General features: G+C 38.7%; 3 protein-coding genes across 12 annotated transcripts in view; 1 reads left to right on the top strand and 2 right to left on the bottom strand.

Moving 5' to 3' along the window:
- Positions 1 to 9,229, bottom strand: part of LOC147820904 (tRNA N6-adenosine threonylcarbamoyltransferase, mitochondrial) — a 12,146-nt gene extending 2,917 nt beyond the window's left edge. Inside the window, exons 1-7 of one of the 4 annotated variants that reach the window (XM_087203136.1) lie at positions 8,796 to 9,229; positions 7,275 to 7,520; positions 2,925 to 3,312; positions 2,125 to 2,329; positions 1,900 to 2,048; positions 916 to 1,046; positions 722 to 793 (exon numbers count right to left, since the gene is read on the bottom strand). In XM_087203136.1, coding sequence (XP_087059262.1) covers positions 722 to 793; positions 916 to 1,046; positions 1,900 to 2,048; positions 2,125 to 2,329; positions 2,925 to 3,312; positions 7,275 to 7,495 — 1,166 coding nt within the window. In that variant the 5' untranslated portion in view covers positions 7,496 to 7,520; positions 8,796 to 9,229. Of the gene's footprint in view, positions 1 to 721; positions 794 to 915; positions 1,047 to 1,899; positions 2,049 to 2,124; positions 2,330 to 2,924; positions 4,562 to 7,274; positions 7,521 to 8,795 lie in introns of those variants that run through there. The other 3 variants (XM_087203139.1, XM_087203138.1, XM_087203137.1) reach the window with 3 other exon arrangements.
- A 4,772-nt stretch (positions 9,230 to 14,001) lies between these two features.
- Positions 14,002 to 28,429, bottom strand: LOC147820903 (ORM1-like protein 1). 3 transcript variants are annotated; one of them, XM_087203147.1, is made up of 6 exons: positions 28,291 to 28,399; positions 27,796 to 27,859; positions 25,565 to 25,745; positions 19,394 to 19,545; positions 16,021 to 16,107; positions 14,002 to 15,687 (listed from the first exon to the last, which is right to left on the bottom strand). In XM_087203147.1, the coding sequence occupies exons 2-5, from the start codon at positions 27,828 to 27,830 to the stop codon at positions 16,062 to 16,064; spliced, it is 414 nt and encodes a 137-aa protein (XP_087059273.1). In that variant the 5' UTR covers positions 27,831 to 27,859; positions 28,291 to 28,399; the 3' UTR covers positions 14,002 to 15,687; positions 16,021 to 16,061. The 3 variants fall into 3 exon arrangements, with proteins under 3 accessions (XP_087059273.1, XP_087059271.1, XP_087059272.1); XM_087203145.1 differs by lacking the exon at positions 16,021 to 16,107 and having other exon boundaries at positions 28,291 to 28,393; XM_087203146.1 differs by lacking the exons at positions 16,021 to 16,107; positions 27,796 to 27,859 and having other exon boundaries at positions 28,291 to 28,429.
- Positions 28,430 to 28,481: 52 nt separating this feature from the next.
- On the top strand, positions 28,482 to 66,105 carry LOC147820902 (PMS1 protein homolog 1-like). Of its 5 annotated transcripts, none has more exons than XM_087203141.1 (7): positions 28,482 to 28,620; positions 29,419 to 29,605; positions 37,183 to 37,334; positions 40,486 to 40,668; positions 50,247 to 50,349; positions 63,256 to 63,419; positions 64,255 to 66,105. In XM_087203141.1, exons 3-7 carry the CDS (start codon positions 37,203 to 37,205, stop codon positions 64,375 to 64,377), a joined length of 705 nt encoding a protein of 234 aa, XP_087059267.1. In that variant the 5' UTR covers positions 28,482 to 28,620; positions 29,419 to 29,605; positions 37,183 to 37,202; the 3' UTR covers positions 64,378 to 66,105. The 5 variants fall into 5 exon arrangements, with proteins under 5 accessions (XP_087059267.1, XP_087059266.1, XP_087059269.1 ...); XM_087203140.1 differs by having other exon boundaries at positions 29,419 to 29,586; positions 64,255 to 66,104; XM_087203142.1 differs by lacking the exon at positions 28,482 to 28,620 and adding an exon at positions 28,721 to 29,025 and having other exon boundaries at positions 29,419 to 29,586; positions 64,255 to 66,104.
- Positions 66,106 to 71,182: the final 5,077 nt, after the last annotated feature.

The raw sequence follows: 71,182 nt of genomic DNA, 5'->3' as shown, positions 1-71,182 counted from the left end.
CACGTAGCACAACTGGCACATTATAGACTATCATGCTGACAATTTTTGTTGTTGTTGTTACCGGGGATCCAACTCAGGACCTTGCACTTGCGAGGCAGGCGGAGGTACCACTGAGCTAAATCCCCAGCTCCATGCTGACAAGTTTTACATCAGATGAAAGAGTCCAAAAGAGAATTATGTTATTATGAAACATAATTGTCCTTTAGTATTCCAGAATTAACTGACTAGAACTTGATAATAAAGTAGGTTACTGGAATTTTGATTTGAGACAGGAAATAAGGATTGCAGGAAGCAGCCTGAGCACTTCTCAGCTGTCCCTATGAGACCATAGTCACAACTCAATCTCATACCTGAACGCTTTCTGCATGTTTTCCTTAAGTTCCCCAGCATACCAGCTAGTTCTAAGAGCCTTTTGACACTGCAGAAATCCAGGCTATGGAGATGGTTTCTATTCTGGTCCCCGAAAAAAGAAAATGTATCACCCCTACCCAGGGCTGGTTCCTAACTCACTTGTGACTTGTCAAAAATTTTATAGTTTGATTCTGTAGCAAAAATATTTCTTATAACATGTCAACCTCAAGTAGGTTCCTGAAAAAAATTCATGCAACTTTCCTTCGAGTACCATCAGAATGTCAACGAAAATCTCACATTATAAAAGCAAAATTCAGCCTTTGGCTTATATCAGGTAACTGGCACAAAGTTTATAAATGGTACCACGTACTTTGGTTCATAGCGGATGCCTTCTACGTTGTGTAAAATGCCCAAGCCAGCACGTAATCTTTCAATGCCATTCCTAAATAAAAGTCATCAGAATAAAACAAACAGCCCAGAGATTTAAGAGAAAAGGATTTAGAATGATGAAATGGTAATTACTAGTTACATGACTATGAACGAAACACATATCCTGTGGCTTACCATGCAATCATAATGCCGTTATCAGTGCACAGCCTGGGAGGGGGACACAACAAAGTGCACTGCGTAGCATTTGTGACAATTTCCAGAACTCTTCGGATATAAAAGTTACTTGCAACACCTCCAGACACAACCTGAAAGAATTGAGAAGGTCAAAATTAACAACTATCACACGCGTACAAACTAAGCTGTTAATTAAGCCCAAGGAACCTATCAGCCTTACAGAATTGAAAACTACCACGTTTTGGGGTAGGTGATGGGGAAGAGATATCCCTGTATCATAAAATTTAGAGATGAGAAAAATCACTAATAATTTTACTGTCACCATATAATCACTACTATCATTTTATATTTTTCTAACCTTTTTCTAAATATTTCTGAAATATAACTGCCATTATGGTACACCAATATTTTTAGATCCTGCAATTTTTACCTGTAAACATTTTTACTTTACTATAAACTTGAAAAAGCCATTAACATTCATTTAATATTTAACTTTTCAAATTACTTAAACATTTTATTATAGGTTATAATATTAGTATACAATATAGTTTATAATTTCTATTGTAGTTTATAATTTCTATTATAGAATTTTATAAAGAATAAAGTGTAAGATACATTAGCCAGAAAGATTATCAAGACTTTTAAGTATATTTAAAGGGATTTCATTAAAGAATGGAGGAAACCAGCCCACTTTTCTAAAAATAGTGATGGCAATTATTGCATCTGGTTTCTTTATTGTAAACCCTCTTTCAAGTCCAGTGAGAGATGTGGCATTGTGTTTTTTGCTACAGAAGCTGTACAAGAGTACCTGGCCCATAAAGCTACCTTATCTATGCTAGAAATGACTGTGTCAGTCTTTTCTGCTCTGCATAATTTCACACTGCCAGGGCCAGGATATGTCCTAAACACAGGTCAATCAAGGTCTTAAGGAAATAACACACCGCAAAGCGTATTACAACTATTATGTGAGATGACAAAACTTACTAGTACTGCATTACTTTGAGATAACAAGTCTCTCTGCTTGCAAAACAGAATAGCGCGGTGTGTTCTTTTTGCAATGTGGCACGCTGTTGTGTGCTGTACCGCAGCAGCGATGTCTGCAGCTGAAGACAGGACTCGCCCCTTTTCAACACCTGCAAAAATAAGTAGGTACTTTTAGGCACAACCCAGGAATATTTATCTGTCCAACTTTACTAACTGGAAATATACCTTCCTCTTTTTCCTTTTGCATTATTATTTTATCAATAATATGTTGAAGTCCAGTAAAAGAAAAATCACAATTTTTAACAAGATGCATGGGTGGATTGATATCAAGATGAAATCTATCTCCTTGTTTGGCCAAATGTTCTATAGCTTTCCCACCACTCATGCCGGAGCATTCTGGATGTTTGATTAAAGAAAGTCTTCTTGCCACCTATCAAAAACAAAAATATATTTTAAAAAATAAGTCATAAATTATACATTTTGAAACCAAAAGGCGCAAGGGAAATGAATAGAAAAATTAATAAAATGCTGTACACTACATTTTGACAAATGTGGGGTATAGCTGATGTTCAGTAAAGCAGAAAACCCTGTTCCTACGACAACCTGATGAGCAGTGGCCAAATGCTGTCCGCTACTTTTGCTCTCCTATTGGGGCTGGAAAATAGGCTTGAAGTTATCATGACTGCTTAATGATGAACTCCAAAGAGGAAAGCCTGCCTTACTGTTTCTTCTTATCATTTCAGCTGTTGGTAGCTGTGTCTTTGTTTTGTTTTTGTTTTTTGGTACCGGGGATCAAACTAGCTGTGTCTTTTTCATATGTGGCAAGAGGCTCTGTAGTATTCGAAAACAAAAGAAAAAGAAATCTATTTGGCTACGGTGCCAGCGATTGTGCGCTTAATGACAGAACCTTTTGTTTAATAAGATATTGAGCAATACTCTGATGCATAGCAGTAGTGCATCTATTGCTATTTAACTGAAATAAACATTATAACAAGAAAGAATGAAGTTAATTCTTAAATAATTACCTTGTCAAGCATGTCACCAGGTGCTATGTCCAAAGACTTTCCAAGAAGCAGAAAATCTGAAACTCCTCGGACTAATGCCAACAGACAATGACCTCCAGAAATCAAAAGAACTAAAAAAGGAAATTCTACTTGATTGGTCAGCCTAATAGTCAGTGCATGAGCCTCCATATGATGAATGGGGATGAATGGCTTCTTTAACTGGTTCACCAGCTGCATGCTAAATGATAAGCCTACCCCCAAGCTTAAAGCAAGCCCTGGTTTTATGGTAGTTGCAATCGCTGAGAGTTCACTTGGAGAGATTCTACTCGCAGAAAGAGCTTCCTGTACTATTCGTTGAATATTTTCTCTGTGAAGCTGCTGAGCTACTGGAGGAATAATCCCACCTGTCCTGCAAGAAACAAAAAGGTAGCTTTTTATACACTGAAGATTGTAAAGACAAAGAAACAAAAATGACAATATTGTAACTAAAGGCATGATTCCAAATTAATCATTATAGGGCTGGAAATATTCAGCTTCTTCAAATTGTGCATTATAATGTAGCACACTGTAAGAACTCAATATAAAATGATTAAGGGGATAATGTTTCTACCTTTCCAAACCTGTGCATAAAATCCCCACAGATTTGCTTGCTGATGAATTAAATCAAGTCCCGAACAAGGGAAAGACAGGATAAAATTATACTTTAGAAAAATTAATCTCCTTGTAGATGAGAGATTTTGAGAGATTACAGCAAAAGCATTTGTGTGAAATGATTGTATCTTAAAGTGGGTGATTTATGGGAATGGACAGAAAGAGACAGAGAACCTCGCAAAATGTAATAGATAACTGGATATATGGGACTAATGGATGAAGGCATCAAAGATTCAGATTTCTGGCTGAAATGACCAGAACGAAAGAAATACTAACAGTGAGAAACAAGAAGATAATTTTGTGAAGATGAACTTATTTTTAAATATATTGCACTTGAGGTCATAGCAGGAGAGTAAATTGCTTGCAATCCTAACAAAGTTTGATTCCAAACTTGTAAATGAGATTTTTGATCCATGTAAGACAATGCATGCATGGTCACCCCAAATACCAAATGTAAAGAATGAGGCGGCACATTTGCTGCCAACAAATATGCTAGGACGTGACTGCTTTATAATCTGAGGAGCAGCGCAATAAAATACAGAGTGCAAAATACATGTGGACTCTCAAAATTTATCTTCCATACAGTCAATGTTGTAAGACCTACTACTTCTATACACAAAAATAAAAATCCTTAGAGCATCCAATGAATGCTTAATAGTTAAAATATGAGGTATGATAAAAATATATTAAAAATTTTTAAATATATTACAGTAAAAAACATGTCACCAGTAATTTCCCTCAAAATACTTTCCCTCGCTTTGAACACACTTATCCCGTCATTCTTCCCACTTTCTGAAGCAGTTCTGAAGTCCTCTCTCATGTCTTTAGTTGTGCTGTGGTGGCTGCCGGAAGTCTGTCCTGAATCAATTCAAAATGCTGACATTTCTGATCACTTTGATTTTCAGCAGGAGCCAGAAGTCACATGGTTACCGTCATGTTTTTACAAGCCTGCCTTTCCACTGGATGATACTGGGCAGCAGCATTCACTGTATTTTTCATCATGCCTCCTAAAGACACAAAAACAGGACTTCCAGAACTGCCTCAGAAAGTGGGAAGAATAATGGGATATGTGTGTTGGACGCAAGGGGAGAATTTTGAAAAGGATTAACAGCAATGTGTCTTTTAGTGTAACAAAATTTTTAAAAATTTAAACATGCACTGTGTATTTTGATTAAGCCATTTGTGTTATTTTAGGCAATGAGGGAGATATAAAGAAGGTATCTTATTTCAACACATACATATTATAATTTACCTTAATTCTTCAGAGATACATTTTTCATATTCCTATCTCTATTCACAGCGTCAATAACCCCATAATCATTTGGGTTTTAAGGTTCACCTTTACCTTTCTTTCCTTCTCACTCTCCACACTTAACACCACTCCCATTGCTATGACCAAATACGAAAAGCCCTCCCTCTACCATCTACTCAATAGTCTTCTAATTGCACTCTCCTGGCTCTGTCCTGTGGTCCTTGGAGACCATTCCATATTGGGAGGCCAGAGAATAGCACAAAAGACACTCTGTTACTGACCCTATTGCTTTCCTACTCAAAACCTTTACTTTCTTGGAATTCCGGAGACTTTAAGTTCCTTTCCCTCCACTCATTTCTTCCTTCTGTCTTGCATCTTTTCCTTTCCTTTGTGTGCCTCTTCTGTGTATTATAGATTCCAGAGACTATACTAAGAACTAGGAACAAAAGGCCTAATCATTTTTCCAGGTTCCTGAGGACTTGATATATCTGGATACAAGGTGGTGGTCTCCATCACCGTGGGGCTTAAAGTCTACCGGGGGAAAGACTATGTATAAGAGTACAGATGTGTAAATTGTAAAAAAAGATTACAGATAAAATATGCTGGATATGGTGATACAGAATAAACCTAAGTTAGTCGGAATACTTAATTTAGATGACATGCTCAGGACCAGCCTTTTTGTGAAATTCACATTTATGTGTTCAAAATGTTAAGATAGCTGGGTATGAAAGTGCACGCCTGTAATCCTAGCATTCAGGAAGCTGAGGTAAGAGGACTGATGTGAATTTGGGGCCAGCTTGGGCTACAAAGTGAGTTCAAGACCAGCCTAAACAACAAAGTGAGACCCTGTCTCAAAAGAAAAGCTCGAGAAAGTCAGAAATCAGTGATTCTCACTTTACGCTGCCCTTCCATTACTAGCTTTCTTTTATTCTACTTAACATGCCTCTCATTAGGATAATAATACTTCACTGTACCTTATTACCCAGCGTAGTCCCTTTCATAGAGGATGTTACCATTTGAAGATTACTCTATTTCTTCACATAAATTATTATTTTTTTTTTTTAATTTTTATTTATTTATTTATTTTTCTTTTGGTACCGGGGATCGAACCTGGGTCCTTGCGCTTGCAGGGCAGGCGGCGGAACCACTGAGCTAAATCCCCGGCCCTACATAAATTATTTTTAATCCTCCAAGGCAGGTGTTATCTTTGTTCACTGATGTGAAAACAGAATCAGGACAAAGAACTTGCTGAAAGTCGCAGATCCAATAAATACTAAGTCCTTGACTCAGGATTCAATACCAGTTTGATCCAAAACTACTAGTTTTTTTCACTATCCAGACGTAAATTGATACAGCTTGGAGGCATATTTCATTATACTGTGAACCGGCTAATAACTTAAAATCTTGAGATACTGCATCAAAAACTATGATTTCCACTTCTGGTTGAAAATTCTGATGATCTAATGACATAGGTCCTAGATTCCTGCATGGCAACGACTGGCTAGAGCTCAATTATCGCCTGTAGATATTTTGCTTTTATCTAGCCCACCTATTTACATAATCTCCCTGGTAGTCCTCTTCAAATATCTGCATTTATAAACCTTGCATCATTCTAAACTTTAATACAACAGTGTATTACTGTGTATTTAAGCATCAACACAAGTTCTATGTATAAATGTGAATAGGATTTTTTTCTGCAGGGATTAACATAATATAGGGGAAAAAAATGAAGCCCAAGATGGCAGCACTAGGGTTCAGGCTGGAGGGTTGTGTGATTTCCAGTGGACAGTAAGTCTGGAGTCATCAGAATCCCAGTGCAGGTGCACCTCAGTCTCCCTGTAAATAGCCTGTATAATCAGGGTCAATACTGGCATGAAGCCACTATTGTGTATGGCCCTATAAATCTAGAATGGGCAAGGGCTGGGGAGGTCTAAGCAGCTGGGAACTATAGAGAATGTGCAGCCAATGCACAGCTAAGAGCAACTGGGAGCCGTAATGGTATCAGAGAAGCACCTGAGGATAAAGATGTCTAATCCAGTCCACAGCTCTGCATTTCTTCAGGCTGCCCAAATCTCAAAAAAAACCTCTTCAGCCTGAACGGGTGACAAGACACATAGAAAGGCTATAGAGCAAGTCATGCTTTCCTAGGACTTCAGTTGAGAATATGAAACATATGTGTGGAGACAGGAAAAGGCATTCTAAAGAGAAAACCACTGATAAATATTTGAGCTGGGAATGAGGGTTTTTTGTTTTTGACAAGAAGAGTAGCTGAGGTTGGGATCATACTGTGGAGAGGTGTAAAAGCCAGGGTGAGGTGTTTGAGGTTTTCTTTAGCAATTATTGGAAACTTTACACAAAGGAAGATCATAAAACTTAACTATTATACACGATAAACACAAAAGAATGGTGTCATTTACTTTTTTTTTTTTTTTTTAACGATAGCAATGACTAAGACCATGTTTACTTACTTTAAATGGACTTCAGTTTGGGAATGTATCGCTTCTCCCAACACATTTCTGGTTTCATCCACCACAGCAGCTGCTGTATCATCACAACTGGTTTCAATTCCCAGGACCACTTTATGAAGATATTGTGTTCCGGGATGAAAATTAAAACTTTGAGAAAACGCATAAACTTTTGTTTTTGATGGTTTAGAAAAAACTCCTGCTGCCTTATTCAATATTAACATACTTCCTACTCTTAATAGGCAATTCCTGAAAAAGAATTACAGAAACAAACATTACTTGAAACATATTAGTGATTAACCCATTCACTTAAACAAAATATTGAATACTGTTTGATTTTTTAAAAAAAAATTTGTGGTACTAGGGAATCTCAGGGCTTTGCACCTGTTAGGTAAGTGCTCTAACACTGGCCCAGCCCCTGGTTTATTTATTTTTTAATATATAGTTTTAGAGAACTATAGGAAAGTTTATAAAAGTCATCAAAATTTTATATAGATCCTAGCTACCTGTGAATATAAATAACATTATGTATGAGGACAATGCTTTCCAAAGGGCAAAAGACAGATATATAATTTGTTAGTATTAAAGGCTGAGCATTCCTAATCCATAAATCTGAAACACTCCAAAATCTGAAACTTTTTGAGTACTGCTATGATGCCACCTGCGACATGTCAGCCAAAGCACAGGCATGTTAAAAACAGTGCCCTATATAAAATTACCTTCTGACTGGGCCGGGGATTTAGTTCAGCGCTTCCGCTGCCTGCCTCGCAAGCGCTAAGACCTGAGTTCGACCCCCGGTACCAAAAAAAAAAAAAAAAAAAAAATTACCTTCTGACTATATGTATGAGGTGTATAAGAAACAAAAATAAAAATCTAAACAAAAATCATGTTTAGACTTGAGTACCATCCACAAGCTATCTCATGTATATGCCAATATTCCAACCACCCCTCAAACACTCATATTTTTAAAAAAAATCTGAAATCTAAAACACTTCTGGTTCCAAGCATTTCGGTTAAGGGAGGCTCAACCTGTACTGTTACTTTTATGCTGTTTTTGCGAACTATTTATTATTCTTTATAAAACAGATACTCTTACAGTACAACAGTTGCATGGATAGTTCTCCGAAAGTGCTATTTATTTTTTCATTATTAAGACAAAATGTGATTTAAGAAACTCAACAAAGGGAAATAAAACAGATAAAAAGAAATGCATCTCATTTCCTGGAAACATTTTTTCAAAACAAAATTTAATAATTTGAATAAAAAAGTTTATATAAAACACACATAAGCAATCAAAGATTTAGTCTTAGTTTAGAAACAACAGTCTTCTCATACAGCTAGTCCCAAATAAACACATCTCGATTAAAACCACCTGCAACCCAACACTATTCCTAAATTACAACCTTTGGAACTAAATCTCCCTTTTGCCACAGGTTTATCATGATCGCAAGCTTCTTTCCACCACCACCACCACCACCACCCCCACCACCAAAAAAAAAACCCAGCTGTGCATCACTAAACCACCTTAATATTTCACTGTGCAGTAGCTTCTTTCCCTACCACGTGAGTGGTCAAAATTAGGGGGCTGGTTCAAAACAGCAAATAATATCGGAACGGAGCCGCAGGACTGGAGCAGCTGCGAGGAGTGCACCCCACAGTCACTCCGCAGGATTTAGGTTTGCAGTAAATCGATCTGGGCAGGGCAGACTGTTAGCAGCCCTTCCCTTTCAGGCCAAGAAAGCTCCCGGGTGAACCAGGCGACTTGGGCAGCGCTGGTCTTTCTGTTTGCTCTAAGAAGGCCAAGAAGGCGAGGGGTGGACTGGTGAAAGGTGAGCAATTACACCCACTTTCCTCGTGGACGACAGTAGCTAGTAGCACTCGCCTACTTTCCCTGCTAGCAAAGACGTCCGACCGCCTACTCTCCCGCGCAGGAAAAGCCCGCACGCAGCGCGCCGGAAGTGACGTCATCCACAGGGCCCAGAGACTCTTAGCCGGAGTTGGTTACCCTAGCAACACACAGCTTTGTCTAACGCTCCCCGTGTTGGCTCACTCAAGTCTCGGTTCTACAAGGTCACACAGCTAGTGACGGATCCAGAGGTGCTGAATTCGACTTTGTCTGAATGCACAGCGTTAAGATCCACAGTGTGCTGCATTTTAAAGTGTTTGTTTTTTTTGTCTTTGGAGATAACTGTACTTAATAATGTATAGTACCTTTATCAGAAAAAGAAACTAGGAATGCCCTAACCTGTAAAGGAATGCTAGAGAATGAAAGTGTTTCTGGGCATTCAATCTGAACAAATCTCCCCCTTCACTGAGACTAAAAGGTCTGTGTGTGCCTCCTCTATTAATCTAAAGATTAAATAATAAAAGAGGCAAGAGTAAATATTTTTCCATGTTGCATTACATAGTCCCTGCTTACTGTGTATGCAACTTTCAGTATAGTGTATACTTATATTCTTGCACTTTTTTGGGTAAGTCTTCTATTGGTTTGTGAAGTTGTGACCATTTGTTTAAGTAGATTTATCCCAAGAATCTTTATTCTTCCCCGCTAGGCTTAATTTGTTAGTTAGTAAGCAAGAACCTTATAATACAAAGTTGGTTGGGGCTGGCAGATCTGTGCCTTGCACCATGTGTGGTTCTCAGTATAAAAGATGACCAAACCATGTTGAAAAGTCACACAGTACAAGCTACAGTGGATACAAGTAAGTGAATGCCCAATTAACAGAACACTGTTGAAAAATTTTTAATTGGAGATTGTTTTTAAAAAATTTCATTTATGTGTAACAGTAAAGTGGCAATTATTATGTGCCAGACATTGAGGTAAGGTTATTTAATCCTCACAAGAAACCCCTGAGGTACTTAACGTCCTCATTGTACAGGCAGCTAGGCCCCAGGGTTTGGATGATTTGCAATCACACAGCTAATAAATGAAGAGCTAGGACTACAAACCCAGCCATCTGGTTATGGAGCCTGTTTTCCTAACTTCCAGGAGAAAGAATAAGCTATAATTTCGTTAGGGTGCAGTGTCCCCCCACCCCATAAGGATAGGACAGAAGTATTTCTGTTATACATGGAAATCCAGTCTGGACATAAAACCTTCGTATCAGGATTTTTTTTTTTTCATTCAAATTATATTTAGGTGTATCCCAGTGCTTTCTGATGGTACTGCCACCCTTGGGTCAATCCGTCATCTGGGCTCTTCTGGCCACTGCTGTGCCTGAACACATTAGGAAATAGAACTAACACACATTGGGAAGAGATTTTATTTTTCCCTTGAACAAAGGACACATACCAGTCTCAGGAGGTATTTACCAAGTGAAGGTGATATAGAGGAAAAAATGTAATTTCCAACCTGCTAGATGTCAGACACACTGAGTTCATGTTTCCTGAAATCCAAGAATGAATTCTAAGGAACAAAGGAGGTTAAGAGCAGGAAAAATTTATTGAGAGATAGATTCTGAGAGACAGGAGGGGACCTGAAAGTGGTTGCCATTGAGCCCACTTTTCTAAGTTTTATAGAGCAAAATCACGAGGTGGGTACAATGTGGATTGTAATCAACCAGTAAGATTACAAGTATGAGCAGCCTAGCTAACATTGATCCAATTGATCCAATAGTGGTGGTGCACGTGGCAAGGGCATATGAATGACATCATTAGCCTTGGTTGATAATCTATAGTCTTAGTCTTGTCTTTAGTTTTAGTCTTAGTACTCTTTTTTTTTTGGTACTGGGGAGCGAACTCGGATCCCTCCGCTTGCAAGGCAGGCGGCGGAACCACTGAGGGAAATCCCCGGCCCCCTAGTCTTAGTACTCTTAATCTCAGTCTTAGTTTTAGTCTTAGGGTGGGACACCCCTTAATGAGATAATAGTCCATTTACATGTGAGATTTGAAAAGTGTGGGACCAATAATCTTAAAACTTTCCATTTATCCCTTAGCGAAGTATGTGAATCTGGCCATTGTGATTTCAATCTTTAGACGCACCTCCAGCCACAGTTCTGATGTGTTCTCATCTGCACTGACTCCCTTGATGGCCTAGCCCAGTCTGACTGCCTATAATATTTCTACCTAACTTAGCTGTCTATAATAAAGGTATACATTTTTCATGTTTTTTACAATACTATAGGAGATCGTTTAGGGAAAGGCCTATGGGCTCTCTGAGGTTTGTTTAGACTCTCATGCATTTCATATATGGTTAGAATGCCACTCATAAACATACTCAACAACGTATGCATCATCATGGTTTTTCTTAAAACTAGGCAAAGTGAAGGATAGGATCATTCCTCTTCTCCTGTTTCCCCTTCCCTGGCTGGCACTACTCCAAATGTTTTAGTATTTTACTCAGGCCTGTCTTCCCAGAACTGAACTGTCCATATTTCACACACTAACATGTATAAGCCACATTATTGTTTTGCAAATCACTCTTATCTGTCCTCTTTGAAGATTATTAAACTGCATTGGTTTGTTCTGGGATGCTACATGTTTTCTTCATGAATAGAACCTAAGCCACTGCTACTAGTTTCATGTATTAATATGGGAGACATGTTACATGTCAACGAGATTTACCGATAGCTATACACGGTGAATCAACAGGCTAAAAATCTATCAAGATAAGGTTCTATCAGAAATAGAAGTCTTAGCCCTTGGTTTAGTAAATGAGTATATGAGAAGAGAGCCATCAGTTTAGAGAGCTACATGTTGAAGATGTGAGATTTTAGTGACCATAAGGGGAATGAGTGATATGCAACCGTTAAAACAGCTAAAGCGGTACTAGGCTGCATTAAAAAATAAAAAAATCCAAAACAAGGGAGGTGTAGCACATCTTATCACCTATTTTATAGTGCTATGTAGTAAAAAACAAACTAGAACCTAGAGCACTGTTAGGATGTGGAAATTTGAAACACTGCTGTATAAAAAAATGGCCATAGTAATGCTGTTATCAGTTTAAAAGTTATCTTTAAATAACTAGAGAGTTACGTGGAACAAGAATTAGGTTTTGGCTCAATGTAAATCAAGTAAGTTCCACTACCAAATGGAATATGGTATCTTACAGTTGTAAATCCTTCTCTATTAGTGTTAAAAAGAACTGAATGGAGGGACGGGGGGCTCATGAAGAGTTCAGCTAATGTAGGGTGTTGAATTACATGGTCGCTAAGGGCTTTTCCAACTCTTACCATTAGGTAAGTAGCATTATAAAGCTAATTCATACAAATATTAAGGAGATTTTGTGATAACCCCAGGATTGGTATAGTTTAATATGTAGACAATAACACCAAAAACCTAAAAAGCAAAGAAGCATAGGGGCAGGAAAAAAGGACACAGGAGCCAACTAGGAAGAACTCCCAATGAGCCTCACTGGGGGACAGTTTAGCAACAAATTAGTTAATGATTATAACCCAAGGAATAACACACTCACGGTCAGGTCCATGAATGAATGAATGAATGAACAAATGAGGGAACAGAGACATCTTTCTTACAGGATAATTCCAATAAATAAATATAGAAGAAATGAAAAATAGAAAATCATTAATATTCTAATTAAAAATCGCTGCAAGATCCACTGACGGATGCTAAAAATAGTGGTATTTCTAGGCTTGTGCCTATTTAAATTGCCATTTTGTCTCCTGACGTGAAGTTAGTAGCAATTTTAACACGGTGATAGCTTTTGTTCCCAAGTAAGTATGGATTTTAAAATACCTTTAAAAAAAACTACATAAATTTACGAAATGAGCAGCTTTCCATATTTAGCACAACCACTTACTTAGATCCTAAGGCCAAAAAACCAGGAATCATTTTCTCTCCTGCCAGCCACATTCAGTACACCAGTGACCAGTGAGCTGTACTTGCAGAGATCCAAAACCCAGTATCTGCTACTTCCTTGGTGCAGCTCCTCCCTGCCTGCAATAGCTTCCCAACTATTCTTCCCACTTTCTATCCCCTTACTTCATTCTCAACATTAGCCCATGGCCTTTAAAATAAAATCAGATCCCTTTAGTCTTCTGTATAAAACCCTCTAATAGCTTTGTCATGCTTAGAGTAAAATCTATTTATTATCTTCCTCTAGAAGCCCTTTATGGACTGTCCTCTACTTATTTCTTGGCCTCATTTGCTACCATTCTCCTTCTCCTCCCTGATTTCTCCTTAGTCCCAGTGGCTCTCTTCTTCTCCCTCAGACATGTCTCCTTTCTGCCCAAGAACCTTAATAACCGTCACTAGCTCTACTGCCAATCTTTCCACAGACCTTTGTACTGCTTGCTTCTTCACATCAGTGAGGCTTGTGTACAAATGTCACCTAAGATAGCAACCACAGGGAAGATCTTTCTAAGGCAGGCCTGCCATCTGCTTAATTTTCTTCCACAGCATCATTACACAAAATAACAGGTATCTGTCTATTCTTATTATAATGTAAGTATCTCCAGGGAGAGAAATGGCTTGTCTTGTATACAAATTGTCTTTAATACCTTAAGTGGGTGAGCCCTCACATATGTACTAAGTATCTTTACAGCAGTGAAAGCAGATAGTAGAAAGCATAAGGGTAGATTTCCATCTTTGAAGCCTTTTGAGATAAACTTTAAAATGAAGCAAGATACTCTTAGGAGGCTGAGGCAGGAAGACTGTGAGTTCAGGTGGCCAGCCTGATCTACACAGTTAAGTTCCAGGTCACCTTGGGCTACATAGCAAGATACTGTTTAAAAACAAAAACAAAACAGACAGACAAAGCAAAACAAAGGAATATTTTTAGTTATTTTAATTTTATAAATTTAGTTGCTTAAAAAACTTGAAAAATGTCAGTACAGTTTTGATTGAACTGGAAAGCTTTCAAAATAATCTTACACCCCCCAAAAATTTTTATTAAAGTACAGATTACCAATTATTTAAAAATACATGGGAAAAGACATACAAAGGCAACTCTGTATCATACAACTAATTTCTAAGCTCTATACTTTTTAAATACAAAACAATGATCAATATTCCTAATAGTATATTGGCACAGAGTGACAAGTTGGTCTACAACTCTTTTCACTCAATTCTGTTTATAAATGTTACTGAGTTTTTAATGTCTCATTTTATATTAGAACTCTGTGTTTACTTCCCCAAGTAGTACGTAGTTATTTCTTACAGTTAATGTTAACAACTACAGGAAGCTTCCTTACGTCACAAAAATTTAGCATGGTCATTGCTCTGGAAATAGTTACCATTTGGTATCATCTACACTAAGACCCACATATTTAAAGGCAAAATATTAATGGGAAACTATGGAACTTGACAGCAGGAGGAATAAAAAAAGATACTGTCATCTTTTTTTTTTTTTTTTTTTGATACTGTCATCTTTTACTGCTGACTTGCTAAAAAAAAAAAAAAAAAAAGACTCCATTACTTCCTTTGGTACTATTGCTAGAGAAGCATTTTCTGCTAGACCACAGGTGGCTAGATAGTTATCCATTTTATATTTCCTTTCCTAAAGAATGACAGATTTACCAATTAAGTTGCTCAATCCAATAAGCAGACACTTTTAGAATACCATATACTTTAACTGCCTGAATAAATTATTTTAATTGGATTAGCAGCTTTATGTCTAGAAAAGCAGTATAACCCACTGTGTTCCAGAATTAGAATGCTGACTCAGAGGCTGCCTGTCAGATACCCAGTATCTTCTATCCCCAGTCATGAAAGTGGACCTTCAGGAATTCTGTAATGTAATGTATGCAAAACTGACCTTATCTATCAACACACAATATCGGGCCAGCAAAACCAAAAAGCATACTCATAAGGTAGGAACTGGCTTATAGAAACAAGAGGGCATAGATCCTCTTATAGAAGAGAAACACACCTGGTAATAAAAACAATCTATAATAAACATGTCTAGAGATGATTCTGGTTCATGTGTAAGCCTGCTTAAACTGACTGTGACTGACCGGAAATTGTCTTTTCCTAATAAAATGCCCATTCATTATAAGTTAAAAGTTGGTCCTATTTCTTTACAAATCTTGTATTTCCTTGGATTTATCTACTACACCCTCACTGTACTGCCATTAATTTATAAGCTGGGCCTGCCCAGCCTGCCAATAAAGCCTCTCTTCAGAAATGTACCAGATGCTTTAAACAGAGGCATCTTTTAGAATCCTGCACCTTCAAGACAGCGTATGAAAAACCAGCAATTGGTCCTCCAATGCAAATACCTCTCGTTTCACATTATCACAGGAACAGTGCAGTTTACTCACTACTCCTTCCCTATAGGAAACTCAGTAGCTGTAAAAATTTTTTGTTCAGTTTTAAAATATTTCAGTACTTATTAATTCCAAAGATCCGAACACCATGTAGTTGTGGCATTTTGGGAATAAGCACACTCAGGAGAGAAGCTGTATTTAGGATGAAGTGAGTTGGATCATACTTCGTATAGAAACTTGCCAGAAAATATCTGTAGAAATAAAAGTTAAGAATACATGTAACATCCAAAAATGAAATTACTTACAACTTAAAAAATTAAAAGAGAGAAAAAAAGGGCCACTAAACACAAATTGCCTAGCAGTAAAACTTTTTTTGAGAACCAAAATAAAAAAATTTTAGTGTGGGCCCAAGTGAATTTAATTTGGCATTTAGAAATTTGTTTAATGCAAGTGCATTTTGCACTTCTGTACCTATGTTAAATGGATTTGATCGCATGCTCTGCTACTTAGCCTCCTTTAAAGCAGAAGGCTTTCAAACAGTTTTCGAATCCCCTCCAAGATTTCAGGTACAGTTTTGTACTTACGTATGTGTTCCTGAAGAGAAGATCTGGATCCAAAACATTTATCATGTTATCAAAGTGTTTTGTGACTCATCAAAAGGGTAAGGACTACTAGTATAAAGTTTGAAAAGCAGGGTTTTAGTATATTAGGACAATGCAGTCTCTTCGAAAGAAAGAAATACTTGTTTACCCCTTTGTGTTCTCAATTCTACACTGTAGTTGAACAGGTTTACAACAGGTCTAATTGGCAACTGAAAGACAACTGTTGTAAAATTTTAACTGTTTTGCTATAACCGAACACATGTGTTCAGAGATCTATTTGAGAACAAGTGTAAACTATCTTTAAGACCATAAATCATCACGTCCAGAATGCTTAGTGTTACCCAAGGGTACACCACAGTACAGATGCATCATCTAGCTATTAAAAGCATATTTCTAACATAGAAAAGATATTTCATGCCTTGATCATATCTAAGAAGGTAGTTTTCACATAGGTATTTGTCTAATTAATTTTAAAGAAAAGTATAATAAACATTCCTCTAACTACTGTCATTAGCTCATCATAAGGCAAAAATAAATATCTTGTGTAATATGGTTAGAAATCAACAGCTACTTCCAGGTGTGACTAAAAACATTATAGTTAAAGAAATGAATATATCATTTTTAGAACTGTCTAGATTGAGAAATTCTACGATGTTCCACCTATTTAAAAAACAGCCAGAAAATTCTTTTTAGAGTAAATCACATTCAACTGTTGCTTTAAATTCTTTCTTCCTTTTATATATTCAGAGACCGGTTTTATACTTCCTTCACTGAACAAAATAGGACAGCACTTGCACTTAGCCCATTTGATTTGGCATCATCATTGTGGGTTTGATCTATAAGCTGACAGAGTAGAAATAATAAATCTTGCTATAGCTTCTCCTTCCCTACTGTAGCCTATGTCTCCTTTTTGTCTTTTAATGAAAACTGTGAAGATTATATGAAAATTACCTAATTCTTAACAAAAGACAAGATGACCCTCTGAGGGAATACAAATCTCGGCGAGAATCAGTGTGAAAGCATCTATTTGCTAAGGGGTATACAGGAAAGAGACCTACATTGGAAGACAGACATTTAGGGTTTAATCTGAGCTCCTGACTCCAAATAGCTTGCAAAAACTTTAGCAAATTCATGCATTTGAGATTTGGTTCTGTTCCTTGAGAAAATACTGCATGCCACACCTACTTGACAAATCATAATCAAATATGAAAATGTGAAAACACATTGAAAAGAATTGGGGCCTGAGGATGTAGGGTAGAGCACTAGCCTAGCATGTGTGACATACTAGGTTCAATCCCTAGCACTGCCAAAAAAAAAAAAAAAAAAAAAAGAAAGAAAGAAAATAAGGTCAATGCTATTCAGATGGCTTTAATGATATTTGTTCAGTTATGTGAGGAATTTAACTGGAATATATGAAATCATACCTATGGGTAAAAATTATATTTTGTGAAATACGGAGATTAAACACAGCTATCTATACTTAGTTATGATAGCTCTTATTGAAAATTAGGTATATGTCAAGATTTTTACATGTATTATAATGTAATCCTCTGTAACTGACACTTTCAAGAAAATAGTCAAAAGTCACATAGCTTCAAAGCAATGGAGCCAAAATCCAAATTTGAAGTGTCTAAATGAGCATTATGGCATTTATTTTTGTCAGACCATACAGACATTTTTCTTTTTCTTTTTTGGTACCAGGGATCGAACTCGGGTCCTTGTGCTTGCGCAGCAGGCGATGAAACCACTGAGCCCCAGGCATTTTTCTTTTGAGGTTAATTTTATATGGGACTAAAATAACTCAAAATTTCCACAAAATGCTATAAAGAAAAAAAACCTATCACTTTGTAATAGTGATTACTTTCACTTGAAAATGCTTTTTCTTAAATATCTATCCAAAAACTACCTCTTTAGTCCAGCTTCAAGAATTCTAAAGCTACAGAAAGTCTTTCCAGCTACTTCAGGCTGCACTGATTCTACCATGGATGTAGTACTATGTACAGGGTATGTGATACAGTGTTTATTAAGATATATGTCAAGGGGCTGGGGATTTAGCTCAGAGGTTCTGGCACCTGCCTGGCAAGCACAAGGTCTTGAGTTCGATCCCCAGTACCAAAAAAAAAAAAAAAAGATATACGTCAAAAGTACTTATTATGTGCAATCCTATTATAGTACCTATGATGGGATTCAAAGCAATCTATATGTACTTATAAATTTGTAGGAGAAAAAAAAAAGCACATATAAAACATATAAAATTTTTAATTTGTCACTTATACCTAAATCTGTGGGGGGGGGGCACAGAAATAGAACCACCCACAAAATAGTCAAGAAATGATTCTTAACACATTCATAATGCAGTTGTAATTCTTTTTTTTTTTTTTTTTGGTACCGGGGACTGAACTTGGGTCCTTGCGCTTGTGCAGCAGGCGGCAAAACCAGAGCTGGGGCTGTAATTCTTATGTCTCACTGCTGGGTGGCTTGAACCATGGGTGGTACATGAATGACTATACCACTGAGAAACTTTTTGTACATTTTTTTAGTAAAAAGACCAATAAAAGTGATTAAATCCATTTGTACCACTGGTGGTACAAGCCACATGATGGGACAGTCATGCATGCACCACTGGTGGTTCAAGCCAGCGGGAATATGTTCAAAACAAAACAAAATAAAACAAACAAAAAATGCTGCTTAGAAGAGCCTAACCAGGTGGGAGTTGGGTGGGAATAAAACAATTCACATAAAAGGAAAATGAAGTAGGAACTATTTTGTGGCAAGTCCTGAATATCAGGTAATGGAAGGAAGTTATATAGGTATTAGATGCTTTACAACTAGGTATTGTCTCATTTGTTTCTCACAGCATCAAGATCAGGTATTAGTAGCCGAAATTTGATACACGAACAAACCAAACTGGGTAAATGATAAGAGTCAGGATTTAAGTCAGGTTTGTCTTATACTTCAAGCATGAACTCTTTTATCCCCAAACATACTCTCTCCCAAGGAGTTTGAATATCCAAATCGGGCTGGGTGGCCAAGAAAATTCTTCTGATCATCTAATTCATTATTGAGGGAAATTAATCTGACAGCGCAATCAAAATATAATTCATTCTCTTACAGGAAACATGAGGACAGGAGATGAACACTGATGAACAGGTAACGCTGTCTCCCAACGTACTGACTGAAGTGAAAACAGGTTTATTTCAACTTGTCAAAAATTTTGCCTATTTTTATACTCTATCTGAGGTAGCTACTTTATTGATAGAAATTTTCAATGAAATATTGTTTCTAATTCTAATTCAATCTGAAAAATCTTCCTATTATTCAATCTTCTTTATCATTAAGTAGTTCTACCACTTACAGAATTATTGGAGAAACTGTGAAAAACTTCCGTGAAGATGTAAACTGTACTCCATAGTCCAGTTGTTCCCAGTGAGTTAGAAGTCTTGCTTTACCCTGGTCAGGAGTTTCAAAAGGTGTTCCTTTCACTGCATGGAAAAACACATACATCCCCTGGAAAACAAGCAACAGAGCATACAATCAATACCAAATGCAAAATTAGTCCTTGCCAGTAAGCAGTAAGATGTGTCCAAGTTATTTTCGACAGATTAGTGAAAGGCTGCAGCCAGTTTGTACATGGCAAATGAACCTTTTTGGACTATGTACATATTATCTGGTGAAAAGCAGTAAAAGGTCAACCCAAAGTAACTCTTTTCATTTCTTTTCATTAAATTGAAAAATAAAAGTATCATCAGGGTAGCTTCCCATCCTTACATTTACGTTATTGAACATGTTTCCCATTAGGAAATAGGATTACCTTTTTCTAAATATATAGTACTAATGTTTTCTTTAGATTGCCCTATTTGTAAAATGGTAGACATATAAATTGGTGGGAAAAAAATGAAATCTCTATATTGGGAAAAATGCTTTTGAAATATTTAACATTAGAACTGCCTTTGTACCTCAGTAGTTTTCTTCCAAAGAAAGATGACCTGATGTAACAGGTATAACGTTTGACTTAATTCACTTTTAAAATCACCACTGTGCCCCTTTTAAAGTTAGTTTTAAAGAGCATTACTAAAAGCCATTCTGTCTGTGATTTTATTAAACACCTACTTTTTTGGTTAATTAGAAAATCAGTGATTTGAAAATTTTACTTTGTACTATGTTAAGAGGCCCTTCCCCTCAAAGCTTAGTCTGATTCCTAATGTATTAAGCAGTTCAAAAGTAGTTTAGCTGCAATAACCCCTTGTTATGGCTTGTGTCTAGATGTCACCCCAAAGTCGCATGCAGTTGTAGGTGGGGCTTTTTCAGAGGTGGCTGAATTTAGAATGTGTGATTGATTCATGGTGCAATGCTAGGCTTGAGGGCACTAGGATTAAGGGTGTGAGTTCTACCCGTCCTAAGAACTCTGGATAGGATAAAAGGGGCAGAAAGATGTCGTTAAGGTCCCTTGTTGCTTCTGCTGTTTTCTGCTCCCATCAACTGTTGCCATGTGCCACCCTGACTAGGAGCCAGCTGATTATGGACTGAAACCTCTGTGAACTGTAAGCTAAATAAACCTTTCCTCCTTTAACTTTGCATATTGGGTATTTTGTCTCAGCAATGAGAAAAGCATCTACAACACCCCTAAAGTTTAGCAGACTCAAGTTCCATTGGGTTTAACTAAAAAATTTAAATATAGGGCCCAGAACATGTATGCACATATAAAATTGAACAAGACATGTCTCCAGTCTTGAGAAAATTGTTTTCCAAGAGACGGTAAGAAAAAATACACATAAACATCTCAACAGTAGGGCAGAATCTGCTATCAGAACTACAATCCAGAGTATTCAGATATTTCGGCCGGAAGCACCATCTTCCAGTAATTTGCCAAAGTGACAAACACAAAGGGAAAGAGGAGGGGAACCCGGTATATGTTCTCCAGGCCTTTGAGAAAACATGGGCTTATTCCTTTGGCCACATACATGCCAAACTACAAAAAGGATGGGGTTGTAGACATCAAAGGAATGAATACTGTTCAAAAAGAATTGCCATACAAATGTTACCGTGGCAAAACTGGAAGAGTCTACAATGTTACCCAGCATGCTTTTGGCATTGTTGTAAACAAGCAAGTTAAGTGCAAGATTCTCGTTAAGAGGATTAATGTGCATACTGACCATATTAAACACTCAGAGTCAAGACAGCTTCCTGAAATGTGTCAAGGAAAATGTTCAGAAAAAGAAGGAAGCCAAAGAGAGAAGTACCTAGGTTCAACTGAAGCACCAGCCTGTCCTGCCTAGAGAAACATACTTTGTAAGCATCAATGGGAAGGAGCCTGTATTGTTGGAACCTATTCCCTATGAATTCATGGCATAAGCTAGGGATGTAGCTTTGCCATTCAGCACCTAATTAGCAGCTAAGTGTTCTAGGCCCTACTTAAAAATAAAAAATCTGTGCTGTAAGGATGGTTTTCTTAACTGAACAGGTACGTGGTGCCTTTACCTCACAGAAACAAGTATTTGGAGCAGATTCTCATTATACCTAGTTAATTCTGTCAAGTCTTTACTCTTTAGTGTTTTTCTTGCTGAAAGATGTGAGGTATTGTGCAGGTGTATAACCAAATGGCCAAATATTTATGAAATATTTATATTGGCTCAAAGATCCTCTAAATTACCATGAGGAAAAGTTGTATCAAAATAAATGGAAATCAATATATAGAATTTTGGTTAAATAAATTGTTTAAAGCACACACACACACACACACACACACACACAAGAGTACTCAGGAAATACAGGAGAAAGGTTTCTTATTGCTGAAGCCAAAGACTTGATACTACCTTGTCAACTACCTTATTCTTGAAGGATCAGCTCAAATGACAGCTCCTTAGTGAAACCCTCAGCAGTAATGACCTGTTTATGTACTGCACAGACTTTAACTGAAAGTACTTTAATTACAGGAATATATTATGTAATTCAGGATGGCCTTGAACTCACTGTGTAGGCCCAGGCTGGCCTCGAACTCATGGCAATCCTCTTGCCTCAGGCCCCCAAGTGCTGGGATTACTGGCGTGCAACACCACACCTGGCTACAGCACAATATATATTGAGTTGTTTCCATAATATTTGTTTTCCCACTAGCCTGTGTACCTTAGGAACAAGAACTGGTACAGACCAAGTTTTAGAGATGTTGGAAGATAGCATTAAGCTGAGTGTTTATGCAGTAAGCATAAACCATTTTCACAGGGCTTGGAAGGAAACTATGAAACTATGCGTGCTTTCAAATTCTCAGGAGCATATGAGCTAAGAAAAGTGAAGAACCTCTATTCTAGATCACAGGTGTGTTAGAATGTGTCTAAAAGAAGAAAAATTCTTTTGCTTTTCCTTTAAACCATGCACTTACTAGTGTTTAGAGTATAACATCCAATTTATTGTTCCTAGCAAAAAAGATTAAAATCTGTGTTTGGGCTTGCCTAGCATGTGTGAAGCCTTGGGTTTAATCTCCAGCACCACAAAAAAATGTTTTCTGACCAGGTATCTTCTTCTATTCCAATGTTACTTTTATGAATTTTTACATAAAAATGTTAGTGATGATTTTTCACATATCAAAAGAACTTCAAAACAAAGTATGTATCTCATGGCTAGCTCCTAATATTTACTGAATTAACGAGAATTCAATTCATTTTTAAAGCTGGGCTAATAATCTTGTGAAGCATTAACACCTCTGAACTGTAGCACTGAGTATAATCACCGTAGGTTTCTACTGTATGGTTCAGAAAGGCAAATACAATATTAGTTTTCTAATCGAGTAGAACAATGAGGTCTACCTTTCCATGTTTAAAAGCATTCAGCATGTGTTTCACATTTTTAATTGGTTTAGTATAAGGTATCTTAAAAGCAGACTTAAATTTGGAGTCATGTAACTGCTACATCTATGGCTGATTAAGTTAGGATTTTAGTGTGGTGAGCTAATAAATACATCAGAAGTTCGTTGTCCTACATGGTGTCAATTATCTACTGTTTGTTCGTGGCCATATATTACACTTCAGTCTCAGTCAATCAATCTGAAAATAGAGGAGGGAGATGGAGGATGGCTTCTAAAGTGCAGTCAAGGCATGTACCACGGGAGAAGGAGAAAGTAATTTAGCAAACATTTAAGTAGGTCATGAGTGAGACAGAAAGGAAAAGATTAAAAAACAGATGAACTATTAATTATAAAATATGATAAATACATTACAAAATTCAGAGAATGGTATAAATTCCTAGAGGAGGTGATACCTGAGTAGTCTGGCTGGGCAGGTAGGATCAGCAGTCAGGGCAGGAAGTAGGAAAGAGTATTAAAAGAGTGACGGCAGGATGGTTCTTGTTAAGAGTTAGAGCGCCCATGTCTAGGGATGGCTGAGATAAGACTGAGTCCCCTTCTGCCTCTGCACTGTTACTAACTGGTCCTCTGTGTCACACAAAGAACGTCAGATTTTACTAAAATGCAAATGGAGAATTCTGTTAAGTATTTCACAAATATCTCTCTGCCAAGTTGGAATAGAAAAAGGAAGAGGAACAACAAAAGAGCACCTGATTTTCTGGAGTAATTTACTTGAGGGAAAGAATGCGCGTGTGGGGAATCAAGCTCATAGTAAAGCAGGACACACGGGCTTTGACCAACTGGATAAGGACTATAAAGGAAAAGGAGGAGTCGTCCTAAGACAAGGGTGACTACCGTCCTACTTTGCACAGGATGGTTCTGGTTCTGGTTCTGGTTTACACCGTTCTCTTGCAGTAGTTATTCCTAGAGCTCCCTTTTACTCTCACGACAGTCTCGGTTTGGACGATACATTCTAGTAATCACTGTACCACTGACATTCAGCTGTCTGGCTGCTTACTCTGCAGACAGCAGTGCCTTCAGATAAGATTAGGAGCCAAGTCAGGAGGTGACTGTGGGAGGGGGCAGGGGATAAATCAGGAATACACTGAGTTCTGTTTACATTTGTTTGGTTTGAGGTAGAAGGTCATCTAGCGAGATGAACATGAGTATCAAGCTAGGCATGGTGATGCACACCTGTAATCCCAGCACTTGGGAAGCTGAGGCAGGAGGATCACTTGAACCTAGGAGTTTGAAGTCAGCGTGGGCAACACAGCAAGACCCTACCTCTTAAAATGAACACACACAACAGTGTTTGCCCTATCAAAGTTTACCACATAAAGTAGACTAAATGGACATTCACTTATCACTTTCATCAGCACATTGTCTTTGTCTTTCTCCAATCAGTCTCAAATATACTCAAGAAAGGGAAAAGTATTTATTAAAAAAAAGATTTCTCCCACATTTTTGTTTTTATTTTTTTGGTAACAGGCAATTAGCAGGGATGCATGGCAGGGTCAGTAGAGTGGATAAACCTCACCCTCGTGGGCCTAACACAGCACAGACAGTACAGGAGGACACAGCCAACAGGAGCGGCCAAGGGCCCTGAGGTGCTGAGCATGGCCACACTCAATCTCCATCCGGAAAGAAAACAGTCTCGCTTTGGGTAACAAGTGAATAGCAAGCCAACTCCCATGAAGCAGCTAAGTGTTTTCAAACTACTGCAATATATGTGTTAATTGGTTTCATTTATACGGCTAGTTTATTTTAGTTTGTTGAAAAGACAGATTTGTGTTATTATCTGTTTCTTTTCTATAAAAATCTTTTGGTTTATGTCTTGTACTCTAAGTGACTTCTTTGAAGATAATCACACATAGTATAAAAACTATTTCTATAAAAAAAGAGAGCAGCTAACATATCATAAAATCTTGAGTATGATTAAGCTCAAAATTTCTGTACTGAATGAGGAAAGTACACGTAAACAATTCAGAAAGACTTAAGGACTGAAACCAAATTATTTTCATTAGACTCCAGTTGGCCAAAAGGAGAAATGCTTCTCAAGCATTTTGATTAATCAATTCCTTATAATAGCATGAATTACAGTGTCTTGTAATTTTTACTAAAATTACCCACTATTTTCTAGATTCTATGCAAACAACAGGAGAAAAAAGTCTTACATATAAAAAAGGCCCAATGATAAAAAGCATGATAGAAAAAACAGAACCCTATACCAGATCAGAATTCTTTAAAATTAATTCTTATATACTACAAACCACTGAATTGTATGTTTTGTTTAATTGTGAAGCATAGATTTCAAGTAGGTGAATTTAATAGTATTAGAATTTAATAGTAATAGAATTTAATATGAATTATATCTCAATAAGCGATCAAAAAATACCGTTGTTAGGCTGGACCTTCTCCTGGCATGCACATGGCCCTGGGTGTGAGTCCTAGTGAGCAAACAAAACACAATACCCCAAACCATGGCAAAGTCTCATTTTTGTTTATAATATATCAAGTATATTCATGCTCTTATGGAACGATCACACTACATCCATTTCCAGAACTTTTTCATCATGCAAAGCTGAATCTCTGTACCCATTAAACATTAACTCCCCATTCCTTCTTCTCCTCAACCCCTGGCAACATAAACCTTAAGCTTTTAAGTGGTTAGAATAAAGCTAAAATTCTTACCAGATTATGTATAATATTTGTTAAGGTCCAAGCAACAGGAACACTGAAGAAAGGAATGCTGAGTAAGACAATATGAAGCAAGCCAACTCCTAATGCATATGTCAGCCACATGCCCCGGCTGTTCATTACACGAGTATTTGGATTCACCTCACTGTGGGCAACTCCAACATTCATGTTTGCTCTGTAGGGAAGAAATGAAATGAATCCACACCAATGCATTTAGGAAGCCTAAAACCTAATTCTGACATGACAAAAAGCTACCAGGATTATTTTTTCCCTGTTATTCTGAAATAGACAGACATACCCTCCAAAATATGATACATGCCAATCCTGATGTAGGGAGCAAAGAATCCTTAACATTTGAATTTACAGAAAGATAACAAGACTTGTTTTTATGGCTCCCTTACCACAGTTTGTCTTCCAGCATGTCGGTTTTACTAAACAAAATAATGCTCAGGAAAATATAAGCTGAAAAGAGAATAACCTACTTTTTTTTTTTTAATATATCATGAGTACAAAATAAAATCCTCCTGACTCAGCCTCTTAAGAGATCTGTGCCAGCACATCCAGCTCTGTTGTTTACATCCATAATTGGGGGAAATGTAATATTTAATTAGAGGTAAATGAGAATAAGATACTTTGTTCCATACAAGTTTTCTTCTATTCTCTGGGGTCTATCTACTGCACATGAATCCTAGATGAAGAACCCTCGCTTCACCAAGATGTAGGCCCAGCCCAGTAAGAAATTAGAATCTAACTGGATAAAAGGATAGAGGCAAGAAGCAATCTCCTAGAGAAAAATGGGTATCTATTAAAAAAAAAACACCCTGTCATTTCTTTTTCACTCACTATATTAATTTTTAAATTTCAACGAGTCTTAAGGTAGTTGTGCAACATAGTCTTTAAAGGTTAAGAAATACCTAAATCACATCCAGATAAACGACATGAAACAAGGAGAAACGGAGTTTTAAAAAAAATGTAGTCAAAATAGGACCAGTTCTTCCCAGCCCCATTTGTGCTGTCTTTCTTAATGAAACAAAATTTCATAACAAAATAACAAGTTAATACATTACTTATCATTATCTTCAAAGTAGTGACTCAGAGTACAAGACATAAACCAAAGATTCTTACAAAAAAGAAACAAACAGATAATGAGTACAAAGTAAAAAGTCAGGAGTTAGCCAGACATGGTGGCACACGCCTGTAATCCCAGCACTGGGAGGCTGAGGCAGGAGCATTGCTGAGAGTTGGAGGCCAGCTTGGGCTATATAGTGAGTTTAAGGCCAGCCTGAACTACCTAGCCAGACCCTGGCTCAAAGCCAAGCCAAACCAAACCAAAAGACAAAAACGACAACAAAGACAGGAGTTAAACTTTGCAACAAAATATTAAAGAAATAAAATGACCCAGCAAGTTAGCTGAGTAGCCAGATTCTTACAGCTAATGCACTGTTCTGTATATACAGAGGTCAGAGTTCAAAGCACTCCTTTTTGAACACTGAAACTGGGAGGAACATGCCTTGACAATGTGCACAATTTACATGGTCAAGGGATAACATCTGTGTCTCACTTCTGTGACACAACTAGGTTAAAGTGGTGAATCTTTCTTCTGTATATTTCTCTATAGTCAACTCCCCTAAAACTTTACTTTCTCTTAAAGCTTTTCCATGCCCCTTTCATGTTCAAGATGAACACGAAAGGAAGGACCTACAATAGTCTCGGTCATTTTAGTGAAGATGCTTATTTGGGTTTAAGAATTCCGTAAAGGAAATCAAACAGCCGGAAGAATACCTATCATCCCAGGAAGAAGGTTCAACGGGGCTAGATTACATTTGTAACAGCTCTCACTTGAAACTATATAAACGTTTTCTATTACAGAGTTAACAGAGAGACAGGAATTCCTCCTAACCCTATCCAGCAAGTGTTTTGGGGCATAACGTACCTTTCTTTTACCCTCTAAAGATCTCTGGAATAGGCATCAAGGCTTAGAGCGACCAAGTTACAGGGACAAAGCACAAGCCTCTCCGCAAATGTACGTGAGTAAATCCTTCTACGAACATCCACCGTATATCACATACTACTTTTAAATGTTACAGTATACAAAGGATATTCCACCACTGCAGATATTTTTCCTGCTTTCCACAAGATGGAAAAAGAAGGCTGGAAAAGAGGCCTAAAATTTGCATCTCAGGGGAGAGGGGAAGGGGACATAAAGAGAGTAAGATGCGCTTTACGTGTAAGAACTCCCTCCGCTGAACGGAATCATCATGTGTGTGCAATCATACGCTAATAAAAGTTCTAAAAAGAAAGAGAAGAAAACAAATTTACACCTGCGGGGCAGGGCTGAGCTGGCCGGTGCCGAAGTTACCCGGAGGTAGAAACCCTCCCCGCAGGAGCCGCGCCTCCCCGCGACCAGCGAACAAAGGCTCGGGGGCGGGGAGCGGGTGTCGGCGCCCCCCTCGCCCGGCCGCGGCACCCTGACCGTCGGGGACCCTCCCGCTCGTCCCGGAGCCCCGGCCGCGGCCTCCGCCCGCCCCTTCGAGGTCGCAGCTCAGCGTCCCGTGGGGGCCGTGGCGCCGCGACGAGGACCTGGGGGCGGCCGGTGTCTGGGGCCTCTCGCCCGCAGCGCAAGCAGCGCGCCGCCGGGGCGGCAGCAGCCTTCCTCTCTCTCCTCGCTCGGCACGGACCCCTTGAAGCCCACAGCCCCGGCTGCGCTCTTGCCCACTTACCCGCCGCCCGCTGTAGGCGGCGCAGGACACCCCGGCGGCGACGGACACCCCGGCGGCGACAGCAGCGTTGGCTCGGGGTCTGCCCTGTGAGGCGCTGCGGACGGAAGCGGTCCGGGCAGGACTTCCTATCAGGGGATTGGCTACTAGCCGCGTCAATCCCGCTTCTCCCCGAGGGGCGGGACTACGGGGCGCGACGGGTGCCCGCCCCTTCGCGCACGCGCACTGTAGCGAGTGGGGAGTCGCGCGAAGCGGGGCTGGGGTCCGGGTGGGATGCTGGCTGCTGGCGGCTCGCCGGTGGACGGTAGTAGCCCTCCTTGCACCAGCTGGAAGGTACTGTCGTGTGGCCGCAAGGCGTCCGTTCTTACTCTGTCCTAGGTGTGAAGGTGCCGCTCCTCAACTCCCGCCTGCTGGGGCCCGGCCCGCGGCCGCGGTGGGCGCCTCCCCCGGGGCGGGAAGCGGGCAGAGCGGCCCGCGAGCGCACACAGGTGGGGAGCGCGGGCCGAGGGGCTGCGCTAGCGGAGGCCCATTTCCCAGACGCTTCTGGCGCAGGTCTTAAAAGAAGGTTGTCTTCCTGGCAGAAAATTTAATCACAACAACCGTAACTTGATTTGTGATTGTGAGCATGGCGTTGTCGTACTGTGGTGTGCAGTGACCCATGACGGGTACCCATAGACTCATCCTTTAGTCGCTGCCCTTGCAGGTGTCATTCTGCGTTTATCCCCACGCCGAGTGCAGGTACCAGTACATCCTGAGAACACGTGGATATCAAAGAGGAAAAGACTTGATTAGATTTTTTACTTTTGGTACTGGGGATCGAACTCAGGACCTTGCGCTTGCGAGGCAGGCACGGTGCCACTGAGCTAAATCCCCGGCCCCATTGATTAGATTTTTTGCAATCCTCTTTGAAATCAAATTACCTTTACCTTAATAGTACGTAAATTATTATTTTTTTCCTGAACTAACTTGCCAAAACATTTCAAAAGTTGATTTAAGAGAATGTTGGCTCTATGTGTGTAAATATCTAACATTTCTGTTGGGTTAGATTTAGTCTGCCCTTTAAATTAGTACTACTTGTGTTCTCCCTAGAAAAATCTGTTGAATTGTCTGATCCCTACTTCTTTTTTTTAGGTACACCCGGTGTCCTTAATTGACCTTGCTGGTCATTAGCATACTCTGGAGTCTTCCACTTAAACTTTCAGCAGACGTGGAAGAATGACTGTCCCAACATTTCTCAGACATTCTGTGCTGTGAACTTGTGAGCCTGGCATGAACCCTCTACTTTTCAAGAATCATTTGGTACACATGTAATAGAATGGTACATTCTAAAGCTGCTGTGTATGGTTAATATAAAATCTTTGTCCTCAAAGGACTCTGAGGCAGGAGAGAAGGAAAATGGAATGACCTGTGGTTAGTTTGGATTAAAAATAAGGAAAAGGTGCTGTAGGAGTGAAAGGAATGGAATGCCTAATCTAGTAGGGACATGAAATGTGCAGCGGTGGGGCGGTGAGGACATTAAAACAGGGAAGAAAGTCTTTGAGGAGGTGACACTGAAAGAAAATCTGGAGGGAAGGGCAGAAGTCAGCCTAGAAGGGAATTCTGTGAGCTAAGGGGCATGGTGGTAGGAAATTACCAAGGTAGGTAGAGATCCACTTGTTAAGGAGTTTGAACTTGACCTAGTTAGCAGTTGGAAACCATATACAAAAATTTAAGTAGGGTAGCAATATGATGAAATTTTAGAAACTATCTTATAGGTGGTTGAAATTGGAGTGAAAATATTAATTAGCTGGCTGTTGCTGCAGATCAGAGAAGAAATTTTAAGAGGCTGAACAGCGGCTATACTGAGAATAGAGAATTGGTTTGAGAAGTGTTTAGAAGTAGGATAGAAAGGACTGGGTCCTAAGATGTGGATGTTGACAGTTTCTATGGTGTCAGGGTTCGCTTTGAGTGCCTGCATGGAAAATTCCGGGCACAGCCTTCCGAGTCAAACATCCAAGGGTGTACATCTGCTGTGTAATAGTGTCTGATCTTGAAAAAGTCATCAAGCCTTTAAATGTCATTTGGAATAGAGGAATGATAGTATACATGGGGGTGCTCTAAAGATTAAAAGTGATAAAGTGTATAAAGTTTTTACCTTAGCTGTTGTTTTTATTATCAAGAAATACAGGAGAAAGATTCTGAGATCAGTTTGGAAAACATTTAAGTTCAGGTTGCCTCCAAGTAGGTGAAGAAGGCCCTGGAGCCTGGAAGAAAAGTTGTTAGGAGGAACATTTGGTCTAGGGATGAATGGAAACAAGTTTAAAATTAGAATATAAAGGGAAGGAGTTATGGCAATGGTGAAAATTGCTGGAAAGGACACACTTTAATGTTTACATTGGCACAAGAAAGATGCTGATATTATTTTTAGTGGCCCTTCATTTAGTGTTTATAAAGTGCTCAAGGTGAGTGAAGTGCTGTGATGGGTGTCTGTGCATCCAGAGATACATACTACATGATTCCTTGCACTCTCAAGTTATACACTCAGGGCTGGTAGGTGATAAGCATCCCATGAGTGCAAACCAAACACGTTAGGAGTTAAGGGAGGGGGAAGGATCATCCCAATTGGATGATCAGAAAGGATTGTGTTGCAGATAATACTGGAACTGGGTCCAGAGTGATATGCAGCATTGCATTAGGAGGATATGTGGAGTACAAATACATAGATTGCTAACAGAGGAATGGAAGTATTTAACCTTGGTGACTAACAACAATATACTGTTAAGAGAAATAGCAAAGTTAAGTGGAACATGTGAGGGAAGATCTCATGATGAGTTCTGTTTCACAAATATTTATTTGGGTAACAATGGCACTAATTGTTACAAATATCTGTCTTAAGCGAGACATCACTTTTAGGGATATAAATTTTGGTTTGGGTCTTAAGATACTTAAGGAGAGGGGAAGGGTTGGGAAATGTTCACATTTCTGGGAAGAAAGTGAAGACCTCAAAGTGGTCAAGGAAGTATAGATGGAAATAGTGTTGAGGATTAGGCAATATTAGCATCACAGGTTTCAAGGAAGTCAAGGAGTATGAGTCTTGAAGAATGGATTTAGTGACTCAAGATATCATCAGTGAGGTTGAAAAGAAATAAAATCCTAACAGCGGTTAAAGTGGTAGCCATTTTGCTAGGGTTATAGAAATCAGTTAGTGATAGGGAATTAATGACAGTCAATGTAGGGTATTTACTTTGTCTTCATAAAAAAAAGTGAAGCTGGCCATGGTGGCACATGCCCGTAATACCAACACTTTAGAGGCTGAGACAAGAGGAGCACAAGTTCGAGCCTAGCCTCAGCAACTTAGACCCTGTCTGAAAAGAAAAAAAGGACTGAGGATGTAACTTTGGGCAAAGACCCTGTGTTCAATCCCTGGTAGTACATAAAACAACAACAACAACAGAAAAGAGAAAGATGATTGTGGGCATAATAGAGTTGAGAGATTTTTGTATTTTTGCTTTCAGTGGCAAAATGCTCGTGGGGAAACTCATTAAATGAAATTAGGTGAAAGTGTCAGTAATTAGTTGAAAATGTTAGTGCCTTAGCCTTTTCAGGCTGCTATACCAAAATACCATATGCGGGGTAGGCTGTAGACAGCAGAAAGATTTTCTCACAAGTCTGACAGAAGAACAGCATCGAGGCGGACTTAGTATCTGGTGAGGACCTGATTGCTGGCTCATAGGTGGCGCCATCTGCTTGTGTTCTTCCGAGATGGGAGGGGGAAGGCAGCTCTCTGAATATCCTTAACAAGGGCACTGATCTCGGTCACTAAGGCTTCAGCCTCATGACCTCGGCCTACCCCCTCTAATTCTATGAACTTGTGGGTTCAGCATTTCAACATGAATTTTGGAGGGAGGAAAGCATTCATAGCACTTCATGAGGAGAGAAGAGACACTGACCTGGCCTTAAGGGAAGAAGAGTATGCGTGGAGATGCAGACATCTTATGAAAGAAGAGGACATGGTGGAATGGGATAGGCAAGGTGTAATAAGAGTTTATGCTATGCCACAATCTCAGTAAACTAAGACTGATGAAGATTGGGATGAAATTAGGGGCTTAAAAACAAAAAAGAAAGATGATTTTGGGATAAGTGTTGTAGAAATGAGTCAGAGGTGATGAGAGTGGGCAAACTGCCCAGAACAGGTAAAGGTTAAGAGGAGACAAGGTTTTAACCCATAACTTTGTTCATCAGTATTTCTCTTAGATTCTTGGGATCCTCAAGCTAATGTAGAATACTGTACTTGAACTCAAGCCTAGTGGGTTAGCCCCTTTAGGGGTAGAGGCCGAGGGTAGACGGGTTGTTCATTTAAGAATTTGGATGAACTCAATTTAGTCCAAGTATCCTGGGGTCTTTTAGCATTTATATGCCAAGCGCTATAAATTTATTTATATATATCCTTATTTCTAACTACCACCATATGATACCATTATTTTCCCCATTTTATACAGTAGGTGGTTGTGTTTTAGAGAGTTTAATTTCCTCAGTGTTGTATAGCTAATAGGATAAAACCAAGTAGTTAAGTTCAGAACCTGCCTTTTTAAACTACTACTCTGTCTAGCATTCCAGTAGAAGTATGACTAACATAGGCCACATCATCTGAAATTTTCTAATCATGTTAAGGAAAAAAATGAATTTAATTTTAATATGTATTTGTATATCTTTGTTATCGCTGAGACACAATACCTGACACCTGCAAATTACAGGAGGTAAAGTTTATTTTGGCTCACAGTTTGTAGAGGTTTCAGTCTGTAGTTAGCTGGCTCTTATCCAGGACAGCATGGCAGAGTAGAAATAGCTCGTGGCCTGTCAGGAAGCAGAGGGAGAGGGAGGGAGGGAGACCCTTCCAGGCCGCACTCCCAGTGACCTGCCCCTTCCAACCAGGCTTCACCTCCCAACCTCACATTTAGCTATAAACTCACCAGTAGACTAATCTACGATGAGTGTCACATCCCTGTGATCCAATCACAAAGTCCCACCTATGAGCTTATGAGGCTTTAGGGCTACATCTAGATATAAAACACAGCAGTGTAGCTTAATATATCTAAAATAGCACTTTATCCTATACTCGTGAAAAAAATTAATCTGACTTTATGCTGAATTTGAAATCTAATATGTATTAGCACATCTCAGTTTGCTTTGTTTGTTTGTTTGTTTTTTGGTACCAGGGATCGAACTCAGGACCTCACGCTTGCCAGATAGGCACTGTGCCACTGAGGTACATCCCTGGCCCAGCACATCTCAGTTGGGACTAGCCACATTTCAAGGGCTCAGTAGCTACGTGTGGCTAGTGACTATGAAATTACACGGTACAGGAGCTCTACACCCTTAGACCTGAGGCTGTAGTCTGAAGCTTCAGAAGAGGGAAGGTGCCTTTTGTCTGTGACTAATATGTGTGAATGTTGGGGCAGTGGAGAGCCTAACTATCCACTGTTTCTCTGATGCTTCCAGCCCCGGAGAGGGAGTTATTTTACAGCTGCTCCCCTTGAAACTACATATGCCAGAACTAAATCAAAAATCTAGGTTGATTAGAGAGTAACTGTTAGTAGCAAAAAAGAATTACCAACATTCCTTTACATAATTGTCTCACCACAGTACTGTACATTTATGAAAGTCTTTACCATTTATAGAATGACATTTTATATGAGCTTTCTTATTTGATTCTTATGGTAAACTGGTAAGGCATTATCCAGTTTTACAGATGATGACTAGTTTTTGCAGAAGGATTTAAGTGATTTGCTTCAGTTTACATCTAATAAAGATGAACCCCAAGACTTATTTCTTAGCTTCTGGTCTATCTTTCTGCTGTGCCAATCAACTTTGCCTTATGTTTAGCAAAATATATAATGAATTGTGACCATTTACCACCCTCAGAAGCCAGTATGTCGCCTCTTCCCAGAAATGCGTCCCTTAAACGTCTGTGTACGGCAGTGCCTATACTCCATTTCTTGCTCTCAGTTACTGTTCATGTGACTGTTTATGTTGCCCGAGAAAGAATCCTAAACTGACCTCTCTGTTTTGTTTTCACACTGCTGTTTTATTTGGAACTATATTCCACGGGATCAAATCATCATACAAGCATGTAATTAGTCATGTTAAATTAAGGAAGTGGTAAGTTGTCGTCGTCGGTGTCTCTCCCCCCCCCCCCGCCCCCATCTGCCCCATTCTTTGGTCCAAGAAACTTTTTTTTTTTTTTTTTGGTACCAGAGGTCGAACTCAGGACCTTGCGCTTGCAAGGCAGGTGGCAGAACCACTGAGCTAAATCCCCAGCCCTAACTCTTTAACTTTTTAGGAATTGCATGTTGTTGAGCTTATGTTTATTTTCCTAAAATCTTTTCTGAAATTAGGCATTACAGTACATGCAAAGCCCCCTCCCTGAATGTTTTAAATGAGGAATTTACATATGAAATTTTTGTGGTTTGTTTGTTTGTTTGTTTTTGGGTACCAAAGTTCTTTATTTGAAGCAATTGAACTTAAGTAGATGTTCTAGTACTGAAATTTTTGTTTTGTTTTTGATTGCTTGATCAAAGGTTTTTATAGTTGTAACAGTTACTGGCAGGGAGATTTACATTTTCATACCGGATCTGCATTTTTTTTTTTTTTTTTTTTTGGTACTGGGGATTGAACTCAGGACCTTGCACTTGTGAGGCAGGCAGCAGCACCACTGAGCTAAATCCCTGGCCCTGGATCAGCATATTAAGAATCTCAGATGTCAGCATACAGATTTGAGCTTAATCTTTTCAACTTTGGGGAGCCACATGATTAGAATGACATTTTAAGCAGAGTAAGGTAGAGGGCAGGTAATCTCACATGTCTGGGATCTAATTAGTTTAGATTAACAGTAACTCTAGAGGCTAAATAGCCTACCTCCAAAAGAGCTCAGTGATATGAAAAGACATCGTGACTCTTCAAAACATGTGGGTAACTAATGACATTGAAGTGAAGCTGTTAACGCAGGACTGACCACGTCCCAAGGTGGCAGCACTGTGTGATCATTGCCAGCCACGCAGACCATCCATTACGTTCATTGTAGCACAGTTGTCCTTCGCATTCTTCAATTGCTAACACAGTGTGATTTATTAACTAAATGTTTTTTTATTAATAAATTTTATTTTATCCCTCCCCCCGCCAACCCCCTCTCCTCCCTTTAAATGTTGGTTTATAAAATTTTTTTTACGGTGCTAGCAATAGAACCCTTGCACCTGGTAGGCAAACATTCTACTACTGAGGCACATCCCAGCCCAATGTTCTGTTTCTAAGAAATCATGTTAGAACACATTTGTCTCCATGATTCCAATATTTATGTGCCTTCAGCAGTCTACTTAATCATCAGGACATTTAAGGGAATGCATTTAAGGTAAAATCTCTAGAAGTACCTGAGTTAGTCCCACAGTTGTTTTTTTTTTTTTTTTTCACGTCTGTTGACCTAAGAGAAAAAACAACAAAAGAAGAGTGATTCTCAAAAGAATAATATTTATTTGGGAACAGCTTTGCAATGGGAACTGCAGAGCATTGCGGTGGAGATGTACATGCCAGAGTGAATTGGATATATTCAAAAAAGTTAAGAGAGAAGTTTTGAAAGACAAAATTGAGGGTTACATCAGATACTTTAAAACAAAAATCCATGATGACAGTGACTAATAGCAGTGGTGTCAGGCCAAGGTTGAACAGCCAGTTGCTGGCTCCTTGTAAGGACTTTTTGTGTAACATTTCAATGGCCTCTACACAAGCTTGTGATTTTCAGGGAGTATTTTGTGACAGTTACTATAAGGCAATCATGTATAACGCTCTTTCCTTCATAACCTCCTGATTTTATTTACATGTTTTGGTAAGTTGACACAAGCAGCTCTGATTGGATCCTGACAACTTTTATATTTCTTTCATACCTCTTAAGTGATCATAATAATAATTACAGCTTTTACATAGTGCTTCCTTTTCTTGATTTAGAGGATTAAATGTGATCCCATATATAAAGTGCACTTAATAAATGGTAGTTGTTCTTGTAGTAATCATCATTTTAACTAATAGGCATGGCAACCAATGGTCCAGAGTCAGGGAGGCTAACTAGGAGATTGTATAGTGTCAGGAGACTGAACCAGAAAGGAAGCTCTAGGGCCGGGGATTTAGCTCAGTGGCTCTGCTGCCTGCCTCCAAAGCACAGGGTCCCAAGTTCAATCCCTGGTACCAAAAGAAGAGAGGAAGATCTAGGGCTGGGAGTGTAGCTCATTGATGGAGTGTGTGCCCGAGTTCCTGGATTTAATCCTCAGCGTCCCTCCCTCCAAGAAAAAGGAAGGACTAAATGTACAAGACACCAAGGAAAGGATTGATGGGATTTAGGAGTTGATCAGATTAGAATCTGTGAGTAAGTGGATATTTGTCATTGGAATACCTTGAGTTTGAGCTAGTCATCTCAGCAGGCAGTTGGAAATACCAGATTGAAATTTAGTAGAAAAGTCAGACTGTAGATAGCAGCTGTAGTCACAGAAATTAGAAAAACTTTTTTTATATTATTGTGGGTTTTTTGTACCTGCTCTAGTCATTTTTATTTATTAGAGGTAATTATATTACAAAGTAGAGGAAGTATTGAGTGACTTACCTGTATTTAAGTCTAAGTTCTGCCTCTTAGTAACTGGATGACCTTGGACAAGTTTTCTTCAGTTCTCTTATAAAAAGACATGATAGTAGCACCTCTTTCAAAGCATACTGGTAAGAGATAATTAATACTGTATATGCTTAAACTAGAGCCTAGCATACAGTAAGGCTCAATAAATGTGAGCTGTTTCTCTTGTTATTATTGTATCATTATTATTGCTGTCTGTACTATTAGAAATGCTTGAGTCTTTTATAAATTTCATATTTATCTTTTAGATACTGTGCTAAAAACTAGAATGAAACAGTTGCCTGCAGCAACAGTTCGCCTCCTTTCAAGTTCCCAGATAATCACTTCTGTGGTCAGTGTTGTAAAAGAACTGGTTGAAAACTCCTTGGATGCTGGTGCCACAAGCATAGATGTGAAACTGGTGAGTGTCCTTGGGAAGCCAGATGTCCTTAAAGCAAAAAGGGCCTGACAGATGTTTTCTTCTTTCGTCTAGTAACTTTCTTTTCTTTCTGTGTACTAGTAAATCATTCTTAGGACATTAGACTTTTTGTCTTAATAGCAAATTCTTGAAAACTAAATTTTAATTTAAGTCGACAGTTTGGTAACACTAAAGGACATTGTAAGAAGAACACATGTGCTTTAGGACTTTATCACTTAAAATATCAATGTATTTTGTGGTATTTGCTCTTAATTATTTGTATTTACTTTTTTTATGTATTCCTTTTTGTACTTTAGTTTTCCTATGTCGTTTCAGAACTACTCAAAGTTTTCAAACTTTTAAGTGCTGAGTATTAAATCGTGCATTAATATTGTCTTACCGCACTCATTACGATTTATTGCAATTAATTTGCATATCCATTTCCACTGTTACAAATTGTAAGCTCATAGGGGTACGGTCTGTATTTTATTTATTTGTGCATCCTTCATTCCTGGCCAGTACCTAGTAAATGGTAGGAAAGGGTTTGATTGAATGTAAGAGTACATGTACACTTATTAAAATCTAATTATCATTTTGGTTATGTGGCACTTGTCTGTAATCCCAGCACTCTAGGAGGCAGAGGCAGGAGAATCACAAGTTCAAGCCCAGCCTGGGCAATTTACTGAGGCCCTGCCTCAAAATAAAATAAAATAAAGAATTGGGGCTGTAGTTCAGGGTGAAGGCCCTGGGTTCAGTCACCAATACCACAAAAACCAAAACAATCTAATTATCAGGTGTTTACATTATTTGTGATATTATGTGATTGGGCCTTATGCTGATAGTATTTTTGTAGCAAAGGGATCTAACCTTTTCCTATCAGTTTAGATTCTATGATATAGCTATAAAATAAGCCACTTATAAAAACTGTATGTTAACAACTAGTAAATACCCATTTTGCAAATCATTTAGTGTTCTGAAAAATTGTTCCAGGTCACGTAATTATTAAATAGTGGAGCTGAGATTAGACTCTGTCTTTGTGACTTGAATACCCATTCAGAATCTTTTCTGTATGGCAGTGGGTTTTACAATGTATAGGTGCAGCAGATTAATTTACAGGTTAGACATCTTCCAGGCTCCATCGTAAAACTTCACATTTTAGGTGAGGCTTGAAAATTTGCATTTCTGACGTCTTTCTAGTTGATGCTGAACCCGTTATACTGGGGAACACACTTTGAGAGCTGTTCTTCTATACCATATCAAACCTGTGTTGTGTTTTTAAGTAATGTAAGGTTTATAAACATGAGAAAAAATGTATTGAGTTAAATCTGAAGAAAGACAATTTTTCTTAGATGTTTCATATAATCAGTTCAGTGTGGTTTGAGTACAGTTGATAATTTAGAGTATTATATCATTGTATCGGTCAGACTTCACTTAAGAATCTTAGGCAGACAAACATCTTGCTCTTTTTTCATTTTTACTTTTGTTGTTTTATTTCGTTTTTTTTTTTCTTTTTTTTTGGGTACCGGGGATTGAACTCGGGACCTTGTGCTTGCGAGGCAGGCGGTGGAACCACTGAGCTAAATCCCTGGCCCTGTTGTTTTATTTCTTAAAATGTATGTCTTATTTTTAAACATCTCTGGAAGGAAAATAATTTAGAATAATGTTAACAAGCCAACCTAAATACTCTATAAAAGTATATTAAATATAACTTTGCTATGTGTTTTAGTCTTTTAACGTATCTATGTTGTAGAATTTTAAACAATTCAAGGTGGGCCTGGTGGCAGAAGCCTGTAATCCCAATACTATGGAAGGCTGAGACAGGAAATCAAAAGTTCAAGCCCAGTCTGGGCCACTTAGTGAGACCTTGTTGCAAAATAAAAAATTTTAAAAGGACTGGGCATATAGGTGGGTGTGAAATCTGGAGTTTAATCTCCTAAACCACGTACATAAACAGTTCAGCTGGGCTGCTTTACATGATAAGATCTGTTTTATAATGAGTTTGTACAACATATGTTGTCATAATTAAATGTGTTGATAGTATTTTAAAAATTCAGAAAGATCTGTTATTTTACTCACATGTCTGTAGTTTTTATTTATGTACAAGATTTGTATTTCTCTTTTTTCCTATAAAATGAAACAGGCTGTTCCCCATATGTGAACTTAATTTTACTTTAAGAATCGAGGGGCTAAATCTTATGTTCTACCTCCATAATCCCTTGTGTATATAATTTATCTTAAAATATACATATACAGTATTATGTAATTCTAGGTTATTAGAAAGATGTGATGTTTTATAATACAAAGTGAACATAATGCTAGGAAGATTTTTTTTTTTTCTCCTTCGTAATTGTACCTGTGGCCGTACACAAAACTTCGTGGAGTCAGAAGTTGGCTATCAAATTTAGAATATTGTGTTCCTAGATAGTGTGATCATTATAGAAATTTAGATTTTGTTATTGTGTATGTATAATTTAGAATTAGGATGTATAAGTAAGATATAAATCGAGTCTGTTTTCTTAATTTTCAAATTAAAAACTTGCTGAGTTTGCCAAATTAGGTGTGTTATTCTCCGCAGTTTTCTGTTTGGTGATATTTGAAAGAAATTTAGAAAGTTATAGGCTAGACTTGAACTTGGCAATCCTCCTGCCTCGCCCTCTCAGAGTTGTGGGATTGTGGGCATGCACCACCATGCCTAGCTAATGTAGAAGCTTTTATGAAAACAAGGGAGAAAGTATTAAAAATCAGGTTGAATAATGATGATTGCTGTAGTCTTAGTGGGTAGAAGAGGCACTGTTTGCTAGTGCTGGGTTGTTGTTTTATTTTATTTGGGGGATTATATATATACAAAAAGATGCGTGTGTATGCGCTCATGTGAGCGTGTGTATGTCAGAAGAATTGATAGTGAAACAACTAAAAGAACCTGTTCAGATCAGACTGACTTCCTTATTTTGACCTGAGTCCAAAGAAAACCAGGAACTTGCTCATTGTACCTTGACTAGGAATTTGTGGAGCTAAAGGGATTTGAATTCTGATTTCCATCATATAATCCTTCAATAAAGGTAAATAGGTGAGCAAAGTGTTTCATTTGTGTTTCTGTTTCTGTGGTCGTAGTTTACTGTTTTTATATAGTAAAAGCATTTCTGGCTTTATACAGGAGAACTATGGGTTTGATAAAATTGAGGTCCGAGACAACGGTGAAGGTATCAAGGCTGTGGACACCCCGGTGATGGCTGTGAAATACTACACTTCCAAAATAAACAGTCATGAGGATCTTGGCAACTTGAGAGCCTATGGTTTTCGTGGGGAAGCACTGGGGTCAATTTGTTGTATAGCTGAGGTAAGGTAATTTATATTGTTTTTTTAGTGATTTCATCATTACAGAATATTAGAATTAAAAATAATCCAGTATTTGGTAAAGTATGTTTTCAAATTTTAAAAAACTTATGGTACAATATACTTATAAAATTTGCACCAGATTTACACCATTTTCGGGTGTACAATTGAGTACATTCACATTTTATACCCTTAAGAACAGTGTACATCTTCAGAACTTTTTCATCATTCCAAACTAAAACCCTTTAAGCAGTAGCTTCCCCGTCCCTTCCACTTCATCTCATCCCTGTAATCACTGTTCTACTTTTCGTCTCTTTGAATCTTCTGTTGGAAGTGTGTCATGTAAGTAGAATCATACAGTATTTGTCCTTTTGGGTCTGGCCTGTGTCTGGCCTTGCAGAATGTCTTTAAGTTTTGTACATGTTGTAATGCTATCAGAATTTCATTCCTTTAGGTATTGGTTTGTTTGTTTGTTTTATTTTTTCAGTGCTTAGGATTGAACCTAGGGTCTTTGGATTGAGCAGCATCCCCACCCTCCTTAAAAATTTTTTTGAGACAAGGTGTCACTAGTTTGCTAAGTTGCCTGGGCTGGGCTGGAAATTGGCAGTCCTCCTGCTTCGGCCTCCTAAGGTGTTTGGATTACAAGTGTGTGTCACCATGCCTGGCTTTTTTAATGGCCAAATAGTATGACATTTATAGATATACCACATTTTGTTTATCCACTATCTGTTTTTGTTGGTAGACACTTGGGGTACTTCTTCCTTTTGGCTCTGTGAATAAGGTTGCTGGTGAACATGGATATATAAATATCTCTTCCAATCCTTGAGTTCACCTTTTGGGTATATACCCAGAAGTGGACTTGCTATGTCACATGGTAATTCTATCTCTAGTTTTTTGAGGATCAGCAGCATTTATTTTGCAGGGTAGAAAAGAATATAGTTTAGTGACCCATTGGATTAGGAAAAAGATGAATTTAGAAACATAAACATTTAACTGGAGCACTTCTCAGCCTTTACTGAAGCATAATTTGTGAGTCTCTAAGGATAGAAGTTTATCGTAGGTACATTTCCCTATACCTCCTTAATCATATTACTGGTTTTGTTCTGTGGGATAGAATCTGGAAATCCCACTCTGGTCAGTACACATAATGAGGCTGAGATCTAGAAACATGACTTGACTTGTCCTAAACCATAGATATTTCGGTCAGATTGGATCCCAGAACTTTACACTTCTGACTGCTAGTTAGGTGTTTGTAATGTGTATCAACCATCTACTAAAGTGCCTGACACACTCAGTTTGTTTAGATTTTTGTTTTTGTTTTTGTTTTTTGAGACAGAACCTTGCTCTATAATTCAGGCTGGCCTTGAACCAGCCATGTAGCCCAGGCTGGTCTCAAACTCATGGTGATCCTCCTGCCTCAGCCTCCCCAGACATGACAGTATCACAGTCATGTGCCACCACACCAGAGTCACTCTCAGTTGTCTTATAGCAATTATACTACACTACCTCTGCCTCACATTTTATAACTAGTTTGTGCCAAAGCCCATCTACAAGCTCAATTTCTTCATTTTCATTTATCTCCACTGTGTTTGAGTACATAACTTTACGAGTTTCTTTGTGCTATACTCTTACGCTGTGGGTGTAGGGATTGTTTTGTGGTGTGACAGTATCTGTGGGTAATAGGAAATTGTGAGGGTCTCCTTCGTTAATAAAGTTTGCCCAGTGGTCATGTACTACTTCATTTGTGCTGAGGCTGAAAGACCCTGTATAGGTGGTAATGTCAAGTGCAGTAAAGTGATAGTGTTTTATACCTCTTGTCTAGAAAAAGTGGCGTGGGTGAGAGATACTGTTGCTAGCTCCTGTTCTGGTCTTTGAACATCCATTTAGTATCCTGATAGTTTCAGCACTGGTATGTTCTCCAGACCCACTGTGGCCTTCCTTTGTCTTTCTGCCCTTAAAGTGGTAGCAGAGTGCAGGTTTTCTCCCGTTTTATAGGTAGGATCTTAGCTAGGACCTTAGGGCTTTGTAAGGGATTGTCCTAAGTAGGCGAGAAACGTTGCAGGTGTGGTGTGGTTCAAGTGGGAGATTCTGCTGCTGAAGCATGGAGAACTGGGCCCTTGCTTGTCAGCATCCCGGTAGTCAGACTCATTAAAGGAGGAAACGCACTTTTAGAGCCTCTCCCAGGATCCGACACACCATGTGCTTCTCTGTCTTACTCGGCATTTGCTCTGTAGTACCCTGAGCCTTCAGGTGGGTTTTGGAGGCCTGGAGGGTACAAGTGGGCATTGCCTGTCATTCTTCTAGAGAGTGTGTGGGAACCTACACCCCAAATCTTACACAAAAAGTCTGTTTTTAAAATGACATGGGATTTGTACCAGGGAACGTCTGAACCTCCCAGTAGTAGCAGTACTGTTGTTTGAACGCTCATTGGCCATTTTAGAACACAGATACGGTATATGAATTTTTTAGCCATTGTCCAAACTGGAAGATAGCCTTTAAGGCTTATTTTGGTATTATTTTGGTCAGAAAAGATGCAATTTCGTACGTACAAGATGTATATAACCTTCCAGAGCTGAAATTGGTTATAATCAGCTTGGCCTGCTAGGTGGCAGTAGCATACTTAGTCTTTATGAATGTTTTACAGGAAACATGACAAATTTTCACTGTAGTTCTGATTTTACATGGCAGTTTTATGTTTCTCCATGGTTACGATCTTGTTTATTTGTTTACATAGGCCCATTTGATAATCCACATTTGTCATTTTGTCCCTTTTTTGAGGCATTCAAGTGGATTTGAGTACAAATAGTATAATATTATTCATCAGAATTTCAAAAGAATTGTCAAAAGTATCACAATAATAGAAAACCATAAACTTCATAAGCAGTTAAAGTTTACAGTGTACACATTATAGTGCCAAGTATTTGTTTACCCTTAAAAATATTAGCAGACCATTTTATGGAATCCCCCATCTTGCAGATCTTTGGGAAACCACATATAATCTGCCTGTGTTTGAGTGTGAGCACAGGAACACACCCATGTGCAACACAATGGAGGTAGGTCTGTGTAGTCATTCCGCACAGGATCAGACCATTATCGGGACCCAGCAGCTTCTCTCATGTCTCCTCCCTGTCAGTACTCCTAGAGGTAAGCCCCCTTCTGGCCTCCATCAACACAGACTAGTTCTGCCTGTTAAACTTGATACTTGATATATAAATGTACTATTGATTACCTGGTTCAAAATACCTAATGTAGAGAATTTAAGAGGGAAAAGGTTCATTTTGCCTCCCAGTTTCAAAGGTTTCAGTCCATGGTCGGCTGGCTCCAAGGCAGAAACGATGGCAGAGGAAATCTCCCTCAAGGTAGCCAGGAAGCAGAGTGAGAGGAAAAGAGCCAGAGAGAAAAGAAGGGCTGGGAACTAGAGTGTCCCCTTTTAGGTCATGCCTCCTGTACCCGCTTCCTCTTCACTACGCCCGCCCTCCGAGCAGCACTCCTGCTGTGAGCTCATCTGTAATGAGTATAGTAATGTTAGTGCCCTCATGATCTCATCGCCTTCCCAAAGCCCACCTCTGAACACATGAGCCTTTGGGGAGACAGTTTTCATCTAAGCCATTGCATAGCATATATTATTTTGTCACAAGAGTTTTTGACGGTGATTTATGTTTGTATCTAAAAGCTAGTGGTGGCACACAGCTGTAATCTCAGCACTCTGGGAGGCTGAGGCAGGAGGACTGCAAGTTTGAGCACAGCCCAGGCAACTTAGTGACTTAGTGAGACCCTGCCTCAAAATAAAAAGGGCCGGAAATGTAGCTTAGTGTGAAGGCCCTGGATTCAATCCCCAGTGTTGTAAACAGAAAAAAAAAAAAAGGAGGGTTAGAGCTGGAAAGGCCCCTGGTAGTAGTAATGGGCCTTGGTAACTTCAGATTCCCCACTAGAGGGCCAGGGCTGCTGAGAGTGTTGGTGACTGAAAGCTTATAGGTGACTTTCCCTCACTTCAGCTGGAGAGAGCTGCCTGGCCCAGCCATGCAGGGCCGCCCACGTCCAAAGACTGCTTGACATGGGGTTGTTAAGGCCCAGCCCCAGCTCAGGGTCGTTCTGCTCTGCCCCACAGTGCTCATTCCAGAGCACTCGCCAGTGAGTTCCTGCTCACTCCTCTGTGTCTCAGAGTCCACTTCTGGTCTCAGCCTCTCTACTGTGAAAATCTCTTCACATTACTTACTGGTGAGGAAACTGGGGCCTCGTGAAGCCAAATGCAAAACCTTCTTTCCCCACCTTCAAAACAGTCTCTAATAATGATCCAGCTGTATCTTATTGTCTGCTGTCTACAGCCTGCTGTGCTAGCTTATTTCAGAGGAACTATGCTCAGTGAAATAATGGAATATGAACATTGTGACCTATTCAGGGACAGTGTGTCCATGGCAAACCAAAAATTCAGTTTCAATTTCATTTCTCTCAGTACTGAGTTTTTCACAGTATGTCACTTTCTTATTAGCATGGTTAAACAGTTTAAAAGTTTTAAAATACCTTCATCTTAAAATAATAAATATTCCCAGGCTTGCATTGATAATTTCAGACAATGTAAGCTGTCAGAGTCAAATTAAATGTGGAAATACTCTGAATAGTATTTCAAAAATATAGAAAGTAATATGTTTGTCTACATTTACATTTTACATTTAAAAAATAATTGTGTGCTGCATAAGGACCACTCAGTCAACAGTGAATTAGACCTATGGCTGTCATCCTGTAAGTTTATAATGGAGGTGAAAAACTCCTATCACCTAATAACACTGAAACCGTTGGTGTACAGTGCACTACTCAGTTGGTTGTGTTAATGCTGGTGTACACAAACCAGCACTGACAGTCACGAAAGTATAACACAGTGAATTATATATGGTGCATAGTACCTAAGAATGGTAATGAGGGTCCAGGGATGTAGCTCAGTGGTGCCGCCGCCGCCCGCCACCTGCCGCCTGCCTCACAAAGGCAAGGTCCTGAGTTCGATCCCCAGTTCCAAAAAAAAAAAAAAAAGAATGGTGACGAATGGCTGTTACTGGGTTATATAGTCATTGTTAGTATGTTCTAGTGTACTCCTATTTAATTAAAAGAATAGTTTACTATAAAGCACTATGCTGTGTTACCCAGACAATGGCCCCATGTACCTCGTGTTCACCTTGTTTCTTGATTGTATCATGTAGGTGGGTATAAGCGCATCCACTGGTGTTCGCGTAATGATGATGTTGCAAGACCCTGTCTCAAAAAAACCTAGAAGGTAGTGAAAATTCTGTTCTGGTCTTCTGATAAAAGTTTTATAAAGACTATATGGTATGTGTTGTTCCATCACATAATAAGCTGCATATAATAATGGACTTCCTTTTTAAGATGATATTATAAACATACTGTAAATTATACATTCCTTCCAAAGAAACATTTAAGAAACTTATTTAAGCTTGCAGAACTGGATTTATTTATTTTTTATTTCAGTTTTTATTGTTTATTGGTACTTTGTAGGTATACATCATGATCATGCCCGTTATTGGGAGAACTGGATTTAAATGGAGGTTAAGTTGTACCTTTGTTTTAGGAGGAAGGTAGGACTTTTTTTTTTTTTTTTATTAAAATGAGAACAAACTGAATGTCGGAATCCGGAGCCTAGTCCTAAATATCACGTTTGAATAAGAGTGTTGGCCAGATGTATGAAATAAGACTTATTTAGAGAGTCATTTTCTTCCCATCTATAAAGTGAGGATGATGATTTGAGGAACAAGTAAAATAATGCATACTGAGGAGTCTTGAATAGTGTTATGTACCATGCAGGTGAAAATTGTTTCTGCTTTGGCCTTGAATGTGAAAAGCAGTGGGCTGCTGTGTCACGCAGGTGATGAAATGATGAGTCTCGTTTATTCCCTTGTCAGCAAGCAGTGTTTCATCTCAGTGTGCAAAGGTTACGCATATGTCTCCACATTTTTGGGAAGTAGTTTCTGACACTTTATAACCATAGGTATATTCCTTCTAATTTTTATCAGAGGTCTTCCTTTTGCAGCATAAGTCCATTTTTCCCTTAGAATTGGAAGTTACCCTCTGTCTTCTGTATATGACTCATACTGTATTTGTTGATTCGTTCATCCTACATTTTTAAAGTTATTACCATGTGGATAATATTCTGACCTGTTAATTATACAGAATTTTGTGATAACACAGAATCTATAGGCTTGTTACTGTTTTATATCGCGTTAAACCTCCACGACGTAGGGGAGCAGAATGAGAAGCTTACTTACTGTGTTGTGAAGATGGGAACTGGGACTCCCATATTTGTGGCCCACATAGTTGTAAAGGGCAAAGGGATGTCGCTGGCAGCATTCTGATGTTTCTGGGCCAAACAAATAACTGACTCCTTTTCCTCAGTGTAGTGTGCCTTCGCTGTCCTTTAGAGACAGTAGTAGACCTTTAGTCAGAAGAAGCATGGAAAGTTTTGAAGTTGTTGGGATATTATGGTTCCTACGTGCAGCCTCCTCAAAAGCAATACACAACTCTGTTGAAAATAGTAGAGACAGGGCCAGGATTTTCCTGTTACCAGTCTCCCTGTAATAGGGTAGCTAGAACTAAGTTCTAAAGTCAGAGTACTCATATTAGTGTTTCTCTGTGGGTAGGCAGGCATACTCAACACACAAAAGAGAGACATTTCATTCAGGCAAAAGCCTACATTTCACTCAGTCATAAAGGCCATTAATCTGCATTTTCAGATTCCTGTTTCTGTGCCATTCTTCATCTAAAACTCAGCGCAGGGCTGGGAGTTTGCCAGCATGTGCCAAGCCCTGGGTTTGATTCCCAGCACCGCAAAACATTACAAAAGTCAGCCTTCCTATTGCCCCAAAAGGCTTTTTTGTAATTACCTTAAATAAATTTTTGTCAAGATTTTTGCCTCATTCCTGAGTTTTAAAATTTACTTTCTAACCCAAAATTGAGGAAAAGTGCTTTTCTGAAGTTTAAATGCCTTCATATAATTTTGTATTAGTACTCTGATTCCTTCAGTTTAGCTTTTATTAACTGACTAGCTAATATAACCCATAATAAGGTCCTTTGAAGACTTCTAAAACTTCTCCTTTTCAGTACTGTTTTTCTTAAAAAAAAATTCTCTTGGCATCACTGGATTTACTCACACAGTTTCTCAAATGTCTCTTCTAGGAATCACCAGTAATAGTTTTTAACATTTGAGATTCTCCTTATGATGGAGTTACTGCACCTTCACATGCAAGCTGCTGCACAGTTAATGCATTCTAAACCCATGTCTGGTCCTGAAAAAGGTTTCCTGTCCAGGATATAGGTTATTCTTTTTTGAGGGAGGGTACTAGAGATTGAATCCAGGGCCTTTGCACTGACGTACATACATCCCCAGCCCCTCCCCCCCTTTTTGAGACAAGGCTTTGCTGAGTTGCCCAGGGTGGGCTCTTAAGTTGGGACCTTGCTGCCCCAGTCTCCCAGAGTGCTGGGATTATAGGCATGCCCGGTCCTATTTCACTTTTTTAGCCCTTCAGTTTATTCATGCACTCTGGAGTAAATTTACTACCCGTTAGTATGTTTTAAAAGGATGAATAAGTTACTACCTTACAGAATGCTTTTAAGTGGTTAAAGAAAAATCTCATGTAACCTTATGAAATAAGAGATCATCTTCATCTTAGCGTCACTCCCCCAAAGATGATAGTGTACTCATTTATTCGGACCATCCAGAAGCCACTGGCAGAGTTAGTGCCGGAACTAAGAGTTCCAGGGCTGCCTTGCTCAGTGACACCGACTTGAGGTCAGGTGCCCAGCTCTTTAGAGAATAGAAATAAAATTCACTTGACCCTGGAATTTTGGAGAAGCAGTTGATTAAATGTAGAATTGTTTTAAAGGGACAGTTGTGGAATAATTAAACCTCAGGAAAGAGAGTATCTAGTCATTTCTGTCTTCTTTGTTTTGGATTATACTTTACTAGAAGAAATCATTAACGGATACATTACAGTTGGGTTGTAGCAGGGAAGATTAAGATTAGTTACCAGGAAAACATTTTGAATTACACAGCTCTCAAGCCATGGAATTAATTTTGGAGGAGGTAGAAGGGTCACAGAGAGTACACAGAAGTTCACAACTTTTAGATACAGCTTTTTTCCCAGTGCCCTTAATAAGGTTTCTATGGACTTCACTCTCAGACTATGACAGGCTCTGCTAGCACATTGGGCTAGAAAAGTCATATTTTGGTGGTGGTTCTGGTATTCTTTCTGAGTGCCCACATGTTCCACAGAGCCATATGGGCCCCAGTGAATCTGCTTGGTGAGGACAGAGTGACAGAACTGGCAAATGTAGGTGAAAGTGAACCTGTGAGTTCCATCAGTAGAGGAAGATCTTTGTGGTTTCTAAATTATGTAGACATATTTAGGATATTCAGCTCTCCTGAGTCCAAGGATGACGAAGAAAGATTACACTCAAGTCTGGTCGCTCTTGCTTACTATGTGTGGCTCCCTTCTTCCCAGTCCCCTTTGCCGTCCTTGAGCCAGCATCCGCACTCCCACTCCTGGTCTCGTGGCACAGATGTGATTTACTATTCTTACACTTTCCTGCTAATCTTGCAAGCATGAGGGAGCTCAAATGAGTACACATGCTCTTAAATTTGTATGGCTAACATCTGAGGAAATAGTTTCTTTCTTTTTAAAACTTTTGCGGTATTTGGGGATTGAACTCAGGGTCTTTGCATTGAGCTGCACCCTCAGCCCTTTTTATTTTTGAGACAGAGTCTCAGTAAATTGTAATGTTGCCTGGGTGGGACTCGAACTTGTGATCCTTTTGCATTAGCCACCTAGACTGCTGGGATTATAGGCGTGTGCTACTGTACTCAGCAAGGAAATATTTGCATAGTGAATGAATTTCTCCCTTTTATTAATGCTCAGGTTTTTCTTTTAACTAATAAAAAATTTGCACTTAATGAGTTTAAGTTTGGGTTTAAGAAAAATGTGTCCGTAAAGATACATTTGTATATTTTTAATTTTTTGATCCATAAACGTTAAATACGAAAATGCAGCTTTGCACAAGTTGTAACGGGGACAGAATGATCAGTTTACCTAAGGATTATTCTTTTGTCCACAATTTATGGAAATCTGTTAAAAAACATTCCTTGGGCTGGCAATTTAGCTCAGTGGTTCCGGTGCCTGCCTCGAAAGTGCAAGGTCCCAAGTTCGATGCCCGGTACCAAAAAAAAAAAAAAAAAAGCAAACAAAACAGATTCTTTAAAGGCAGATGAAATGTTTGCTTTTACATATGTAAATCATATATACACCCCAATCGCCATTTCAAATATATTGGTTTGTTTTTGTGTGTTTTAATTAAAATACTGAAAAATCAGCAGTTTGCAACAACAAAATATATAAGCTGCTCTACTTATTAGTGTAACTCTTAAGAAATATTTCGAGAGAAGTAGTCATAAGAATTATCAAGTAAAATGTTTTTAATATTAAGTAACTATGTTATAATGACCAGTATTTCAAATCTAATTTGGTAGTGAACCTATTGCAATGTCTAAAATGATAATTGTACTAGAGAATTTTTTATTTCCAGGTTTTAATTACAACAAGGACAGCTGCTGATAATTTTAGCACCCAGTATGTTTTAGATGACAGTGGCCACATAGTTTCTCAAAAACCTTCACATCTTGGTCAAGGTAAGAGGATAGCTTTATAGCATTCTTTACCTTTTCTGTCTAGTTTGTTTAAAAAACGGTATTATCCTCTGAATTGAGATATATTGTTTTGGACCTGATAAAATCTAGTTAAAGTGAATGTTCAACGTTTAGTTAGGAACCTCTCAAATACTCAAGAGGAGTTACGTTAGAGACTGTGCACAACGCTGTATTAGTTTGTGCAGAAACTATCAGAGCATTTATTTTCCTGTTGCTGGGTTGCCAGTGTCATCTTTAAATATGAAGGACAGTATTCTATTGAAACACCTAAAACATCATGGAGTTTTGACAGTGATAATAAACCACAGTATTAAGGTGATATGATTATGTAATAATTTAAAATATATTTCTTTATGGAAAATTTCAAACATATGCAGAAGTAACAGGATAGTATATGCATGGCTATTTAACACTTAACAACTTCTTGACAAGAACCTTTTTTCTAATACCCTAACGTATCTTCTTTCTCTGTGTTATTTTGAGGAGAATAAGTATATTAATTCTTGTTCCTACTTACGGTGTAATTCTTTTTTTTTTTCATACCGGGGATTGAACTCAGGTCCTTCCGCTTGTGAGGCAGGGCAGTGTACAGTGTAATTCTTAAGTTGTCTTATATGTAATTTTCTTACATTTTATTATAAATTCATATTTAATTTTGTTTCCTCATTATAATTTATCAAAGTCCTTTATTTTTCCTATGGTTTCTTCCAGTTTAAGCATTAAATTATTCGATTTATTTTTTTGCAAATACTATTGTCTTCATTGAACTATATTTTCTGATGTCTTAATTCTTATGTCAAATTTGCTCACTCTTATTTTATAAAACCTCAGCATAGTTACAATTAGGGACTATGTTTCCTTAAAAAAAATACTAGTTTTTTCCTCATTTATTCTGATAATGAAAATGAGTTCAAGTCTAGTGTGATGTATAATAATAAATATTATACACATTTTAATTAAAATCGAGTATAATTCTTTTACTATATGTTGAACAGTAGGACAAAGAGGCTTAAAAAAAAATGATTCCTCTCAGGAAATGCTCTGACCTTGGGTCTTAGGAGTTCAAATTAGGAAACCATTAGGAGTAGCTATCTAGTAGAGTACTTTGAAGTAATCTCCTTACCTTATAAAACTTAAAAGTATTTATTTTTATCTTAGTAGTAACCAGTCTAATCTGCATGGCCAGTGGCTCTGCATCACTCATACTTCTTCTGCTTTTCTGTATTTGTCTCCATGGGAACTATGAAATAACAATCCTTTAAATATGGACTCCATCTGATCTTTGCCCTTTTTCTGGTTGATTTTTCTTCCCCTGCTGACCTCAGTTTTCTACCTTTAGTAAGACTGGGTATGCATAGTAAGGAATTTTTATAGTCAGTAAATGAACCTTATTTTCTTTAGCCTGTTCTTTTATCTTAAGAAATAAACATAATTGGAAGGTAAATAGCTACAAAGCCGGTGAGTGCCTTTCATAATTCACTTTTTTCACCTAATTACACTTGATTGGTTAGGAAACAACAAAAAGTCTTAATTTCAAATTGTTCTAGATGGGCTTATAAAAATCCACAAACACTTTCCAAAGCCTTTTACGTTTACATTGCTTAGTGCTAGTGGTTTTTGAGTGATTGAATCGTAGACTCACATTTCACCAGCTGTCATTAGCTTCCATTTAAATGTTTTCTGTGTAAGATAAAACTGCAGTTCAGCTATCCTAATTTATACCTGTGCATTTAGGGTTCTTTTGGATTAATTTCTGCTGTGGTGTGAACATCCTTGCTTAGCACTTACTCTTCATATAGTCTGATCGGATGACACCTAGAGATAACATAACGGGAGGTGCAGGCACAACTTACAACAGAATCTTATTTAGACATTGGAAAACTTGTTACTCCTTTAAAAACATTTAAAGATGTTTTAAAAATAACTTATGAGAAGCTGCATTTCTGGTTTTTCTGGGTATGGGTATCTTTTTATGGATTATGCCATTTAAAGTAGTTTATGTGTTTAACAAAATTCCATTCTAATTGGCTTTACCTTCTATCCACTTGTTTTAAAGCACTGTACCTGATTTTTTGAACTAACCAGAAATACAGAAATGTCTCTAGCTTTTAAATTCTTTTACTAAGAATGCTGACTAAATTATTTTAGTCATACTTTCTCTATCATCACTTCTATTTCCTTTACCTTAACCAATAGTAAGCGTCTAATTTGATTTACCCTCCTAGATGCCTCCCCTCCCCTCAGTTCTTCTGCCTTGGGAATTTCCCAGACATCAGAAGTAGTGTGATCAGGATGTTCCTTTTCCAACCATATTATTAGAGTAGAGTATCATGTTCTATATGAATGCCTACTACATATGATTGTGCATGTATTGAAAGATCTTTTTATCTTAATTGAAGAGTGGAACTTTATTCATTAGTTTAAGAATACTTTCTGATATACAGGCATCCACACATTTACATTAGGAGTATAAATAGTTGCCTTTATGAGTGACATAACATAGGGTTGTGTAAAAATATAACAGGGAGCTTATTACAGGAATGCAGTTTAATCCGGTGTTTGAAGAATGTGCTAAAGTTAGAGAGCTGAGCAGTTCTCTTGTAAAATATGATAGTATACTGGGGTCTTCTCCCTATTGGCTAGTATTGCTTGATATTTTGAGGGATACAAATTTCATTTGGAATCAGAAAAGTCTTTTCCATCAGTAAGTTTTATGCAGAGATGTAATTTGCGTCTTATTAGTAATTCTTAATTTACTCTGAGAATATTTTTCAGTGCTTAGATAATATGGTCTTTGAGATAGATATAACATATTTAAAAATCAAGAATTTTTTTCCAGTTTTATAAGCACATTTCTATTTTGTCCCATTGATTTCTGCTCGCCTGCCTTTTTTCTATCTGTTCCTAGCTACGGTAGATGACATTAGACTAGTGAGGAGCCCTCTAGGATGAGTAAATGAATAATGACAAAAAAAATGAGGCCACTAAATGCCTAGAGGGAGGTTAGCAAGTGTTTTTTAGGAAATAGGGTACTTGAGTTTAAAGATAATGGGTAAAAAGGCATGGGAGTGTAACTTCCCAGTGAGAAGAATGATGTATGTAGAAGGATTGTCAGGGCATCCATGGGGCACAAGTCTGTAATCCCAGGGGTCTGGGTGCTGAGGCAGGAAGATGGGAAGTTCAAGGCCAGCGTAGACTATGTAGTGAGACCCTGCCTCAAAAAACGAAAAGGACAAAGGAGAAGGGAGAGCAAGAGGGGGAGGGGAGGGGGGAGGGAGGGGGAGGAGGAGCTGCGGAATGTGGTGGCCGAAGCCTGTAATCCTAGCCACTTTGGAGGCTGAGTCGGGAAGATTGCAAGTTGGAAGCCATCCTGGCAACTTAGCAAGATTCAGACTCAAAAATAAAAAGGGTTGGGGATATAGCTCAGTGGTAGGGCACCCCTGGGTTCCATCCCCAGTACCAAAGAAGAGGAGGAGACCATTGCTCCATTGCTCTCTTTGTAGCAATGAAACACTTTATAACTTAAAAATTTTGTATTTTTCTTTAAACTTGTTGAAGTGCAATGTCACAGACAAATTTAAATGAACTAAGTTCAAGAGTTCTAGGTGAAAAGTGACTGGCAGTAATTTGTATCCGTGGGAATATTAACCAAATTAGGAGGCATAGGGTGGACAAAGAAGCAAGTCTGCCTTACATAAAGGATCTTGTATGACAGTGCAGTAAACTAGCTGAACTTTGAATAGTCTCATGTGGACTCTTGTGGACTATTGTAGTCTCATGTGAACATGACACATGGATATGAGATTCCCAGACACTGAGCTAATTCACCCGACTCACCAAATCTCATCAGGACTTTTGCTGAGTGAGCCTTGAAGAATAAAGTTGGGGCTGAGCTAGTAAAGAAAGATCTTAAAGCTGCAAGGACCTGAGTTCAATCCCCGGTACCAAAAAAACCCCAACAACATCAACAAAAAAAAGAAAGATCTTAAAGCTTTGCAGGAGCAAGAGGACTGATTCTATCCTTAAGACATTGGAGATTAAAGGTGAACTGGAACTAAATAAAGGGGCAACTCAGCTCCAACCCAAACTCATAATTAGATTGGAGAAGCATGCTCTTCACTTGCTCGAGAGGAGACAAGAACTTCCTTTGAGAGAAAATATGATCTTCTTTAGTATCTACTCTTCTGTATACAATATCTGGCAAAAGTAAAACTTTTGAGGCATATTCAGGAAGGAAAATGAGATGCATACTAAGGGGGGGGGGGACAGTATAAAGAAACTCACCGGTGAACCCGATATTTGAACTAAAAGATGACAGCTTTAAAAACTACATTAAAGAATTTTGAAAAATGATCAAAATCTTTTAAGAAAATGGAGAATTTCAGTAGATAAATGGAAACTAAAATCTAAAACTATAAGAGTACTCTGAATAATTGATAGGATGGGTGCTGTAGTTTAGATCTAGAATGCCTCTGAAAGACCTATGTGGTAAAGCCTTGGTCTCCAGTGAGAGATCTTCTATTCTTTGGGGACATGGCCTCAAAAGGGATATTGGGGTACACTCCTTTCAGGTCTCTGCTTACACCCTGCTGGTGAGCAGTTTCTCTGGCCGGATGCCCCTACTGAGATGCTCCCACTCTGCTTCATTAGAATCTCAAAAGCAACAGGGCCAACTGACTGTGGCCTGGAAACTCCAACATTGTGAGCCAAATAAATCTTTTAAAATATATTATTTCAGTTATTTTGTTACAGGAATGGAAAACTAACGCCAAACGTTGAGAAGTGGGTTGTTGCTTTTACTGCATGATGATGGAGAGAAGCCTTTAAAAGTAGTTCACAAGAGGAGTTAGAAAACGTTTGGGGTATCAGGCTAGAAAAAAACCTGGAGTGCTGTAAGCAGAGCTTACTATGTGATTCTTATGAGGAATCAGAAGACCAGAATGTTGATAGAAATGTAGACAGGAAAGATACTGAAAAATTTCTATATAGTAGAAATACACTATTGGGGATTGGACTAGAGAATACCCTGACAAAGAATTTAATTGTATTATATCCATGCCCTGAGACTGTAGGAGGCTAAGCCTAAGGGTGTTGGATTAGTTTATCTGGCTGAGGATATTTTTTTGTTTTGTTTTTATTATTTTTTGTTGTTGTTGTTTGTTTGTTTTTTTGGTACCGGGGATCGAACTTGGGACCTTGCACTTGGGAGGCAGGCGGCAGAACCACTGAGCTAAATCCCCAGCCCTATGGCGGAGGATATTCCAAGGCAGCATAAAGTTCGGGCAGCCGCATGAACATGACAGCCATCTTTTAACCCAGTTTAACAGTAAGAATTAGCAAAGGGGAGAGAAGCAGGAACATTTGGAAAATTTGCAATTTGGCCCAGAAATAGTACATGTAAAGTACTTCTTTACATAGTTGTTATGAGATCAGCACTGATATGGTTGCTAGAGAGATCAGCACTGATAAAAAATAACCAAGAGAGGGCTGGGGATTTAGCTCAGTAGTTCCGCCACCTGCCTCGAAAGTGCCAAGGTCCCGAGTTCGATCCCCAGTACCAAAAAAAAAAAAAAACAAACAAACCAAGAGCTTTATATCAGGACAATAGACAGGATGCCTAGAGAGAATGTCAGAAGTTAGCAAAGCAGGAGTTATCACAGGGTCAAAGATGTGGAAATGAAAATCTGTTTCAAAGAATGTCCAGTAATGAGTGTTCTTGAGAAGAATGCCTTAGGATGCCCTTCCTAACTATGACTGCCCACACCAGCAAAGCACATAGAAACCACTGCAGCAGTGGTTCAGGTGGGCCCAAGGACATCTTGGATTGGTGGCAGACCGTGGCATTAGCCGCATGATGCTGATTTTGCAGGATGCAGAATTATAGGATTACCAGGTGGTATGTGGCAGGGTCATAGTCCCTACAGCAGCCCCAGACAGGGTGATATCTAGTGAAGCTGAGAGAGTGGAACTAAAGTTGCAAGGGAAATCCCAGGAAATTCAAGCTCCCAGGAATGTATAATGTTATTTTGAAAGAGAAGGCAAACAATGTTTTTTCACATAATGATAATTGTAAGAGGAAATAAAACATATTTTCAGTTTGGAAGACGCAGCCTGTCTTTGGTACTTTCCCATTGTTGAGACACAGTACTGAGACAGCTTAAAGGAGAGGTTTATTTTAGCTCACAGTTAAAATCTGTGGTCAGCTGGCTCCAAGGCAGAATGTCATGGCAGAGGGGCAGAGTGAAGGAAAAGCTGCTCATGTCATGGTGGTCACCAAAGCAGAAAGATAGGGAGAAGCTGGGGAAGGAGATGCACCCTTCCAGGTCACACCCCCAGTGACCCATCTCTCGTACCAGATGCCACCTCCCAACAGCAGGTCAGCTGTATTGCCTCTGATTCAGTCACCTTCCCAAAACCCGACCTGTGAATGTGTGAAGCTTTAGGGGTCATTCTTGATCTAAACCACAATGTTAATTCTATACCTGGCACCCAAAACACTCATGTGCATTTCTTTTCTTTTTTTTAAGCAAAACATTTATTGGTACATTTTAGATACACATAATGATAACATTCATAGGGAATTTGTACCTGTGTGTCATATATCTTGCTTCTTTTTTGTGCATTTCTTTATGCAAAATGGATTTAGTACATCTGTAAGAGTGATGTTGCTGAAGAGTCCAAAGTCTCCTTTAGGACTCAAGGCAAAAACTCTTAGCTTATAAGCCCTTGTAAGAATCAGAGTGAAAGTTACACAGTTCTGACATACCATGGCACAGGGTAAACGTTCCCATTCTAAAAGGGGACAAGCAGGGGTTACACAGGAATGGGACCAAAGCAAGACTGAAACCCAGCAGTGCAAACACTAAATCTTGTAGCTCTATGTCCAGCACCCCAGGGCAAAGATGTGAGCTCCAAAGGACTTTGGTGGCCCCAGCCCTATTGTACCCCTCATGACTTCTTTTGAAGTGGCTCTACTCACTGCATATGGCTCTCCTCAGACTTCCATGTTCCTGGCTTCTCCAACTTCTGGAGTTTCCACAGCACCTTTGGCTTCAGCCTCACAGTTTCACTCACTGACCTTTCAGGAACATACTGCTGGCCTCCCAGGTCTTTCTTCCTGTGTAATCTAGGAAGAGGCCTCCCTGACCCCACAACTCTAGCATTCTGTATGCCTGTTGAACCACTACCACATGAATAACACCAAGGTCTGATGCCAGTTCAAGCAGTAACCAGGCCCACTGGAATCATGGCTGCAGAGACCTCTGAGTGCCTACCTACCAGTGGAGCAAATCCTGGCAAGTCAGTTGCCTAGGCAGCCCTCTGAAGCAGGGTGCCCCAGAGCTCTCTTCTCAAATGAAAACTTTGCAGCTTTATACTCTTAAGCCTGCAATTGCAGATTTCTGATATGCCCTCAAGGCATCTTTTCTGTTGTCCTGATGCAAAGTACTTGACTTGGCTTCTTTTTAGTGTTAATCTTTTTAGCAGCCAAACTTTTTGGAGCCAAAATTTTATAGGCCCCAGTTTTATAGGCAGCTGCTTTGTGGCCACCAGCAAAAATTTTCAAATTACTCAGCTTGGCTCTTTGCTCCTTATAGTATATCTTGCTAAAAGCCATAAATAGTATCCATGCTATATGCTGAACGTGGAGCTTCCTTGACATTTCCTCCACAAGATTGATTAGTCTACCACGCTTAATCTCAACCTCTCATAAAATCTTAGTATATGAGCAAAATGTAGACAAATTTTCTGCCATAGAATAACACACATGGTCTAGAGTCCAGCTGCCAGTGTAGTCCTTTTATCCAACTGAAACCTGATCCTGGTCTTCACCATCTGCATTTTTCTCAGCATTCTGGTCTCTTGAGCTCTAATCAGAATCTCATCAAGCTTGGTTTATGGCATTGTAGGGTTTCTCTAGCTGGCACCTCTAAATCTTTCCAAACTCCTCATTGTAAATCACATTGTTAAGTATAATCCTAGCATCGACTCTACTCTCGGAACCAAAACCTGTCTGAGATACTTACTCATTGCTAAGATCAATACTGGACGACCACAACTTAAAGGAGGAGAGGTTTATTTTGGCTCATAGCTATAGTCCCTGGTAAGCTGACTCCGGGGCAGAACAGCATGGCAGAGGGCTATAGTGGAGGAAGAACTGCTCACATCATAGCAGCCAGGAAGCAGAGAGAGAGAGGAGGAGCTCGGGAGAGAGAAATCCTTACAGGTTATGCCAAGGTGAGTGGCTTCTTCCCAGCAGGCCCCACGTCCTAACAGTAAGTCGGCTGTATCACCCCTCAGTCATCTTCCAAATCCCTACCTCTCTTCGCGTGAGGCCTGTGGAGGACATTCTTGTTCTGAATGGTAGCACAGTCCTCGATAGGGTATTCAGGATGGATCTCTAGAAGTGTGATATTTAGGCCAGGATCTGAAGGTTGTTCAAGGAGTTGGTCATCCAAAGGGTGGATGGAAGATGCCAGGGCCCTGAGTTGTAGTCAGATCTGATGTGCTAAAGAAACACAAGAAAGAAGATTGACAGGAGAGGATGTAGCCATAGGCTAGGTACGCACAGCCTTGTAAGCTTTTTTCCTCTCCTGTCCCACCTATTTTTCCCCAGTTAGCTGTATTATTAGTAATCATTGAAAATATTGACTCCCAAACAATTGTTCTTCTCCAGTATATCTTTCATGTCATGAGTCCTGATTTAATGGTTATATTGCAGATCTCATCCATATTACCATCCCCTAGTTATATTCCAATTTTAGGACTCTTTGCTCACCAAATTTATTTTCTTCTCTTGTCGTGAAACCTGTATTTTGATGTAATTGTCATTTGGTTAGAGTTCATATTCAAATATACTAGAGTGACACTTCTAAATTTTTGTAAGTCCAAAAATGTCTTCATTTTGCTCTTAGCCATATCTTAACTAGCTGTAGGTTTCTTAACTTGCCCTTAAAAATTTATAGATTGTCCATCTTCTAGTGTTGTAGCGAAGAAATTTGATAGTAGTCTTTTCTTATAAGAAACTTTTTTTTTTTCTGTTTGCAAGCTTGTAAAAATTTTTTGGTTTTTTTGAATTTTGAGATTTTTTAGAGGAAAATGGTTTCTTTTGTTTTAAAAATATTCCTCATAACTGAGTAAGCTCTTGAAATACACACTCAAACTTTAATTCTAGAAGATATTTCTCAATTATTAAGTCTTCATTTGTATTTTCCCTCCTCTTGGAACTCCTGATTCTATGCTAGGGTTTATTAGTCTTACATTCCCCTTAGGATTGCCTTTTCTTTATGTCTTTGCCCATTGTTACAAGCAGTAGGACCTATTATATAGTGAGTTTTAGCCTTTTTAACTTTGCTTCACAGTAAAAAATACATAATACTTAGCAGCCCAATTCACATAAATCAAATCACAACAAAAATTTCATGCAACAGTGAAATGTGATGCTCCATTTTCTGTCCTGGTTTATTCTTTTTATTCTATTTTATCTTTTAAAAAGATGCTAGTTGCTATACACTAAATGAGTGGTTCTCAATCTTGGGCAGCTTCCCCTGAAGCAATTAGCAATATTTGGGGATATTTTCGATTACTATGACAGGGTGGGGTACCACTAGCACTGAGTGGGTAAGAAGCCAGAAATGCTGCTAAACATTCGATGATACACAGGACAGTCCCCAACAACAAATTTATCTGGTCCAACGTTAGTGTCATAGTGCCAAGATTGAGAAACCCTACACCAATGATGATTTCCACTTTTAAAAAGAGTTGAAGAGGGCCGGGGATTTAGCTCAGTGGTTCAGGCACCTGCCTCGGAAGCACAAGGTCCCGAGTTCAATCCCCGGTACAAAAAAAAAAAGTTGAAGATCATCACAGTAACGGGTAAAAGTTGCAGGAGGGGGAGATCACATGGCAGGCAGGACAGGCGACCAGAGACTGGGGAGGGGCCAAGCTTACTCTTCACAAGTTGCTCTTGAGAGAACAACTGAGGCCTCAAGAGAGTACCTTAACTCCTCCTCCGGCAGCACCCCAGTGACTAGCCCAGTAGGCCCTACCACTTGACACTGCCACATTGAGGACCAGGCCTCCAGCACGGGAATGCTTGGAGGACAAACCGTATCCGAACTGTATCATCCCCCCCTAGCCTCCTGGGTCCTGTCTGTCTAAATACAAAATACAATCTTTCTATCCCCTGTAGCACCCAAATCTTAACTCCTCCAGCTTCACTCAAAAGTCCAAAATCTTATCCAAGACTCCAATACCAAGGAGCAGGGTCATTGATTTAACTATGCCTAAAAACAAGCGTCTTAGCTGTTAGCCTGAAAAATCAAAAAACAAGTTCCATCTTTCTAAGATACAAGGGTGGGACAGAGAGGATAAGCATTCCTGTTCCAAAATGAAGAAATAGGCAAGTAGAAAGGAGTAATTTTCTCAAAACTGTCAAGACTGCATGACTCTTGTATTCTATCCACCTACAAAATGAGCACCATATGGATGCCACCAAGGTCTTCTGTTGGCACGCGTGGTGCCTTGGCCCACCTGAACTATGTCCTGCTGCTGTGAAGCATTTCTGCAGCAGACAAGGAGTAGAATCCCACACCAGCCTGGCAGCCTCGGACAGTGGGTCTTTGCCGAGAACCCTGGACTCTAACCCTGAAACAAATTTGCACTTTTAGGTCTCTGGGTGTATAATAGGAAGGGTAGCCTTAAGGGTCTCTGAGTTGCCCTCAGGGTTCTTTCCCACTATCTTGCATGGGGCTCCCTTTTATCCACAGGGATGCAAGCTGTTGCTTAGCTGCATTCTGATTTTATTCTCTTGAAAGTGTTTTGTTTTTTTTTCTCCATCTCTTTCCCTAGACAGGCTATGAATTTTCCAAATCCTCCTTCTCCATTTCCCATTGCTCTCCTTTCACACTGAAAGCAGACAAAAGTATCCACTTAAGGCCTTCTGTACATCTTCTAGAAATTTCTTCTGCCGTCTTGGCATAGTGGTGTGGGTGTGGTCTCAGCTGTTCAGAAGGCAGAGGTAGGAGGAACACAGGGTCAAAGGTCAGTTTGGGCAACTTAGTGAGATACTGTCTCAAAATCAGAAATGAAAAGGGCTAGGGATGTAGTTCAGTGGTGGAGTGTGTCTGGGTTCAATCCCCAGTATCAAAAAAGAAAACAGATCTTCTGCCTGAAAACTAGTCCATCATTCTTGAAGCTGGCCTTCCGTAAAGTGAACACAGTGTATCCAAGTTCTTTACAGTGATGTTATGTGGGTAACTTTTATTCTAAGTTCCAGTAGAATCCTCATTTTCATCTAGGACTGGTTTGCTCTTCTCATCTTTTGCGTCATATCCAGAATTGCTTCTGATGTTCTCCTTACAGCAGTCTAGGCTTTTTCTAGACTTTTCTTCCAGACTCTTTCAATCTCTGCCTATTACCCAGATTCAAAGCTGCTTTTACATTTTTAGGCATAGTTACAGCAGTGACTCTGCCCCTTGGTATCAACTGTTTTAGTCTGTTTTCTGTTGCTACAGAAACAAAATCTGAGGCTAGAAAATTTATAAAGAAGAGAGTTAATTTAGTTCACAGTTTAGGAAGTTCAGGGGCTGTGGTGAGGGTCTCATCACATGATAATGGAGGCATGTGCAGGAGGGAGGGATCATACCCAGCAAAACATGAAGCCAGAGACCTAAATTGGTGTTTTGTTTGTTTGTTTGTTTGTTTTAACTCTTCAGTGCATGGTTTTCATTTCTGGCTATATATTCATTAGAATCTCATAGGGAGATTGATTTAACAAGTTTGAGATTTGCTGGTGACTAGTAGTTTTAAAACATATTTTAAAAAACAAACAGGTGGGTGAAGTGGTGCATGCCTGTAATCCCAGCACTCAGGAGGCTAAGGCAGGAGGATTGCTGCGAGTTCAAGGCCAGCCTGAACTTCATAGCCAGAGCTTGTCTCAAAAAGCCAAGAAAAGACAAGACAAGACACATACCTATTGCATATGGCCATGACAAACATCTAGTCTTTTTGGGGGGGAGGGGGGCAGATACCAGGTATCAAACTTGGGACCTTGCACTTTCGAGGCAGGCAGCGGAACCACTGAGCTAAATCCCCAGCCCTACAAACATCTAGTCTTAGTTTCATGTAATTTTATTTTTTTAGATAAAAGCTACTTATTAACCTAATCGTTAACAAGTGTAATTTTTATTAGCTTTTTAGTTTAATTCTTTTGTTTCATTGTCCTGTGTTTTGAATGTTGTTGAAGATGGGTAAATAAAACCAAGTTATTGGATATTAGTTCAGGTAAGAAATTTTAATGGTATAATTAAGGTTATCATGTATGTTGTATATTCTTGTACCACCTGTAGATTGTAAAGTGCAGAATAAACATCTCCAGGTAGTTTGAATATCAGCAGATTTCTTAACCTGCATTCTAACATTGTGTGGTGGCAGTGTCTGGAACCGCAGCTAGGAAAGTGAGGCAGGAGGCTCACAGGTTAAAGGCCAACCTGAACAACTTAGCAAGATCCTGTCTCAAAATAAAATAAGAAAAAGGGCTGGAAATGTAGCTCAGTAGTAGAGTACTTGCTTAGCCTGAGCGAAGCCCTGGGTTTAATCCTCAGTACCAGAAAGAAAAAAAAAAGATACTGCGTTTCAGTGAGCCCATGTTTCTCTGCACTGGTAGAAATAAAATTATACTTGCTTAGACTGCATACTTAGCAGGTTACAGATAGAGTCTAGCAGGAGATCAGAATAGTTTGCAAAGATGAGCTTTCCTTTCCTCCCACACTGGGAGGAGGATTAGCTTTTAGGTATAGAAAGGGTTCCTTACTGACTATGGATTTGAGTATGAATTTGAAGATCTTTAAAATTTCTTCCATGTCTAACTAGCCTTTTATTTGCCAACAGGTACAACTGTAACTGTTTTAAGATTATTTAGGAATCTGCCTGTAAGAAAGCAGTTTTACTCAACTGCTAAAAAATGTAAAGATGAACTCAAAAAGGTCCAGGATCTCCTCATGAGCTATGGTATCCTTAAACCTGACTTAAGGATTGTTTTTGTACATAATAAGGTGAGCATTGTTATATTTGATAAGATTATTTTGGTATATAATAGAATAGAATAAGGAGACAATGTATTTTATCCAGATCAGTTCGATATATGCTAATGACTGAACCCCTCACTTGCGGGATTATTTGTGGGAAACCTAATCACCAGGGTGATTTCAGGACCTAGAGCCTTTGGAGGTGATTAGATCAGAAGAGCAGAGCCCTCGTGAACGGCATCAGTGCCCTTAGAGCTGCCTTCTCTTCTGCCATCTGAGGACACGCAGAAAGTGCTGCTTGTGAACCAGAAAGTTAATCCTCACCAGACACCAGATCTGCTGGTGCCTATCTTGGATTTCCTAGCCTCCTTATGAGAAATAAACTTGTGTTGTTTATGAGATATTTTGTTATAGCAGCCCAAAGACAAAAATTTAGTCCACATTTTAGTTGTATCTTCATAAAATAAAGAGCATCTGTAATTAATCATATAGTATCTATATAAAATTAATTTTACCTATATTTCTTAATACCTAAGATCAGTGATTCTCCTAAAGGACTTTTTAATGCAAGAAATACTTGTAAGCTTCTTTCATCAAATGCAATAATAGATTCTGAAAATTGGAAGATGAGTGAGTCTTGTTCTGTTCCTTCAAAGAGTTCACAATTTGGGAACATTCTTTACCTTTTACACTTTTTTTCTTTGGAAGAGCTTGGTTGGTTTCAAGACCACCCTACCTCATTTCTTCCAGTTTTCAGAGCAGGCCTGTTAAGGAAAGGAATTCATCATGTTGTTTGATGACTCTTAGGGGAAGAAAGGTTTAGGTGGTTTCTGATAATCTTGTTTTTCCCCAAACTCTACAGGGTCACCTTGAAATATGTAATGGAAGGATGGGCCGGGGATTTAGCTCAGTGATGCTGCTGTCTACCTTGCAAGGGCAAGGTCCCGAATTCAATCCCCAATACCAAAAAAAGGAGAATATGTAACGGAAGGAGAACAGACCCACACAGTAGTGTGGAAGCCTGCTGGGGCCTAGGAAATTAACATTTAACGAGGAGCGACACAGTGCCAGGATCGCTGCTAGGGGCATTAATTGCTCTCCTGTAATCTCCCCAGTAACAGCCAAGGAAGTAGACCTTAGGTCAGTTTTGCAGCTGTCCCCTGATCTGAACTCAGCGGTTTAGTATTTTATTTAGGGTTACACAATTGTTGAGATGACATTTGAAACTTAGAATGCCTTGCAGAGTACAGGTTCTTTACACTCTACTGTTTTCTTCCCATTTAATACTACATTAGATTTATATCCTTTTTTTCAGATTTCAGAATACTTAGAATAACTTTGTGAGGTAAACACTATTATCTCTATTTGTATGAGGAACTTGAAGCTCAGAGCAATCAAAAATATGGGAAAAATTCATATTTTTCAACAAGTAATAGTACTTAGGTCAGAATCTGTTTTGATTCAGTTTTCTTTCTACTCCATGTCTTTTTGCCTATTAAGAAGATTCTTCTAGCTGAGCATGGTGGCACATGCCTGTAATCCCAGCACTTGGAAGGCTGAGGCAGGAGGATTGCTGCAGGTTCAAGGCCAACCTCAGCTATGTAGTAAGCTCAAGGCCAGCCTGGACTATAAAGTGAGACCCTGTCTCAAAAGAAAAAAAATTGTCAATTGTCTATTGTCAAGTGATGCTGAAATGTTTACAATCAAAATCTTTGGTCCTCTTTAAAGAAAAAAAAAAAAATTAAAGAGTCAGCCACCTGTTCCTTTTGGAGGCTCTACCATGCTGACTCCTGAGGACGTTGATGGATGGAGGCTCATTCTGCTAATACAAATAACCCTTGACCTCGTGCAGTTCAGTATCCCCAAGTCAAGACCAGGGTCAGGAGAAAATAATAATCAGGAAGGGAAAACAGATCCAAAAGGCAAAATATGAAGAGGAAACAGGAATCATGTATTTGTAAAAGAAAATTGAGTGCAACTAAAGAAAAAGTTTTGAATAAGGGAAAACATAACAGATAACAGAATTATTGCCTCATATAATGAAAATGAGTATATCAGAAGTATTTGAGATAATATAAGGAGAGCCATTCGGGTTGGTTGGCCTGTGATGTGCAGCTTCGGGAGGGACGCGCATGGAGCATTGAGGGAGGAAGGGGACACCTGCCTGGCCAGATCAGCTGAATCCACCCTGGTGATCAGTGGGGTGACAGATGTCGCAGCCAGATCGCCCTCTCATCCAATAGGAGGAGATCTGATTCACTTAAAGTCAAACATATCTCTTCTTTAAAGTTATTAACCAGTGTAACACTGTCAGTCTAGGTATTTTCATCTGAGAATGAAAAGCAGTCTTTTGTACTAAACAGTATTTTATTTTCAGAGGACACTGTATCTGAACTTACATTGAGCAAATCCAGGTCCCTTTATGGCCTTCAGTAATTTCAGATTCAGTTTAAATCCTGGAGAGTATGCTGAGAATGTCATACCATGACAGTAATTTAAGATAATAAAAAGTCCTACAGTAATATTAAATGTTAATTATTACACAAGGAGATCATGTACTGAAATAGAACAAGCTTTGTCTTTAAGCTTTTGTTTGCTCATATGGATTATTCTTAAAATTTCTTATTAGTTGTGTTGTGCCTAAAAGAAGGTTAAAATATATTGTTAAACCTTCTAGCACAGCATTGACATGTTATCGTAAATCTCTGAATACTGAATCCTATTTGGCTGTTAGCCTTTTCTTTTAAACATGTTTACTTTCATTATTCTTTATGTGCTTTTTGAAGAATTTTTTGTCCTTGTTTAAAATTGAAACATGGTAATATTGATGTCTTTATTTTTTCTGCATAAGAAACAAAATATTGCACATAATATGAGAAGTACTATTGCTATTTTGATAACTTGGATTAGATAGTGTTCCTTCTTTTGATGAAGGTTTAACCTGCCAAGACATTCTTTGAATACTGATAATATTGATGTTCTTGCCAGTATGGCTGTTAGAAAGCGGTATTTTCTTCTTTCATCACCATGTTCCTTGAAAGCGTATTGAATAATGAGACAGCCAAAGGAAAATAATTTATAAGTGGATTTAGTGAGTTTATTTAAAGTAGATATTATTTGGAGAATTGCTAGAGCCATTTCTTAGAAGAGCACTACAGTTTTAAGGTTGTAATAATTGAATCCCCCATGAGGTCCTGCTATATATATTTTCATTTATAAAGTTATTATTTCCCAGAATTAGAAGTTATTCTTAATGCGATAGTATCTGAAACCAATTTAGTATTTCAGCTATTTCATATACACATAAATAATTTCATAGACTGCTAGTTGAGCACATAATCTTAATTTTATAAGTTCAAATAAGGGCTACTCCTGTGCTTCATAAGTGTTGATTTTTGTGAATACTTTCTTAAAATATTGTTTGTGTAGCATTCAAAGCATGTGCTTGCCACTGAGTTTTATCCCTAGCCCTCCCTGGTATTGCAGAAGCTGAATTGGATCTCGATAGTATAAAGAGGTTTTAACTGTTACTTGAGAGAGCAATGTGATTTAAAGAGTGTTCCCATCTCCATGTCGTAAGAGTCTGATTGAGGCCTGTTCATTTTGATATAATTATGTTTTGAGATTTGAACAAATGAAGACAAAATTTTGAAGGGTTGAATATCTCTGATTTCAGTCAGTCTGGAAAGAGGCCTTAGCCAGAAGCCAAAACCCAGCAATTTGGCCCTGGGGATTTGGTAGTGAACGTGGTAGCGCCATCTCCTGATACCACTTCCAAATCTCTAAGATGGTGGCTAAAGATCTGGATTATAAACTGAAGATAAATAAGTAGTGTCTTATAACTTGTATTTGGTATATTCTTAGTAGTCTTTGTTCATTTTGTCCTTCAATTAGGCCTCTTGGCGTTTTTACTCAGAGCACTTTGATGTTCCTCCAGCTCTGTTTCAGCTGTGCTATAGGGGAATCAAGGAAAGGTGTTGTACAATTGGGCCAGTGTTGAAGGTCGCACGCTGCTGCCCCATCCCCACCAGAGCTTGTGAAGGCAGTATGCACACAGAGATTCCAGTTCAGGACTGTGGCTCAGATGCCTCTTCCTGGGGCAGAAATTACTCTTCCAGGACTAATCTGGAAAGTTTGGGTGGATTTTTATTTTTGTTTCCTTTTAAATTGATGTAGTTAGACTTCAAACCCCCTCCCCTCAATGGTTTAAAGTTAACTTGGGGCTGATTATCAAGTATGTTTTTGTTTGGTTGGTTGCTTGTTTTAGAGGGATTTGTTTCTTTTGAATGTTTCTTGTTGATTTTTTTGCTATTTGTAAACTCATAATAACAATTTACATTAAATGTCTCATATTTTGTCACATCAATTTCTTTTACTTTTCACCCAAGTTCTATGAAATTACTGTATATAGAAAAGATAAAAGACAAATCCAAATTTATAAGTGGGACTGGTTTCTGATTCTGGTGTTTATCTACACTATTGTAAAGTGTCAGGGCTGGGGATGTAGCTCAGTGGCACCGCGACTGCCTTGCAAGCACAAGTTCCTGAGTTCAATCCCTGGTACGGAGAAGAAAAAAAGAAAGTGTCTAAAGTCTTCCATTACCCCTTGGAGAACTGAAAAAGGCTTCAGGTGTTCCCATTGCATTCTCCACCTACTGTTTTCCCAGGATGACATTTTTTGCATCCTTGCCAGTGATTTGCATTTGTGGAGCCCCTTGTGGAAGGGCTACATCTACTTGATCTGTATTCCTCTTCGTACTCCCTGTGTGCATGCATGGCCCGGGTGGTAATTAAATGAATTCAGCAGTGCTAAAGTCACAATACATAAATGTATAAAGCACCAATTTAAAACACTGTGGCTTCTCTTAACTCTGCTTCATAATAAAGTAAATTCTTTTGGGTAAGTTCATCCTTTTGGATTCCCTGGTAATCTCTTAGATTTTTACAGTTTTTTTCGTTTGTATTTATATATACTGTTGTAGTCTGTTTCCTTTCCTGGAAGCTAAGTTATTGATAGTCTTCATTACAGAAAATCAAGAAATACATGAAGACTTCATGGATAGGACATAATGGAGTAGCATACTTGTTAGGGAATGTCTCTGAAAGCTATCAGTTTAGTGTATTTTGTTTCTGCTGACTTAATTCAGTGAGCACATTCAATTAAGAAATGATCTTTTAGCGATCATCTAACCAAATACATTTTGTTAATAAATGGTACATGTGAGACCACTCACTCGGACAGGCTTTGTGAGAAAAAAGGTTTAATCAAGTGAGCAGAGACTGAAATTGGGGGCAGATTTCAGCAGCTAGCTGAGAAGACCCAAGTTTATTACATCCGTGTGTGGATGAGCTGACAAGACAGAGAGAGAGATCAACAGCTAGCTGGAGAGATTTTTGTCTGTGGGTGGAAGGGCTAACATTGAGAGAGATATTAGCATCTAGCTGGGAAGAAAAGTAGGTTTAGGTAGGTATTGAAAAGGGAGCTATGAGCATAAGAAATGTTTATGACTGAGGGGCCAAGGACAGTCAGTGTGGGCTGTCTGCCTTATTTACTGAGAATGGCCTGTTGTTTGTTGAGAGCAGCCGGTTTGGTTTGCAAAGGTCTCATTCAGACCAGGCATGACAATTTGTATACTTTTTATTTATCATAACACAAACTTTTTACTCCAACACTAGGGAGTTTTCTTCTATTCAGTAGTATCTGTTAGGAAATCCTGCACAAATTTATCCTTTGAATATAGGCCAATGAGAGTTGATCAGATCTCTACAGATTTTTTCAACTGTAAAACTTTGATTTTTACGGGTATCTTCATATATTTTGGACACTTTCATTCCTCTCATGAAATTGAAATTTCATATTTTTATTCACTTAGCATGATAAATGAGTATTAGAATGATTGATAATCATAAAATAGAATGTAGGACTCCTAGAACTTTTATTTTCTTTTTTTTCTATTTTTGAGGGGAGGTATTCATAGATCTTTATGTGTGAAATGACCACTGAAAAATTTTTTGTCCTGCCTCAAATATATTAACAGATAGTTTTTTTGGTTTTGGTTTTGGGGTTTGTGTGTGTGGTAAGTGGTAGTAGTGGTTTTTTTTAAGGTCTTTTTTTCTTCTCCTTAAGTACTGGGGATTGAATGCAGGGCCTTCGCACTGAGCTACATCCCTATCCCTAGTTTAGTTTAGTTTAGTAGTTTAGTTTAGTTTAGTTTAGTTTGAGATAGGATCTCACTGAGTTACCCGGACTGGGCTCAACTTGCGGTCCTGCTGCCTCAGCATCCCAGAGTTCCCAGTGGAATTAGGGGCGTGCACCTGCTTGTCAGACACAAATAGTATTTTTTAATCCTGGGCCATTCCCAGCAGTTTGAGTAGTTCGGTCTTAATCTGAAGGAGGACCATGTGGAGGGTATGGTTGCCTTGCAGAAGTGAGATAGCTTCATTTAGCATGAGTTATGAAGGGGTAAGACCAAGTTTAGAGTTGGGAAGTTTTACAAAGTACAAAACATAATAGTATTATATAGTAACATAAGGTATTCTGCTTAATAAGAATAAAAGGTAAAAGCTGAAGTAAATATTGTTAGAAAGCAGTAGTGGGTTGATTTGCAAGTAACCTTTTCTGTGAAATTAGAGATGAGAAGGATTTGCAGTTCCCTCAAGGTTCTGAGATTAAAGAACAGATCCAGAAGGCTGACCTGAAGTCAGTAGTATTGAGAAGGACAAATGATAGGCAGAGATTTCCTTTGTCATGTGTAGGTGGTGATAAACATACTCACAGACCTTAGAGGTGTTTGAAAAGATAAGCAGTGAACTTTGGAATGCTATTTACTTTAATATTTTGTCTGCCTTTTGTGAGGAGTGGTATTGGGGATTGAACTCAGGGCCTTTGCACATCCCCAGCCCCCTCCACCCTTTAATTTTATTCATATTTTGAAACAGGGTCTCACTGAGTTACTGCATTGCCCAGCCTGGGCTAGAACTTGTGATCCTTCTGCCTGAGCCTCCCAGAGTGCTGGGATTACAGGCAGTGCCATTTATATTTGTTACTTAGTCTGCTAAAAGTTTATGTATTTTAATTTAGAATTATAAAATGGATATTATGCTGTTGAGGAGCTGCTGAATATTATTACTAGAGTGTCAAGACAAACTATCTCTCTACCTGCTTTTTTTTTTTTAAAGACAAAGAACAGATGTTATAAATTTTAGTTTAACAGTTGAGTAAGAAATTGCTAAATTGTGTTTGTACGCGAGGAGAGAAAAGAGATGGTTATAAACTTCACCTCTATGACCTAAAAACACATTGTGTTCTTTTTCGTGTTCCTCTTCTATATGTAATTTAAGTAGGATTTACTCTTTGCTTTGCTTGTCATCGAATAGTGTTGAGAGTCTTCTTACAATCACAGTATTCTGTTTTAAAAACTTGAGTTAACCAATGTAAAAAACAAACTTTGTTTTCTCTTCAATTATCTTAAACAAATTTAGCTTCAGTTGGGTAATTAAATATTTCATATCAGTTGATGTTGCTATATTAGGCTTTGTTTATAAGTTCGGAGTGATTATATAATACAATTTTTTTAAGATCTAAAGAGCTACACATGTAGAACTATATGGGAGACTTCTCTTATAAAATGAGAATAATTTTTTAATTTATCTTTTTCTTTTATGTGCTATGGTTAGAAAATGTTTCAGATCTTTGATAATTTTTAATCTTGAGGAAAAATCATATTAACAGTAGGACTTTCAGAGGCCATCTACAATCTTCCTTTCATCTTCAAGAAGGACTTATTTAA

Source organism: Heterocephalus glaber, unplaced genomic scaffold, assembly GCF_053883595.1.
Source record: "Heterocephalus glaber isolate CG9 unplaced genomic scaffold, H.glaber_assembly_v1.0 deba00001785, whole genome shotgun sequence".
NCBI lineage: Eukaryota > Metazoa > Chordata > Mammalia > Rodentia > Bathyergidae > Heterocephalus > Heterocephalus glaber.
The sequence above is the reverse complement of the archived record's forward strand: the minus strand, read 5'-3'. Positions and strand labels throughout refer to the sequence as shown.

Excerpts from the sequence above, each read along its gene's own strand:
- LOC147820902 (XM_087203141.1), top strand. The coding sequence starts at position 37,203 with ATGAAACAGTTGCCTGCAGCAACAGTTCGCCTCCTTTCAAGTTCCCAG. Across the intron at positions 50,350-63,255 it reads ACCTTCACATCTTGGTCAAG|GTACAACTGTAACTGTTTTA; the intron begins GTAAGAGGATAG and ends ATTTGCCAACAG. Across the intron at positions 63,420-64,254 it reads TTGTTTTTGTACATAATAAG|GGTCACCTTGAAATATGTAA; the intron begins GTGAGCATTGTT and ends CAAACTCTACAG.
- LOC147820903 (XM_087203145.1), bottom strand. The coding sequence starts at position 27,830 with ATGATGATTCCGTTCAGCGGAGGGAGTTCTTACAC. Across the intron at positions 19,546-25,564 it reads CAAATATTATACATAATCTG|GGGATGTATGTGTTTTTCCA; the intron begins GTAAGAATTTTA and ends CTTGTTTTCCAG. Across the intron at positions 15,688-19,393 it reads ACAGTTTCTCCAATAATTCT|ATATTTTCTGGCAAGTTTCT; the intron begins GTAAGTGGTAGA and ends TTATTTCTACAG.